The following is a 60,948-nucleotide window of genomic DNA, read 5'->3' on the forward strand; positions in this document are numbered from 1 at the left end:
TGATGACAATTGTAAAACATCGTTTTTTTGTTTCAGCAACTACTTTGTGTTGATTTGGATAGGGTCCTATGTTAGAATCCTTATCTTGGTCAAAGACATACCAGGTTTTGGGCTAAACTATTCTCTTACTTATCAGAATATCATGACTTTATCCCATTCTTTATAAAAACATGATGAACTCAGTTTCCCAGAATACATCTCAACCTCACAAAATGGCCGTACGACACTAGAGATTGATGCATCCCAATTTGTCTACTTATACTATGCACTAAAGTATGTACTCTTTTGTGAAGAAAAAGTACACACTTTTGAGTGTGTAGCAAAAGAGTATGCAAGTATTGGGACATACTACCACGTCATGTAACAGAAGAGAATGTTGTTGCCTAGTTATGCACACTGTCACCGTAAACTCTGTTGCATTTCAGCCTTTGCTTTTAAAGTTCTTACTCTTAATTACTGAAAGTTACACTTATCCGCCATGTTTGCAGGTTGAATACGGCAAAGCAAACCATCACAAAACTCCTCCCTTGCACCAGGAGTTGTGGATAATATTAGCTGAAAAAGTGTCCATGAATCCATACTTTGAAAATCTACCGGAAATAGTAGACCATCCGGGTACCTCTGTGATACTCATTTCAACATACTACGATTTGGGACACAGTAATTCTGGTCTCAGATACTATTTAGGACGGATTGTAGGTGAATTGGGACGCAGCATGAGTCTGGCTATTGTACCATTGCTTCATTACTCCTGTTTTCAGCTTCCCATTGATTAGTTTTGTTATTTAAGTCCTGGTGTGTTTGTATTTCATTGCTCTGTTCTCTGTTTTTGTGTCATGCCTTGTAATCCATGTCCTTTGTTGGGGTTCGCATTGTTTTTGACTAAAGTCTTTTATTTTTCAATAGAAACCTGCACTTGTATTCCTCTCTGCCACAATTTGACCTAGATTAAATGTGGCTCCAAAGCATCAATAACCCACAACCATATTTTACACCAGGTTTGGGGTCTTTTTTTGTATGCACTCCCTGTTTTTCATCACACATGACCAAAAGTTTGATTTTAGTCTCATCTGACCAAATCAAAAGATTCCACCTGTAGGTCCAATGACACTTGGTGAAGTTCAGATGCTGTGTTTTGTGGGCGGCTCTCAGGAAGGGGATTTTTTTGTGGGATATCCTTCAGGTTGTTATGGAAGTGATGTTCGGTAGTTGATTTTGAAACACTCCCAAGAATCAAATAAACTGTAATTGCAATACCTGTGCCTGCAATTGCCTGCAACTCCAACCCAACTCCCATGATCCTCAGCCCACAGACAGTAATTCTGAAGCTGGGTTTTTGTTCTACGCTCTCAGCACGTGAGAGCTGTGTATGTGATACTTGATATTTGTATGTCTGTTTCTCTCCTCTTTAATGTATTTCGTATATAAATTTCATACCTTCTGTTATTCAGTACAGAATCTATTTCACTCCATCCATAGCAACATCATAGAAGACAACGTTATCATCATCATGGTTAGAGCTATAATGAGGAGATAATTCTCTTTCATTCTCTTTCTCACCATTTAACAGCATTTTACCTCATAGTCTTTTTCCATCTCTCAATCAGTCCCAATTAAGGCAAAGCCTCCAGCGTGCTCTTGCCATCTGGACACTCACTCATGTGTAAGAGAAGGCTCTGACTCACGCTCAGATATAAACAGGCTAGAGAAAAACAATAAACAAGCTCTATGTACCTCATATACTGGAAGGTCCATATTCAAATGGGTATCTGTGAAAAAAGGGTCTGCCAAAAAAAATCACACGTGGATTGTTCTCCAGTCTCACATAATAACTTTTTTTTTTTTTTTTTTTTGCCAGACAGAGTCTCAGAGAAGGATATGGATACTGTATGTTGTTCCTTTTCATAACTGTACATTCATTCACTTATATACAGGCATCAGTGCAAGCATAACTCACTGGTATAATACTGATGTGTCACTGATTTGGTCGGATGTAAGCCAGTGTTTCCCATTTCAACCCACTTGGTATTTTTGTTTTCAGAAATGAATGAACCTGCACTGACATGGTTGGAGCCAGGGCTACATTAAGCTAATGCATGGCCTAGGGCTGATGTATATATGAGGTCCCATCACCATCCAGCTCCTATGTGAAAGTGACTGCATAGAGTATTTAAACATCCTACACAGTGTTCATGGTTATGGCAGGACAGAGAATCAACACAATCTATTACAAACAGCATAGTAGCAAAAGAGCATTGTATTAATATATACAGACCAAGCACACCTTACATCTACATGCATTCACCACAACATTATACACAATGCAACAATAAGCCTTATTACACCAATAAAGCCACAGACAGACTAAAACCTAGGAAAAACATTTTACTTACTGTTACAACCCTTTTTCCTCCTCTCTTAAAAAAAAACAAATTAACATCAGGCATGCTGTCTCAGTGGAAAGTGAGGGTCAGAAATCAAAGACAGCAGATTTGTCATTTTGATGCAAACATATTGAAAAATATAGAAAAGAACCTGGAGAATTAGTGTCCAGATGAGTAGGGACACAATAATAAATAAAGGATAGCTAAAGATTTTTAAAGTACCTTGCCTACGCCAAACAAAAACAAACAAAAATATGTTCTCTTGCCTTTTTTCCTAGCTAAACAAAAACAGGAGAAAAGGGCATGATTTCCAAAAGAAAAGACACCCCTACAATTTCCAGGCAGGCATTTACAGGTGATGTCTGATATCTATAGCTGTATGTGCAAAGAAGCTGATAAAGTGTTTACATACTATATATCCAGTACAGATGTGCATGTAGCTTATATACATAATTTACAGAACTAGAATAAAGCTGGAGTATATACACCTCGAGGGCTTCCATACAGCTGAAACTCCAAAAAAGTAAAAAGTTAGTGTCACACTGTATTATACAAGCTCAAAGCATGGAGTAAAGAATGAAAAAAAAACAATAACAGTTAGCATAAAGATTGATATATAAAAGGGTGTTGGCTGTCAACTGGGATTGCTGCCATTGTCGCCAGCAGTCTCCCTTTTATTTTTTTTCTAATGCAATGGGGTCATTTCTGATTTGCCAATCCCTGCTTCACTTCTAGGATACCGTTAAACATGTAGTAGAGAGAGGGAGGAAGAGAGACACACACAGGAAGCCAAAATACACATACAGGGATGTAACACTTGCTATCAGAAAGTATCCTTCCTTCATTTTATACTCTTTGAAAATCCTACTACTAAATCAGTGGAAGTGCATTATGAATATGTATGGAGGGAATCTCACACTGGGATCTGATCAGCTTGAGCACACTCTGTCCGAAGGAGTGAAAGATTTTGTCCCTGGTTTTCTAACCCGCAATGGGGCAGGTGCATGATGGAAATGGAACTTGAGGAGGTTGTGGAAAAATCTGACCCTGTGATGGTGCTGCAGGTGATGATTAGCATTAAAGCAAGAGAGAGAAATAGAGAGAGAGGGGAGCTAGTCAGTATATCCAGTATATAGGACACCAGAGTGTTCCTATTAATGTTCTAGACCAGAACATTTGAATAAAGCTCACCAGCTCCTGCTCCTCTGCGCTTTCTCAACCTCTGAGCTTTGCCTCTGCAGTTATGAAATACATGGCCATGTGTATTTGTTGGTTTGTTGTTAAGGAAAACTTAGAGATTTAGAGATGGTTTTTTTTTTTTTTTTTTTTGACTGCTAGAATTTTTTTCAGAGTGGCTGGAACACAGGTAGACACAAACACAGAGGTACATCATGACTCATTCACTAGCGAGACTGTAATCTTTTAAAACACTGGTACAGTCTGTTCAAAACTCCACGTTTCTTATTCTGACCATGAAGCTTTTAGGAACAGCAAAATATCACTGCACTTTTCTTTCCCTTGGTGAATTTCGAATAGAACATCATGAATTCAACAAGTAGAAACATGCCAACTCTGCAGTGCACCAAGCAGAATATGTTGTTCCAGTTCTTCTTTTTCAGGGCCACGGTGTGGTTATGCTTAACCCAGTGAGAACTGGTTCCAGCATTATAATTTCCCATTGACTGAGCTCATTATAAATGAGGAGAAGAGCCAGTTTGCCTTCAAGCAAAAAAATGCCACAAGAGCATTCCTAGTGTCCAATCGAAAGACTTATTTTAATAATTTTTAAGAAAAACTGAGGAATAAAACACTAATGGCCATGCTGTTATAGGAAAATAAGTTGAAAGTTGGTTATTTTCATGTAACAGCATGTTATTCCAAGTTGCCAGTTTTCCTATGATTACAATTATTTATTTATTAAAAATGACAGATACTTTTTAACCATTTATAGTTTCATTTAATGTTGTGGAATGACTGTAAGACAAGTTAGTTCTTGATAAGGGACTTATTACATTTCTGTTTTCCCTTACATCAGAAATCAGCATGTAGCAGGGTGTTGTAATGTGCTGACAGTAGGCAGAACTGTCATTCAATTCAATTCAATTATACCTTATTGTCATTATACCAATAGGCACACACACACATACATACACACACACATTATATTTTATGACTACTACATTATCGAGTCAGTACAAAAGCATTTTAGATTTCCAAACATTAGTTTTCCAGCACAAAATTAAATGTTACAGAAAAATGTTTGTATGTCAGTAAAGAAAGCAGCGTATTACATAAGAGACACTTTCCAGGAAAAAAAAAAACATAATGAAGGCTGCTGGGTTTCGCTGCAAAAATAAGAAGTGAGTGTGACAGTCAAAGTCTCCAGAAGAACTGTGGCTGCTTCTGCAAGATGCTCAGTAACACTTCCAGCTCATTTCCTTATAAAACTGCACAAATTATACCTTTTTTAAAAAAAAGGGCCATCACACCAAATGTTACAAGCTACTATCTGGGACACTGATTAATGATGGTAAACTCTTTGTGTTATTAGTTATTATGTTGTAGCCCAATACAGTACTTATAAATCCACAGTTCTGAAGTGCCTAGTCATAACACAATGCAGGCAGTGGTGTGATGGAGAGCCACTGATGTAAACATGGTGCTGTCTAATATCCATTGTATGAAGCTGAATTCTCAGCACTGATCTGAGACAAACAAATAAATATGGAATGGCATCCGCAATTGACTTGCAAGGTATCTACTGTGAGAGTTATTAGTAATGAAACATTCTGTTCAGATGTAAGAAATAAAGTGTGTGTAGTGTACTGTGTACTGCATGTGATGAAAATGTTGCATGTTAAAAATGTTGCATGATAATGGAAATTAAGCCATGTGAACATCCTCACCTCATTGTTTGTGTGACATGCAGGATAGAGTGGTAGCACAAGACTGTGATGAACAAGATGTCAGGAAATAACTTGGATTGGGAAGTGGAAAATGAAACCAGAGCTCTGTGTGTGTGTGTGTGTGTGTGTGTGTGTGTGTGTGTGTTGAAAGAGGTTATTAGATAATGATTTTTGAAATCCATTAAAACTTGCTTATCCACCACTACTACTATTTTTTGGATGATAAACAACCATGTAGACTTTCCAGAAGCTACACTGATGCTAAGAAGATGTTTTGAAGCTACCTTAAATACACCTCATTGTTTTAATTTACAGGGTTGTGACCTGACAAACATCTCATGTAGTCTCACACACAAGGTAATGATATACTACCATCTGCTCTCTGCCAAGAGAGAGGTAGGGTTGCACTGCTGGAATCACAGTCTGCCAAGTGATATATAGCTTCAACAAATACTGCATGCTGACATTCCGTATAAATATATAAATATTGCTGACGTGAATGGTTGCATCTTCTCTGGCTGAAAATTGGCAGCATGAAATACACTTGTATTGCATTGACATTTCCTTCCGCTTCTTTTCTTTTGTTGGATCTCCAGTCTACAGGTTAGATCTGGAGCATTATTAATGTGAACGAGTTGAATGTAGCATGTAACTGACCGATCAAGTAAAAGAAACTATTCAGAACACTAACTCTCCTGGAAGATGTCCACTTAGTTCCTTTTCTTTTATGCTGTCTTGGGTGTATCAGATGACTTGTGAGACCTTAGCTCACAGAGATTAGATCTGTTTGGACTGGAGATAAATGACATACTTAAGCATGTCCAGCCTCTTAGACAAATAGTCCTACCTAGAAACCTTCTGTGTTCTTTGGTTATCCCTCTGAAAGATTATATGTAGTGTGCCAGCCTATGAAAACCCTACAAGTTGTGAAATTTTGACAGTTTCTACTACATATAGTTCTGAAAACAAAATGTTTATCTGAATTGAAATGGTTTCTATTTTGCATGGATCTCAAATAGAAGTACAATTACCGCTTTTTTCTGTTTACCCCCAAAAAATTGAAAAGGGAGAAAATCCCATTTAAAGATTTGATTCCAATTTGACTAAAAGACACCATGCCTACCTCTACATTTATAATTTAATCTACTTATGTAAAAACAACATTATACTGTAGGTTTACAGTGGGACACGAATTGTCACTCATTGATTAATTCAGTAGTTCTGTTCTATTGACTAAATTTTTGGTTAAAACCAATTTTTTTTTGTCTGTTTTACAAAATTATTATTATTTTTTAAGTGTGTTACTCTGTGGCAGTGGAATGCAACGATGAAGAGTAGTCTTTTGTAAGGTTAATGGTTCCAGCTTTCTTGCAATGTAAAACCTTCTCTGCTAGGGATAGGAACCAGAGAGACACACGTTAGGGTGCTAGATGGACTTTTTTTCTATACAGTGATGTCATATTAAAGGCTATGATATTTTTCCACAAAGAGCATAGAGCACTGCATTACTAAACCCTAGATCTCTTAATATTCATACATTGGCTCTATGTGGAGTGGCACTCTTTGAAAAAAAAATGCAGCATCCTAAATGTTTTTTTGGTTTATCAGTTTGGGGGAAAGGAACCCTAAAAGAAATGGCTTCCCTTTCAGAAATTGCTTCAAGTAAAACACTTCAACACAAAGTCTACTACTGTTTCTGTGTAAACAGATTTGCATATCTATATTTTAGCATTATTTTTAGTAGTTGCAAAAGTAAAACGTTTCTTAAACGAATAAATGCAAGCGGCTCTTGAGTGGTGTAAAAGAAAAGCGTTCGCCCTGTTGTCTGGAGATCAGGAGGTTGAATCCCAGTGATGTCAAAGTGATAGGGGAGAGCTGCCTGATGGGTGGGAATTGGCCATGACTAAATCAGGGAAAAATCCAAGCGAAAAAGAATAAAAGTAAGTATTTTGTCTTTTTCCAGCTTCTTGATGAACCGGCATCCCATCCAGGGTGTTTTCCTGCCTAGTGACCAGTGCTTCCAGGATAGACTCCAGATACACCGCCACCCTGACCAGAATAAAGCAGGTGCTGAAAATGAATATGCAATCATAAGTATATACTGTATATTTCTGTATATCTATGACTCACAGCCCCTTTGCCCTGACGCTTGGCAAGTGAAAGTGGTGGAAACCATCCTCTATGGCATGGATCTTTTCTCTGATATCAATGGTTTTTTTCAGTGCAAGTTTCTTTCAGAATACAGAGCCTGACTATATTTAGACAAAGAGAGGAGAGGAAGAGCAAAAAGTCCACTTCACAAAGGCTTAAGTTTCATCCAGATCAACTCACTGATTTTTCACTCAAACAACACAGCCATGGAGCATTTCTCAGTAATTGAACAGGCCGTGGGCATTATGCAACCAGCCCACGAGTGGGCCGTCAGAGCCAGAAGAGGAGAGGAAAGGAGAGGAGAAGTGGACTGAGGGGGGTGCTGCTAGTAGGCAGGATGGTGGGGGTTAGCAGTGCTTGGGAATGTGTAGGAGGATGGATGTAGAGTGTGAGTGAGTGAGAGAGAAAAAAAAAAAACCAAGAACAAGTGATACAGTAGGTTTTGGGTTAGCAGTCAGTACATATTCCAGTGCTATGATGAAATCTGTTGAAATGTTGTTTCAGTTGTTGAAATTGTTATTGTGAGCAAATTTGTGAGGAGAAGGAGGAGGAGCGGGATGAACCATGGAGTGCAGGTACACCCAAATTCAGATAGATATGTTTTTGTTTTGGCAATCTTGCTTAAAGGTGTTAAGGATCATTAAATTTCTTACTTCATCTGAAAAGAATGATCTAAAAAGGAGAACACTTTGTAAACTGTTGAGCTGCTACAAAAGACCGCCCAGTGTGTGAACATATGTTGGCATAAAAGATACCTCTATATTTTTAGTCATGCCTCTGTAGAGCAGCCAAACGCTCCCCACATCCTGCCGTGCTCAGTGTGCAACATTGACGTCCCACAATGCAACAGGTGAGGATCATGGCAGCTCTCAGCTGTGCCTCTGCATGCTGCTATGTACATCTATATGTGCATGTGTATGTATTTTCTTCCTTGTTCTTTCCTGGCAGGCTTACAAGCTCTATTTTCAATGTGCTACAGCTGAATCACTGACTTTTGCTCTGTATTTTTCACTTTCCTCTTTTTTCATCTGCCTCTCTATGCTTTTTTTATTTGCATTTTCATTTTCTTTTGCTCACTCTACTCCCACGCTAACCCCACATGCACCATGCCTGAGGCTCTACTAAACCATCCTTTTCTGGCTCTTCTTAAAACATCTGGATGCACACATAGAAATTTACTCTCATTTGGACACAAGCAAAAATTCTCAAATCATTTTAGCTAAAATATCTCACATATGCTTTGACATTACATAGTTGTCTGGTTTTGATATTTGTGATTGTATCTTGATTTGAACTAATTTTTAATATGGAATTTATAGTATATTCCCAATTCTCAGGGTACTTAATTGTTATATGAGGGCGTGGTTAGTAATTGTGGTTAAAACGTGATTGTAGAGTTTCAACCAATCAAACATTCTTCCTTTTTTATGACTGAGTTGGTAGAATAGCAAAACATTGTTGAATTGCTATTGAATAGAAAGTGTGCCAATATTAATACTCCACTCCATTAAACTGATGAAATGTGTGATTCGTCCTCATTCCTGGCTACTTGTAGAGGCATAACTGAATCTGTGTAGTTATAAACCATAATAGACCTACACTTGATGAAGAGTCGTTAGGCTTAAATTCCTAAAGATCATTAATGAATTCTCCAATCAGAAGGTGTAGACTAATTCCATATGACAGCACGGCTCTGACAGAAGTTCTGTCTGAAACATAAATGACAGGTTTATATCAGTTGTTATAATGTTTATTGTCTCTACAGTAACAGATAATTTGCAGGGACGTGTATGGCAGATGTTCCACGTAATCTAAGCCTAATAATAAATAAATAAATAAAAACGGGTTGAGTTTAAAAAAAAAAAGATTAAAAAATAGAGAGGCTGGTGAAGGAACGAATGTTGCAGATGCTATAACTTACGTGTCAACTGTTTTTTTTATTTAATATTACACAACATTAAAATTAACTAATAATTGTTTGAAAAAAGAGTGACATGTCAAGTAACAAATAAAAATCTGTAATCAATGGCAAACTGCTGTGGTATAAGAGGAATAACATATTTCAGGATAGGAGAATAAGCTACTTCAGGGTTGTAGCAGTGTGGATTATTTTCCAATAAGAGCATGGCTTGTTGTGTGTTATACCTTAATGCATATTGTAGATGAGGGAGAATTAAGCCAACCTCACATTAAGCCCATAAAGTCCCAGCTTATTATTCAGTAGTTAATTTTAAAACATATCATTCAGTAACTAAGTGAATTATTCAGTAACTACAGTGACACTAATAGCAAAGGTGTGTAATTAAAAGAGTGGGAAATTCAAGTCTGGACTGCTAACAGGTCTTGGGATTTTAAGGGGTAAATCATGGGTCACACTACTGTTCTCAAGGGACTTATCTGAGATTTCATCAACAACCCAAATCCATCTATGAATAAAACATTGTGACTCGTTTCCCACATGCTCTCTCCTCTTGTTTTTTGGATGCCACCCTATGAAATGGGTCTGTGGGGAAGGAGCTGGAACCGAAAGCTCTTGATGCCTAATTTATGAACAGCATCTGAATTCCAACTGATTTGGTTTGATTTGGTTGTAGTCAGTGTCCAGACACAGTGCCTTGGGATCTCATCTTGAGATCTAAAAGAAATGTAAGATGTGCACAGTGTGGAATGAAGTCCTTTGAATTTGATGATTCCGTGGTCCATGTCAGTCTTTTCTGTGGTCTGTCTTTGATTATTGAAGCTTGAAGATGAGTTATAGATTGAAGTGTTATGGGTTAGATTTGTGATACCACATTAATTGGATAATCCACTTTAATAGGAACATCTTTATACCTGCTCATTTACGCAGTTATCTAATCAGCCAATCATTAGGCAGGAGAATGATCCATAAAATCATGCAGATATACGTCAAGAGCTTCAGTTAATGTTCACATCAAATATCAGAATGGGGGAAAAATGGAATCTCAGTGAATTTAACTGTGGCATAGTTGTTGGTACCAGCTGGTTTGAGTATTTCACAGAATGGTGCAAAAAACAACAACAAAAAAAACATTGAGTGAGTGCCAGTTCTGTAGGTGGAAATGCCTTGTTGATAAGAGAGGTCAGAGGAAAATGGCCAGATTGGTTTGAGCTGCCAGAAAGGATATAGTAACACAAATAATCACTCTTTGCAACTGTGGTGAGCAGAAAAACATCTCAGCATGCACAAAACATTGAACCTTGAGGTATATGGGCTACAACAGCAGAAGACCACATTGGGTTCCACTCCTGTCAGCCAAGAACTGGAATCTGAGGCTGTCATAGGCACAGATTCCCCGAAACTGGACTGTTGAAGACTAGAAAAAGACCAGGTAATTTTTTTTTTTTAATCTTCAACTGTCCAGGTCTGTGTGTCTGTAATTCAGTTTCTGAAATACTCAAACCAGCCCATTTGGCATCAACAGCCATGCCACGGTTAAAGTCACAGAGATCACACTTTTTCCTCATTCTGATGTTTGATGTGAACATTAACTGAAGCTGTATCTGCATGATTTTATGGATTGTTCTGTGGCCACATGATTGGCTGATTGGATAACTGCATAAATGAGCAGGTGTACAGGTGTTCCTATCTAAGTGGAAGGTGAGTGTATACTATAACAAAGAGATTACGTAGAGATTATGTAGTCTCTTGTAGTTCTGTGTTGTTCTGTGTTTGTCTTATGTAGCACCTTGGTCCGGTTTTGTTTCACTATGTACTTGTATATGGTTGAAATGACAATAAACTCCACTTGACTTGACTTGAGATGTTTTGGCTCTGTGATTAATATTATGACTTACGTAGAGTAAAATAGTTATTTTGTTGTTGTAGTTATAATTAATATACACTATTTGTAATTATTGTTATATTGTAATTACTGTTATATAATGCAAGTATAATTTTTATGCTGTAGGGTTATAAATGTTATAATTATCATATTATAGTTGTTAAAAGTATGACAGTGATGATGATGATGATGCTTATTATTATTATTATTATTATTATTACTAGTAGTAGTAGAAGCAGTAGTAGTAGTTGCATCATTTATGATTAGAGTTTTACAGTATATACAGTGTTGTTAAAATTTGTTACAATCACAACTCACCATTATCAAAGCTGCTATATTTAGCATTAAGTACCTATAGTTATTAGACAATTAACTAGTCAATTGAATTCAAGGAGTTTAATCCAAACTTAACGCCTATAAATAATGTCAGCTTGGACAGACTGTGTTTCTATCATTGAGATATCAACAAATAAAAACTCAATGGCTCCAATAAAAAAGCCACAATATTATTGTACATATTTAATTAATTAGCCTAATATTTGAATATTTTACAGTTAAAGGGACCCCTGGCTACAGAAAGGTTGAGAACCCCTGGTTTAAGGCGAAAGCAAAGTCTTCACCCCAACCATTTATAGTATGCTGCTGACAACATCATTACTTAATTTTCTGAGCAAGATCTGCAGCATACAACAAACTCCTGGGCCTAGCCATGAACCTGAAGAAAACCCAGATCCTCTATCAGCCATCACCAAAACAATACTTCAGTCTGGCAGCTATAAGGATTTATAATCACACCTAAATGTGAACATGTTTTCCAGACCTTGGAGGCCACATATCCTCCAGGCTAACACTAACTATGAAATCCACAATGGCCTAAGTTGTGCACATGCAGCCCTGTCCAAACTGAATCTTTGAAAATTATGACCTCCAAGTTCAAGCCCAACTCCTACCTTATATTTCATAAAGCTGTTTTTCTTCCCACCCTCGTGTATGGAGCAGAAATGTGGACCACCTACAGGAGACATTTGAAAGTACTTGGTTGTTGTGACCATGTTATTCTTATTTCAGATCAGTGATGGCTGATTGTAATATTAGATGGGAACGCTGAAATCTAATATTTATCACTAGCTTGACAAGGAAACTATTAGGGGTTAGCAATGCATTATATGTTTCAATTTTGCAATGGCATGCTTCCCCTGAATACCACACATGGTAAACTGCTGTAACCCTTTTATTCAAAAAAAAAAAAAAAACAAAAAAAAAAAACGCTCCTCTATCCTTCTATCCTTCTGTGTTATTTGTACTTTGATTGGACCATGTGTGCTTAGTCTCTCTACTTTTAGTTTCTCCTCCAAAGGCATTTTGGGAAAAAGGATGATAGAGGAAATAATCTACCTTGTTTGCGTTCAGTGCGTCCACATTTCATCAATGTATATCCCTGCACAATCACAGCTGATGATCTGTTGCACATATATTGGCTGTATATCAAAATTCCTATTAAACATCATTCACTATCATATAAATATACAATAGTAGTGTGTGTGCATACTATCCTATGAATATATTATATATATTAGTTCACCTGATGAAGAACTATAATACTCGACATTGAGAGATTGCCAATGATGACTGTTATTATACTGAAGTGGTACTAATTAACATGTAGAGCTTGTGATTATTAAGTTGTAGTGGTTGCAACTATTGATTGTGAAGTTGCCTGAAATTGGTACATTCAAATTTCTGTTTTCAAAATGGGAAACTGAAAACATCATATGCTTTCATTTCAAGTCGTTAAAGTCATGTTGCTAGGCAACTAGGTAGTATGGACCGCAAAGGTGGACTCTTTCATACAAACAATGTAAAGGCATAGTTCCACTGAAAAAAGTCAGTGTCTTCCTCAGATACTATATATTGGCAAATTACAAAAAATGGACTTAAATAGGGCTAAAATATTGACTAAAATCACATTGGAGCATATTCTTAAGTTCAAAAGATATGTCATATTTACGTGTAGAATTATTAAAATTACCTGTATGTGGTTCCTGCTTCTAAGGTTGCTAAATTTTTCTTGACTAGAGGTGTCAGAGATGGGGTTTTTCAATAAAGTCTAGACCAATGCCTTTAAACACACACACACTTCCCTTTAAGCATAAAAAACGCAGGATAAAAAAAATAATTTTTTTCTTTGCTGTCAAATGAAATATGATGTAACATAAAAACAAGAGACAATTTAAAAGCAGTAGTGTATTGCCATTATATTGGTGCATGAAAAGTCTTGCATATATGTCTTAATTTAACAATATGGCTTTCACCCTGATTATTCAGCAATTTATAAAATAGCACTTGATCCAACATATTCCTATTTTTTGCCCAATGACTTAGAAGTACAGTGGCAGAAAGCATGAACCTTAAGCAGGGTGATAAATGATATATTCAATATTGTTGTGAGAGAAAAAGTTAAAGCGTGTGTAACTGGCTTTAATTTGGACATTAACAGGTGGTTAGGTAAGTACAATAATCATCACAGTGGACCTCTGAATCAACTGGCGGTAAGTCCTTGTGTTCCAATCAATTAATAGAAGGCCCTCAAATGAATGTATAGTCCAGCCAGATTGACTCATTAGACACTACAGTAACAACATTTTTATCTGTTTTCCCTTCTCTCCCAGCCTCCAATACACTATGAAATGTTTGATCAGCTTGGCAGAATTTGTTTTCTCCTGCCTTTCTCTCTGCTCATAAATGCCAGCTGGGGCACAATTACATTGGCTCACCATCGGCTGCATGTCAACATATGTTCCTGTGACTGAGATACAAGGCAAGAACTGTTTAGTGTGTCTCTACATATCCAACTAAATACAATACTGTCTGAGTTTTCTTTGCCTTTACTTGCTGTCTTAATAGACAAAAGAAATCAATTCAGAACTATCAGCTCTTGGCATAACACTCGCCGATCAAAATCACTATAAGAAGGCTGGAATAGGAGGTAATCATTGCCAAAGCAATAGGCTTTTGTAATATATGTTACATTTCTTGGTACCATGCTGAAAACCATGTGTGTGCATTAAAGGTGTAGTAGATGAGCATAGGATAGGATCGTGAGCATAGGAAAGGATAGTGACTACAAGCTGTTTAAAAATACCTTCAGTGAAGAGTAACATTCTGATTACAAAAACCCTGACTATATTTGGAGAGAAAATGTCAGGAAAAAATAGTTTGGTTTGATAAAAATGTATTTATTTCCATGTAAAAAGGGCTCTTGATTTGGGCCTTAGCTATTTGGGTATCGGAAAGCAATACGGAATGATGAACAGTGCTTATTAGACATACTGATCATACATAAAGATGATGAAAATCTGGATGCAATTATTCACATTTCATATTCATTTTAAATTTAGTCACTTAGCAGGCACTCTTATCCAGAGCTACTTACAAAATCCACAATTTCAAACATTGTTCAATGTTCAAAAACAATCAGTTCAAAAACATACAATCAAAAGACAATCCATAATAAAAAGGATAGTTTCTAACCTAAAGTACAAACATTTCTGAAAAATTACTGTTAAAAACCAATTAGTAATACAAAGCGCAGTTGTTATATGTTGGTGAGTAAAATGTACTTCTATAAATGAACATGGACTGATGAACAGCATGCTGGCGAGGGTCACTTATTTAGTGAACAAACAGAGGTGTACTGAGAAAGAGAGATACCAAGGGCCTTGTCCAACAATCCCTAGCTTTACCTGAGCAACTGAGTTTGAGTTTGTGTGGCTGAAGACTGCACTGGGAAATCTTTTACCGTGTAATGTGACAGAGCTCTTCAAATACCAGGTTCTACTTAATCACCTAGGCTTGGTGGAGGCAAAGTTGGCTGCAGATGCACATAGATACCATGGCAATCCTACCTGATAAGTTTGTCCTCCAGGCACTAGTTTCAGGAAGCTAAAGACCCTTGGTTAAGTGGAACATGTAGAGATAAGATGTGTCTCCTAGCTTGTCTGTTTAGTAAGCCATCTGATCAGAGGGCATAATTCTGCCGCTGCATGTTTCATCACTCTAGGTATAACAACGTCTTGCTTGACTGTATCAACTGGTTCAAATAAGACACTTATATGCTAGCAGGATAAAGGAGAAGCAGGCTTCTAAGTATGGAGGACAGTAAGGTAATCCACACATCTTCATCAAGGAAGGGGCTCCAGCTCAGAGTAATACCCCCAAGAAGGCAAGTCCAAGTCATAGTCTCTATTCTGCAACAATAGAGAGAGCACAAACACTGGCAGTGTATGACCATCTCCAAGCTAAAGATGAGTTGGTAGAATAGACAAAATCCTATGGTGGCTTTGTGAATGGACACAACAAACAACTCAGTGCAGTAATCCTGCTAAAGGTCATTCACTATCCAATAAAGGTAATGGCTATCTGATGTAGTGCCTAAGTTTGGCCTACAAAGGAGTTCAGAGTATTTGCAACTGCATACATTCTGGCAAGATGTCATAGCCAACATGCTGCAGCTGCGCCCTTATCCATTTAAAGGTAAGGTCAATATTACCGGAGGTTTCACAGCTTTGCCTTCATGCCACTAAGGATGCCTTGCTGCCAAGTCTGAGGAGTGTGGGAAAGAGACCTTCTAAAGATCCAGAGAGAGTCAAAGCCTACAATACAGAGGTAGAAAAGTTGATCTGGGTAGGATCAGTGATCTAGATTGATCTTGGTATGTTAGTCAACAAGGACAAGACATAGTACATGCCTCTGTATGGTCAGCTACAATGGCAAGAATCAGGAATCAGGAGTATCAGGAAACTTGAATGAATACCTATCGCAAGGGCCCACACTAGGGTCATCATTACTACAGGTCGATCTATTTCACCTTTCTGTAACATGCAGTGGCAATCAATGGAGACATTGAGCTCATGTTTCCCCAAGTCTATCTCCTGACAGACGATTGGATCCTCTAGCTGCGCATGAATTGCTGGTGCTGTCCTTCACCACAACTTGGAGTTCCTGTGCTACATTTGTTCTGCAGCACTATGTCATTGATAACAGTCAGCCAGAGGATAAGGTTGTACATATAGTGGACAGACATTTCTACACTGACTTGTCTGCAGGTCCTACCTACCATAGCAGAAGCCAAACACCTGGTCAACAAATTAAGCCCTGGAGCTGGATATGAGCTTTGCCAGTAGGGTAGCAGTGAATCTGGGGCCATCATCCACCTATGTGAGGAGATCAGGTCAGATAATATTGGCTTGCTAAGATGTAGCAGACACTCCTGAATCAATGCTGTGGCTAAGTTGACACTTTGAAGCAGATACAGTCAATGTTCCATCCATATGGAATATTTAGAAGGTCTTACAGAGCCAGTATGACCCACTGATGTTTATCCTACACACCCTACACCTCCACCAAGTGCAGAGATTAGGATGGCCCACTGGTTCTTTACAACCTTTTACAGAAGCATCTTTTACAGAAAAGTTTGAGATTCTACCTCAAATCTTTGAGATTCTACCTTCATACCTATTCAAGGGCGTATACCCCTTTAGTATCTGCCAGGAGATACAAGTGTTCTGTGCTGCATAAGACTTATGGCTTGGTGTCTTACCTGTGAATTTCTGATAGCAAAGGTGGAGTGCATGTATCTTTCATAGCACCCACTCTAGAGTCGCTCCCAAGCACTTACACCACTTTGTCAACACAAGAGATGATACAAATCTTCACTCATGGCCCTATTTTGATTCTGCGTAAATCACCCAGCTGATGATATCACACCGGGAGAAACTTGGTAAAAGCCAAATGGATGGAAACAAAGATCACCTGATAACTCCTGATATGCCTGATAACTACTCTCAAAAATGTTCTTTGGGGCCTCATGTGTTGCATCTGATCAGCTAATGTTGGTCCAATGCGAACGCAGAAGCTGGAAGGAGAAGTCATTTTCTTATTTTCTTATTCTTTTTTTCTTATTTTCTGCCAACTGCCTGTGCTCTTTCTAAAGGTATAAACGTTTTATTGTAATAAAGATTCAATTATTTTTCATTAATTTTTCTTCTACTTTTCCTAGTAGGGGCTGCACTATCAAAAGGCTGAGAAGGTCAGTCCAGATGTCTCTATCCACAGCCACACATTCCAGCTGCTTCTGGGGGATCCACAGATGTTCCCAAACCAAAAGTTAGATATAGTTATAGTTAGATATCTCTCTAGCACATCCTGGGTCTACCCTGGGGTCTCTGTGCAGTAGGATGTACCTGATACAGATCTACTAGGAGCCAACTAGGGAGCATCCTTGTAAGGTACCCAAACCAAAATGAGCTGACTATTCTCAATTTGGAAGAGCAGTGGCTGGCAGACTCTGGACTCTTGAGCTCCTCACAGATGTTTCCATATAGTTTAGGTCACATTATGTATCCTCAGTAATGACTAACAGATTTGTTCATAACTGGCTCCAAATGTAATCCTGGGGCCTTAATCAAATTCAACATTTTTCCTACAATAATTTTCAGGAAAGAAAAACAATAGAGATCATATTTATAGGCATTTATATTTATTGATATAGATGTGCAATAGGATGGACATGGGAGGAACATCCTTGCATAGACCATAGACTATGCTTTCACCAGCATCATATGATCAACAGAATGTGCATGTGTGTGTGTGTGTGTGTGTGTGTGTGTGTGTGTGTGTGTGTGTGATTGAACACATAGCTATGTACGGGAAAGAAATTTGTGTATGCACTTACAATGTGATGATGATAATAATAATAATAATAATAATAATAATTTGGCATTAAATAAAAAAACATGTGGGTGTTGAGTCAGCTTGATTTTCATCATTTCAATTATTTGGATCATGCAGTTCTTATTTTTTTCCATGCAGACTATAATTAAGCAGTTAAATGAACACAAAAGCTCACCACATTAACCATTTTTAAATATAACAGAGACATGGGTTGAATATTAAAGAATATGTTAAATGATGAATTTCAGCCCAGCAATTCAATACATTTTAATACTTTTAGACCAAATACCACTTTGTGGTACTCTGTTTCACATGGTTCTTAGGAATTCAGAGTAAGGATCACATGATTTTGTGCTAGATTTCTGAAAATGGATGGGCATTTATATATTCTAAGTAAAGGCAACAGAATGTATGAACATCTCTTGTCATTAAAAGATACCCAATAATACCTCTACATTAAAGCTTACATAATAGTTATTAAAGCTGATATAAAAAAAAGTACTACTAACATACAACCCACTCGGGTATGCAGATGAGGAAAAACAAAAAAAAAGGTGAGCACAGTTTTCTTCTTGCAATGAATAAATAATCAATACATGTTTTTAAAATATTCAAACAATTTCCTATATTAAAAATGATTTCAAATTGTACCACATTATGATAAATTAATAGGTATTTTATGGAATTTTTCTTGATTTAGATCTTCTAATTAAATTTTGACCCATGCATTTTCTTACTTTACTGTTTAATTACAGAAATGAGAAATAGTTCTTGAAACGATAAATGCTTTTGTCATGCTTTCCACCTTTCCTGTGTGATACATAGTATAATTCTCAGGTTTTGTATGCAATTAGTTATATATACTAATATTTTGAACAGTGCAATATGTTGAATCATTATCAAATGCTTTAACATATTAGGGCAGTTAAATTGCAATCACGCTCTTCATCCAAACTGAAGAGTTAAAATAGAACTATGCTTGGTCCTTTTGTTTATCTGTAATGGCTTATAAACAGTTAATTCCTTCCTCTAGCTTTGGCCTCATTATGAAAGTTCTTTCAGTGTATTATTATATAGAAATATATAGGAACAGTACTTTGCTTATTAAACATTGTGCTATCCTGGGATGAAAGCATACTGCTGCTACATTGTTTCCCTTCATTTATAAGATCTATTTATATACTTAGAGGTGACAAAGTGCTGCAGCTTTTTCTAGCAGTAACAACTTAACTCCTTTCTAACTTGGCTCCTTCCTCTGGGTAGATTCGCAAACTGCTTTTCCAAAGACGGTTTCATTAATAGACATGCAGCCCAACATATCATACAGTATAATCTCCAGTGTAGCATTATTTGTCTGGTTTACAAAGTATCTGTTACTGTTCCCTGTAATTAACAGTTGTCTCTATATGGATAAAATGGATAAATATACTATTTACTCTGAGCAGTAGGTTGCTTTATTTCCTGGCAGTGTTAAAAACCTTTTAAAAATAACACCATTGCTTGCAAAATGGAATAAATATGGTGCCACAGATTATATTTAGATTACTGATAACTGTTATTTTAACAGTGTCACAAATCTTTACACTGTTTGGAATAAACTAGCAGATAAAGATTTTTTAATAGTTGTTTGAAAAGGCAGTGGTAGAATGCCTAGCAGGATGTTAAGCTTCTGGGATGTCAGTCCATACATGACCACATTGAGGTAGACAGACACAAAATAAATTAAAAATAAATAAAAAATATGGATACACAGACAGCAAAAAAGAAGAAAAAATATATATTTCATCTCATCTCTACACAACATTGACTGTTTCTCAGATTAACTGGGGTAATCAACCGGGATTTATGTACAAGGTTTGATAGGGCAAAAAAAAGATATCCCACTTGTTTTCTGAGGTCTAACTGTTCTTATTTTCCCTTGTACTACTTCTCAAGCAGTCTGTTTTAGCAATCATCAAATCATCACTTTCTGCACACTCAGGCCATGTGACGAACCTTGTTCATTCTGAAATATGTCATGCACACAGAAACACCAAACTTTGTTTTGCTGTGCATATTCTGACTATTATAGTACAAATCATACTCAGATTGGTCCTTGACATTGCATCATACAGTTAAAAGGAGTTGCACAGTAAAACTGATGTTATTGTACATGGAGGCACTTTTTAAAAGTTCTGTCCGTAAGGGGGGTTAAAGGCACTATATGCAACATATACAGAGTAATATACTGTATGTATATCTTCAAACAGCGTAGATGTCAAAGCAGATACACTAAATATTTTACTTGTAAAGTTGACTAAATGGTTAATATGTTGTGAAATCATAAATGTGTTGCAAGCAGTAAAGGGTAGTTAATGAGAGTTGTGCAGCTTTTCAGAAGTTCACTGTTGGCATGATTCTTGTTAAGTTGGTAAGACAAGCATGAATGCATTTGTTTGACTTTTAAAGCATTGCACTGGCAGGTGTAGGTATAGCCTAATGAATCAGCCCATATGCAAAACATTTAGCTCACTGACCATCAGATACCCAGAAAACCTACAAAGACCTAATTAGTGTACCTTAAAACAAGATCCATTAATTGCCAGTTCTATAATCTGTAGGGTTTCGCCTTCATTCCCCATTAACTGCAGATGTAATACTGTTTGGAATGTAATGACATTGCTAATAAATGCCATTACAACATACTTCTATATTGTTTCAAAATATGTTGTTGAAATTAGTATGGATCCCTGTATTAATCTACAAGTACATACAGAAAGATCCATTGTGATCTGTTAATAATGGTGCCATGCATTAATCATACCAAGATACATAGTACCTGAGTTGAGTAGGCCTCAAAGCTTCACTGCTCCAACCTTATGATTAAACATTCATTTCTCAATCTATACCAGGAACAGAATGTAATAAGCACTGCATTTTGCAAAACCAAAGTCTGAAATTTGAGGGCAATATGTAAATGAATAGAAAAAATATTGAGGTAATGATTTGAGCATGCCATGATTGAACCAAAGAATATTTCAACATGCTTATACACTTCCAAAAGCCATGTTGTTTTTCACATGGAATTGGATCTTATAGGAGTAAGAGTTTTAGCATCTGATGGAGAAATACCAGCATTGGCAAGAAGCCATTAATAATGAGGTGCATTGCTGTTCAGTGAACCTCAAGATCAACAGCACCTATCCCAAAAAATGAGACAACACATCAGAATCTGCATAATGCTCTAGGAACTCAATTCCAGATGCTGTGGACAATGTTATTGTAATAATCCATGTCTAGTTGTTTTCCTGATGATCACACTGTTGACAGGTGGTGACAGAGTTCCCATTTGGACCTGCATTTTCATCTCCTTTTTATCTGCGATATCTTTATTTTCAGCAAACATTTTGAAATTCAGTGGCATATGAATGTATTCCTTGTCTTGGTAAAGCAAAAGCAATGCAATAATGCATTGACCTAGGCCTATATAAAGCATTCCCGTATTATTAATACGTCATGTTTGTTGTTTCTTCAAAATAAAAGTGGAGCAACAATTACACATCTGTCAGAAGCTTGCCCTTATTCACACAGTTCTGGTTTGAGATAGTGCAGTTCCCAGTTCTCAGGTTTGCCTCCCTAAAATTGTCAATGCTGTTATTCATGTCATCGTCTGTCTCCACGTATTCCGACTTACTTATGATAGATGAGCTGCGTCGACTGGAGTTGGAGTCAGATGCAATGTTGGGATTACTCACATTGAGGAGCTGTGCCTGCTCCTCTCCTTCTGTTTCTCTGTGGTAAAAATAGTTAAAGTTGGACACAATCACCGGGACGGGAAGTGCAATGGTGAGCACACCAGCAATGGCGCAAAGGGAACCCACAATCTTGCCTCCGATGGTCACAGGGTACATATCGCCATAGCCCACGGTGGTCATCGAGACCACGGCCCACCAGAATGCATCCGGAATACTGGTGAAGAAGGACTCCTTCTCCTCAGCCTCCGCAAAATACACTGCACTAGAGAACAAGATGACACCGATGAAAAGGAAAAAGATCAAGAGGCCCAGCTCTCTCATGCTGGCTTTCAGCGTCTGCCCCAAAATCTGCAGTCCTTTAGAGTGCCTCGAAAGTTTGAAGATCCTGAACACCCGGACAAGACGAATAACCCTGAGGATGGCCAGAGATGTGGCCTGTTCACCCCCTCCCTTTGCTTCCTTCCCCTCTTCATCTTCAGCAAGCTCTGTGCCAAGCGTGATGAAATAGGGGATGATTGCCACTACATCAATCGTGTTCATCATGTTTTTAAAGTAGGCTGCTTTGCTTGGGCAAGCGAAAAAACGGACAATCAGTTCAAAGGAGAACCAAATGATGCAGAGGGTTTCCACAACAAAGAAGGGGTCTGTGAAAATGTTTGGCTTGTAGTAGAAAGTACTGTTCCCAATAGTTTGCAAATGCCCCTGTGGATCCTCTTTGAGTTCTGGCAAGGTCTCCAGACAAAATATGACTATAGAAATCAGAATGACCATGACTGACACAATTGCGATGCCACGCGCAGGGCCTGAGCTCTCTGGATGTTCGAACAGGAGCCATACCTGTCTCTGAAATTCATTTTCTGGCAGTGGACGCTCCTCTTCACGAATGAAGCCCTCATCTTCCCGAAATTTTTCCATGGCCTCTACTCCAAGCTCGTAAAATTTGATCTCCTCAGAGAACATGTCTAAAGGGACATTGACGGGTCTTCTCAACCGCCCACCTGACTGATAGTAGTAGAGGATGGCATCAAAGCTTGGCCGGTTCCTGTCAAAGAAGTATTCATTCCTTAAAGGGTCAAAGTAGCGCATCCGTTTCTTGGGATTACCCAGCAGCGTGTCTGGGAACTGGGCAAGTGTTTTGAGTTGAGTCTCGAAGCGCAGTCCTGAGATGTTGATAACGACACGCTCGCAGCACTCGTGGTCCTCGTGGTCATGGGGGTACGGATCATGTGGATGCCCTGGCAGGGTTGAGGTCTCATCCATGTTATCTCCTGCCACCACAGTCATTTCTGCAGCTTAGACTTGCAGTACCAGAGAAAATATTGAAGCTAGATGAGCAGACATCCAGCTCCTGTATTGTTTCCACTCTCCACTGTACACACTGTCTACGACACGAGCCCCATTAGAAGAGAAAGCTCATATGGTTCCTTTTTACTACCAATTCGACTGCTCCCAGTTCCAGTAGACCACTGCATCATCTTCTTTCACTCACCACTCAACCAGAGAAAAACGAGACAGACAGATGGGGAGAAAGGATGGTAATTAGATATCAGAAGATATCACAGCAGAAAAAGCCTGCAGTAGGTTTGCCTGGTCAGCAAATTGTTCCTCCCTTTCTAAGACAGATAATGCTTGATAAAGTAGTCTCCTGGATCATATGCAATTACGAGAAGCGGCATTTATGCATCAGTATTTATGTGTCAGCATTCAAGTTTAAGGTTACTGCTCACCTTCTGGGTGCAAAATTGGTAGTGTATTGCACCTTGCACTACGATATCACATAGTTATTATGCTAAATCTCCAATGTTAAGTTTACAGACTATATACCATGTCAGATACAATGCTGCAGTGCTTATATAAACGCTGTAGGTGTTAATGCAACACTGGAAATTTTGCAAGCAGGTTAGATGACGTTCTGATCACTGCAGTGTGGTCTTAACAAACATAAACAGTGTAAACAGTAAACAGTGTGTTTGCGCTTACCTTTGGCGAGGTTTTAAGGGCTTGTTCGGTACCGGGTCACTCCATCAGTGTGTGTACGTGTGTGTGTGTGTGTGTGTGTGTGAGCGCGCGCGCTGCCGGTGCTCCAACTTTACACTGGCCCCCCTTGGTTTTTTCAATATGAATATCGCCTTACAGCAGTACGCGCAGCATTATGCGCTTTCTTGAAATATTAATCGGCTGCTTTGTCTTCGATAACATCCAGAGGTGCTTCCCATGTTCCGTTTCAAATGCAATCCGAGTTTGCAATAACAGGCAGGTGAAATCTTTTAGACGGGGTGTTGAACTCATGCCGAAGGAACCGGATGGGTGCCAGATGAAGACGCATGGAAAAAAGAATGATACCGATGACAGTGTGAGGAGTGCATCTTCTCCAGGCGCAGCTTCAACTGCTTTTCTCCTCTTTGGTGCAAATCAACAAGACACGGACGTCCCGAGATGCACAGCCACATACACACACTCTCTCTCACACACTCTCTCTCTGGCACACATACGCCGCCAGGCTGAAGAGAGAAGGAGAAAGGGAGGGTGGGAGGAATGAAGATTTGCAAGCGAAAAGAAGTCCATGATGATGTTAAAGCACATTGCAGGTTTTCATACGCACACAGCGTGGTGAGGAAAGAAGAGAGAGAGAGAGAGAGGAGAGAGAGAGAGAGAGAGAGAGGAGGGGGTTCCGACGCAATGCAGACACACTGTACTAACACAAGTGCTTTCCACGCCACAAACCCACAAATCCTTGAGCAAGAGATGGCTTCCCTCCTCCGCTTTAAAGGCCAGTTGCTGTTTTTACAGTAAATGTGCATCACTCTCCAGCGCATGTGCATGCAGCTCAGGAGCAGACTAATATAATCATGCATTAACACGCATTAACACATGTTCAAAATGAATTCTGCATTAAACGCATGTGCAAAAAAAGTTTTCCCGCAGACTGTTTGTATTACGCGTTTTGCTTTGGCATGCGTACTTCTTCCAGTCACATGAATAATCATGCATATTAATGCGTATATGCTGTATTTGACTGTTCTCTACTGTACTGATTTGATGACTTGAGCCCACTTTATTTAAAGACATCAAGAGCTTCCATGTGAAATTTCATGTTTTGTTATTGAATGATGTTTTAGATGTTTTAGGAGCCTTCAGTCTTATTCACAAAGCACCAGTGTGGCTGCAGGATTTCATTCCACCTAAGCAGAAGCCACACCTCATTCCACTTGTTTAATCTGATTTTGGTCTTCAATCAGCTGTTAGGTGTGGCTTCTGGTTGCCTGGAATGAAAGCCTACAGCCACACCAGCCCTTTGTGAGTAAAATTGAACACCAATGTTCTAGACTGATCAACATAATGTACTGCCATACGCTCTCACGAGAGCTAGGAGATCACTGGCACTGCTATGAGTAAGTCAATAACATTATGAATAAGAAATTACTAAACTGTTAGGTGCACTAAACTGCACCTTTCCATGTCACTGGGGTAGTGCCCTCAAGGGTACATGATTTGTAACTTTAGCGGGTATCTATTACATGATAACTTGAATGTAATGTACCTTTAAGATGGTTTAAGGTACATAATTGTAACTTAAGGATCACTCTTGTACATTTAATTAGCTTTTAGAGCAATGCATTATACACATTATGTACCTTTCCTTATTCCTGACTGTGTGAGAATTTGATCTACAGAACAGATATTATTCACTTTTATTTTCATGGGACATGACATCTTGAAATTGTTAAACTGTTAATCATTGTTGTCTCAGCTGAAGGACCATGTGCCTTTTTATTAGAGGTGCCATTAGTCCACACCAGTGGCCTGACCCCTCCTGGACCCTTCTGATTCACCAAAAAGCTAAAAAGTCACATTTGCAAAACAAGGTCAATTCACAAGAAAAACAACAGCTTTCAGCACCTTGGACAGTGGCATGCATTTGGTCTTGAATAGGGATTTCCAACAGTCTTAGAAATGTACTAACCTACAAAGCTTAGATTCACCTCATAACTAACACTGCTGATTCAGCTCAGTCAAGATCTCTTAAGACACTATTTATTTGTGAAGACAATATTCTGGGTTGTGTCTGATAGATTGGGTCTCAACTCTGCAGTAGGGTAGCACTACACCTGTTTAAAAAAGGGTTAAATCTCAAACCCCTCTGTCCCTTCGGGGGTAACCTATACTACCTACAATAGAGTGTTGACACGTCAGAGTGGGTTCTAATCAGCAATGGCTTGTGACCATAGATTTTGGAGGAGTAGGCTGACATTAATGATGACAGAGCCTCAAACAAATTAGGTTGAAAGGCTATCACAATTGACTTACGCTATAAGCTACTATCTAGTGAATTTTTAGAATAACCCTGTAAGAGCAGACAACATACCAGCGTACAGTCTAGCAGCTCATTTTAGTGGTTATTTTTTTGAGTTGTAGCAGTTACAGGGTCAACCACGTAAACCCTCTAGTAAGAAAAGACCTGAAACAAACCCCAAAAATTTGGCCATCAAACAAAAAATGACCACATTTTTTTCTTCTTTTTTTCACCCTTTGCAAGTATTTCACACGTGTTTTTAACATATTTCTGTACTGACATTTTCTACTCCATAACCACCTTTCCCTCTCTCAATCTTTGCATTATATCTTGCAATACAAATGGTTCTGTACATCATAGACACATTGTCTGCATTTACACTTTGCCTTTTTTGCAGAAAAGTATTAGATTTCATTCTGAGTATTTGTTATAAGACAAGATCTTGGCAGCTACAAAGTATTTAGAACTAGCCCAATCTGGCAACCCTGTCATTAACTGTCTGTCTGCTGCTCCTCCTCTGAGCATGGGGGTAGCGCGAATATTTCCCCAATGGACCTCTATTAGCACTCGTTGTAGTTCCCATTTCTGATGCGGTAATAGTAATGGAGCTAAATGGGACAGTGAGCTTGCTGCACCACGGCTGTGCGACATCTAGTGAGGCGAGCAAATCAATGGAACATCGACTTATATCTTTCAAATGGCTACATTTTTAAAATCATTGATCACTCAAAATAGGTAATTAGTGTTTCAATGGAATTTAAAGCATATGGAGTTGTGAATGAGAACTGTATGAAGGCTAAATATTTGTTGAACAGTTGATATAAACCTGCCCCTTATGGATAAGTCCCTACTGGTTCACTTAGAACATTAAAAAAAAGCAAAAACAATTCTTCAGGAACTTTTTTTTTTTGTATATAGGAAGATGGATGGAGAAGCCTGGTCCAGAGAATAAGCCCAACATCTAGGTCTGTCCAAGCATATGCATGGCATAGCCACATGGCTTAGATTACTATGCAAAGTATCAGCTTTGTCTGATTTCCTTACTTGGTTTATAACCAGCATATTTGCATCATTCATTGGTATTTTCATGTACCAGGCACTACATGCTGCACTGCTGTGTGGAGGCTGGATTAAACACCAGGCTGAAGGGAAAAAATGATGGGCAGTGCCATTCTACAGAAAACAAATTAGACAAAATTATATTTCTTAATTCTAGTTTTATATAAATAATCAATAATTCAGAGGAGAGGAAGTCTATCCTAAAACCAATATCATTAGTGAGTGTCAATGTAATTTGAAGGAACACTAGTAGGATGGGTTACACTGATTTACAGTATGATGACCTTCTAACAAAATTTATGCCTATTTGCAGAACACACCTATCATGTAATCAATTAACTTAGCACATTCATCTAGAAAGCTGAATTACGCAGCTAATCTTCAGTGCTGCCTTTTTTGGTGAGATCTTTTGAAAAATGGCTCAAGCTGTTTTACAGTTGTGCTGCCAATCTAACATGGCATGGAAAAAAACTCAGTGTAGCATAGAGATCACCTGAATAAGTGTTTTTTTTTTTAAACTACTGGTCATAATACACACTGTTCCTGCAGAGCTCTAAGCTCTCGCCACATTCATTCTCTCAGTACGTATTCATTAACACTGACGCCCACCATGTAGCTTCCTTAAAGTGAGCCAGGCCATGAGCTCACACACTGGACTTACACAGGGCTGATTGTAGCTTCTTGCCCCAGTTTGCCAGCACTGCAGCATGGGGACATCCTGCAGTTAGCAAGAGAGTGAGAGAGGGTTCAAAATATACAGCATGTTCCACACATTTCTCCATGGTAACCAGGAGCTAGCAGGCACTAAAAGAGTGAGGGAAGAGGAGGAGGGAAATGGAAAGAGATAGAGTGGGAGGGAAAGAGAAAAAGCACCGACTGGTGCTGTGCATGCAGAATCGAAAGCATACCTATGAGTAACAGCTTTAACACACTGCAAGCCATTATTTCTGCTACTCATAGGACAAGGCCATGCAGGTGATTATGTCACATGATCCACATTTTATTTGTTTTGATATCTGAAAATGGGGTGATGAACCTTGACAGGTTGACCACTGCACACAATAGAGGTGTTGTATTTCAGATTGATCAGTAATAATAACAGTAGGATTGGCAGTAGATTTTCCTTCCACCCGGAAACCTACATTTTAAACCTGAGATAATGTTAATGAGTTAATATAATAAATATCCAAAACTTGAATGCAGTTAGATAATAATCAAGCTGGTTTGCTGGTTTACATACAATAGGCAGCTCTTTTATGCATTGCTACAGACAATATTCACACAGTGTGGAGTAGCTGTGTCCAGTGTTTTTGAAGTTAATAGTGTGAGGAGAATGTCAACTCATCTGTGGTTTTGGCAGCCTACAGTGTCTCAGCAACCTTTAGCTCAGTGGAGCACAATGTGGTGAAATGTTTCTGAATCATTTTATTCCCACCTCTCATCTTTTATAGGTCACTGACCATTCTACTCAAGTGCCTACAAATTTCTGTAGTGTGATATGTTCAAGAATACTGTTACATTGCTGCTCCAATTAATTTGATCTGGATAACAGCGTGTTTTTTTATCAACAATTTTTAAAGGATTTAGGTATCTAAGAATATTATTGCCAGAGAAAGAGAAATAAAGAGCATAGAATGTGTGAAGACAGATTTAGCAATTTTTAAAGAAAAATATCATATATTTATATATAATATAAATACATATATAATGATTTTCCTCCCAATTCAACGATTCAGGTTTTGCATCTTTCTGAGCTACCGACCATGAAATTACTTATTATGTGAGCGAGTCTGTGACAGAGAGTTATCCTGCCATTCTGCTGTTTAAAGGAGAACCCTGATGGATGCCTTCAAAAGGAACCTCAATCACATATGGCTCACTGAAAATGACTCACAGAGGAAGAGTGCATGGAAATGCTCTGCATTCAGGGTTTGTTCGTGCACCTGCCAAAAATACATGATACGACAACCAGCACTTAACAACTTTTCTTTACTCCTAATTCTATGCCAATGCCATTGTTCTGATCTGACCTTTATATATAGATATAGCCTTTTAATCTTGCTTGACTTTGTGAAACTGATAGAGGTATGTGTCCTTCTTCAGAATTGCTGCAACAGACCAATGCTTAATCGTGGTGCCTTTTGTGAGCCATTTTGCAGCTTCTTATGAATATTTACAGGTCACTGAACTCAAATCATGTTCTTCTAATCTGACCTGTTTTGGTCATACTCACTGATGTTTTCATGCAATAAATTACACACTTTCTTTTCTGTGCAATTATGTGTTTCTGCAGGGAGTTACTCATATTATTACACATTTTTCAGTTAGACACTGAAGTTTGTGTAACGTGATCAGGGTGGAGTAATTGTACTTTAGATAGATACAGTACATTTTCAAGAAAAGAAAACATATTTTATGCCTTATATTTCTTTTTAGACCTTCAAAATGCTAGCTACAAAACTTGAAGGTCTCTTCTTCACTCCAGACCATTAGACTTATGTTGAACTTGAGCATGGTTGCCCCTGGCCTCACCTCATTGCAACGTTTCAGTATACTGGAGCAAGCAAAGACTCATATAAAATAAGCGTCTTCTTTGTCTCCCTAGAAGGTATGAACTCCACCTAAATTGAAAAAGCATGTTGAGGAAAGTTTTGCTAATTTGATAACATTGACTAAGTTTCCAGTAGCTAGCATAATTTGTTAGGCAGCAAGTCAAATTCTAGCTAATGCAAAATATTGATTATTTACAGAATATTTTACTTCTGATTAATTTATTTGCAAACTTTGTAGAGTTAGGAATGCTTACTGTGTATGTCCCCCTCATGAGGAACAGCAAATTGTGTTAGTCATCAACAAACTTATAGAGATTGAATGATGTTTTCAGTAAAGTGGCATAGTTGATTTAAATTTATAAAAATATATTCTAACAATTTTAGATTGTTATTTTAGATGTTATTTATTGTTAAAGTCATTTTTCACATGAAATAACGTTTATAACTTGATGACACTTAAAATGAGCAGCTTTTTGGCTGAATACTTCCATTTTTAATAGAATAAAATTTTAACGTATTATCTATACTTTGCTTTGGTCACGTACAGGAATACAGCTTAAAAAAGATTCAAGTAAAAGCATTGCTTGACAGTCAGAGGTACATCTTAAGCCCAGTATTCAGGATGCTGTCCATGGTTGAAGATGAGTTTATAAGCATTTGGCTGATTTCTCACTGCGAGAGGGGGAGATTATTGTAAACTTTGGTGGATGTGTAATAAGACCTACTTCTTCACTTGGAACTGGCTACAAATAATTTTAGGAGAAAAGGTGTTTAAGGGATAGTGGGGGTTATGCAGAGGTTTTCAGAATTCAGAAAATAACAGAAGGCACCTTATAATGTGGAGGTCATGGTCAATTTCATATGAGTTAATATTGTGTATTGGTAAATTGATGGATATGTCCATACTGGTAAAGGTGGGTATTGTCATTGGCATATACAGTAGATGGTAGTGTGTAGTTAAAAATTGGTGGAGATGTGTATTGGTACACATTGGTGTAGGTGTATGCAGTATGGTGGCATAGCAGGTAGTGTTCGTGCTTCACAGTTCCAGGGTCAGTTCCATCTGATCTTCAGCTCTGGTTGCTGTCTGTGTGGAGTTTCGCACATTCTCCCTGTGAACAGAAGGGTCTCCCAACAACATAGCAGTAGGTAGATTAGCCACTTAAATTGGCCCTAGGTGTGAATGAGTCTGATCAGGATGAAGCATTTACTGATGAATGAATAAATAGTGGTACTGGACTAGTGCACATTGGTGTATTTGATGTGGTGCATATACATACATAGGTACTTGTTAGTAGCGTTGTGTGTCGATACACACTGAGGACTGGTGGATTGGTACACACAGGTATAAAGTCATGGTGCATATTTGTGGGTGTATGTAATGGTACACATTGATGGTGGTGTAATGGTACACACTGTTAGTGCTGTAATATTACACATTGTGTGAAATGTGTACTATCCTGGTGCACATTGGTTTAGTTGGTGGTACACAATGGTGGACGTGTGTACTGGGTAGAATTATTGTACTCACACAATGTTAGCTATTGAGATTTTAGGAGAAAATGGGAAGCAATGGAGACACAGGTTTTGATATACATTTTCCCAGCATTGTTACACTGTATTCTTATTGTATTATAGTATTGTTGGTGTTAGACCTGTGTTCCAGCCTAATTTTCTGTTTCATTTACATGGCTGCATTTAGATTTTCATACAAAGAACTAAATGCCTACTATTACTCATCAAATTAGAATTTATTGGGTCACAGGGACATATTTCAGTAATTAAAAAAACTCTGTAGATATTAATTATGTCTTTTAGCTTATGTCATGCTTCAGCATCTGAAAGAAGCAACTGAAAAAGGAAAAAAAAATCACCGAAAGCACAAACAAACCAGCAGAGGGTAACAGGTCTCGCCTACAACAACAGTGACAAATCAGTTGGTATTTACTGTATAGCTGCTTACTGTTTCACAGATCTGCCTTCATAAATTGCTGTGACATCTCCCTAATTTCATATTATTTTAGGGCTTTGTAAGCTGGGTCTAGGATGATGAAGATACACTTACAGATTAGGAAGAGCTGCTGTACAATTTGGTATCAGGAACATACACAGGCGAGTAGCAGAGTCAGCATTTTGATGAGATGACTGGTAATGTCTGGCAATTGACATTAAAACTGGCTCAGATGATCAGGTCAAGTCCCCATCTAACTATCCAACAGGAAGCCATGTTATAATGCTCAGTCAAAGAGCGGACCTTTTACAGCCAAGCATCTCTCTATTAAATTGTGAGAAATGATGAGAATATATGACTATTACACCAGTGATCCTTTATCTTATGAATAGATAAAGGAGTTCTCCACATGTAACTTTGTGGTGGTGGCACACACACCCTGTGTTTCATACAGTACATATCACATCTCTCTGTATTACATGCAGTAAACCTGCTGGTGTGGAACTCCTGATCTCTGATTTTGCCTAGCAACAGCAGTGTAGTAGAGGGTTTCTGCGACAGCCTTCACATGCATTTAAAGGGGAACAGTGTTTCACGTATGAGATACAGTCCTTTTTTTTTTTATTTAATTTATGCCCCGTCTAAGATATTAAACATTGTTTTTATTCTCAGCAGGAAAAGACTGCAATGGTTGGGGTTCTTTTTTGCATTGAGGGTATATTCTCGTACACACACGGAAATATGTACAGAGACGCCATCATGCCATTTGAAGGGGATCCAATGTGTGAAATGAAGTGCAGTTATTGTATGAATGCAGACGCCTCCACCTCCATCCCCCAAAGTCTCATTCACAAAGTGCTTATATAATACCTGTGTTCCATTTATAAAGCCAATAGTATGGGCATGGGGGAAGAGATATACTCACACAACGCCCTTCAAGATGAGCACTTGTGCCCCAGGGGCTGTTGAGGCCGGACTCTGGGGAGCTATTCTTAGCTTCATGCTCTAGCACAGCCAATGAAAGAGAGAGAAGAACGGACAGATGTAGGGGGAGGGAATCCGACAAATGGGGAGTGTGGTGGTGTCGTATGAGAAAGAGGGAGAGTGGGGGTGTGCATGTAAGAGAAAGTGATTGTGTATGCGTGTACGTTGCCAAAGTCATGGCTGGTGGTGTACGAATGCCTTGGAAGTGGCTTAGAACCAAATGGCAGTATTTGTGAATTTGTCAGTAATTGGCTGGATGACTTTGAACATGAATGGCTGCTACATTACATTCTGCTTGTACTGTTCATTTGGACAGCCATCTATATAGCAGACATTCAAAAGCCATAACTTCTAATATCACTCATAGTGAAATTAACACTATTTTTGCTATTATTATTGAGTATGGAATCACAGATGAGACATACAGTATATGCATATGTAGTAGGGGTGTACTATCTGTATCTATTCAGCAATCCAAATTCGTATAGGTATCTAGAATTTGAATTAAACCTGAAGTGGGTGTGTCCTAAGTCGGAAGGATTATTATTATTATTATTATTATTATTATTATTATTATTATTTTGAAATAGAGACATGGATGAGACTGTTTTTTTTTTTAATCCTGCTTGTGAAGTTGTTATTTTTGGTTATACCTTCTTTCTAACAAGTTAAGTTCTTATATTTCCCAAAATATAAACAAACTAGTAGCCTAATTTAAACCACAACCCTAACCAGGCAGTTACTAATGATGACTGAATGCTGTAAATGGATTGTTCACATTGATGAATGTGGTCTTTCTTTCTCCACAGGATTTATGTCTGACTGCTCGCCTGCATGACAGTGAAAAACTCACATTCGTATGACTTTTTAGTTGTGTCCCGTGGGATCCTAGTCCCAATGTACACCACTAGTCTCACTAATCAATCAGACATAACGAACCAGATGCCAGGTGAACTTGTCTGGCAAGCTTTCTAAAAAAAAACCCTGAATCGTAAGCCTCCTTTTCTAATGTTTAGAACATTATCTGTTCACTCTATATAATGTATTCATATTCTGATATATATCCCTATGCAGCCTCTAGGTGAGCTTCTGGCTCAATAATAATGATGTGGTTAAACATTATCAACATTTGTCCTAAACAATAAATGCCACCATGCGCTAACAGTAATGCATTGTGTAATATGTATAGTGAATAATATACTGTAATATTCATATGTAAATTAATGACTGGGTCCAGAACCATGTCCAGATTTAGTTATTCTCTGCATCTATGTAAACTCTCAAGACCCTTGATTTAACAACTTAAAGAAAGGCAGACAAGTGTGAATGAGAAAGCAAGGTTGTAGCTGGGGCACATGTGCACACAAGCTTATGTGAGTCATTAGTTTAAGTCAGTTTAACTCTATGTCTTATATCCATAAATGCTGTAAATGTCAGTTGCCAGTTTATTTGTTACACGACTGGCATACCTCATATAAACACTATATATACACACAATATATATACTCAATATAAGCATTGAGAAGGTATTTTATTATGTGTACCATCTGGAAATTAATAAACTGGCATATTGGCATAACTGGAGTATAGCGTAATCGTTATTTGTACTAAAGTGCAAATATACAGTACAGTAGCATTGTACACATGTGTTTCAATGATAGTAGCAAAGCTTGCACATTTGATGTGGAAAATTGTATCCCATGGCATGACACCCATATGACTTTCACATCAGCTAAAGTGCTATTTGTTTCAGTAATGTAATTTAGGCAGGTGAAAGCACAGCAGCACTAGTTAGACCCTCTAGCAGGTCCTGCTGTGCTTGCTGTGATAGAATTGATACTAGGATGCCTAGTGGAGGGGTAAGTGCTGTGACCACAGCTTGAGATGTTGACAGACTAAGGCCCTGTCCACATGTATGCCGACATTTTAGAAAATATTTTTTTCTCTGCATTTTGGTCTCCCAACCACAAGAAAAAGAGTTTTGATTCACAGAAAATTAAGGCTATTGAAAATGTCCTCCCAGATGGAGTAATTTTAAAATTCACTTTTCACTGTTTTCATGTTTATTCATTGTTTATTTAGTGCTGACCTGAATAAGATATTTCACATAAAAGATGTTTACATATAGTCCACAAGAGAAAATAATAGTTGAATTTATAAAAATGACCCCGTTCAAAAGTTTGCATCCCCTTGATTCTTTATACTGTGTTGTTACCTGAATGATCCACAGCTGTGTTTTTTTGTTTACTGATAGTTGTTTAAGAGTCCCTTGTTTGTCCCACAAAAAAAATCCTTCAGGTCCCACAAATTCTTTGGTTTTCCAGCATTTTTTGTGTATTTGAACCCTTTCCAACAATGACTGTATGATTTTGAGATCCATCTTTTCACACTGAGCACAACTGAGGGACTCATATGCAACTATTACAGAAGGTTCAAACGCTCACTGATGCTCCAGAAGGAAAAAACATGCATTAAGAGCCGGGGGGTGAAAACTTTTGAACAGAACGGAGATGTGTACATTTTTCTTATTTTGCCTAAATATCGTATTTTTTCATTTAGTACTGCCCTTCAGAGGCTACAGAAGATAGTTACATGTTTCCCAGAAGACAAAATAAGTTAAATTTACCCTGATCTTCAAATTCAAAAAGTTTTCACCCCCGGCTCTTAATGCATGGTTTTGACCTCAACTGTACATATATATATAACTATGCTTTAAAAAATATCCATATACATGTGTATGGGGCCTAAATCTCACTGTCCTCCAACAAGCTAATATCTGAAATCAAATCAGCAGTCACACAATTCATTATAGTGACTGTTCCTAATAGGATGGCTGCGTTCATTGTTAAACCAATGCTTTTTAATGCCAAAGGGGCGTGGTTGCTCAAAATTTAAACATGTTAATCATTAGATAGGTTAAATAGGAGAAGTCTTAAAATTTAACCATTAAACTAAGGTACTCCTTTGGTCATCGCTAGAATGTGAGACTGCACTTTAGTATCAGTGTCTACAAAATGAACTTCCTCAATAGATGTGTTAATCTGTTTGCACACTCATAATCAGTATTTTTTTTTAGTACTACTTTTTTTTTAAAATAATTTTAGCAGGGATATGGACTATCATTTATATGCGTCACTTGGTGGAGTTTTCTCTTACAGACATTATATATATATATATATTATTGTTTAATGTAAAATATATAAATATATTTGTTCAAACATGGTGGAGGCAGTGTTATGGCAAGAGCATGTATGGCTGCCAATGGTCACTGGTGTTTATTGATGATGTAACTACTAACAGAAGTAGCAGGATGAATTCTGACATATATATACTTTCTGCTCAGATTCAGTCAAATGCTGCTAAACAGATAGGACTGTGCTTTACAGTACAGATGGATAATGACCCACAATGTACCCTGAAAGCAACCCAAGACCTTCTTAAGGCAAAGAAATTAAATGTTTTTAAATGTCCGCTGACCTCCACCCAACTGAGCTGCTTTTCACTTACTGAAGACAAAACTGAAGTCAGAAAGACCCACAAACAAGCAGCAACTGAAGGCTAAAGGCATGGCAAAGCATCTCAAGGGACTTCAGGCAGTCACTGACTGCAAAGGATTTGCATCCAAGTTTTAAAAATAATCCTAATATTTATGATTGTTAGTTTGTCCAATTACTTTTGAGCCTGTGAAAATGGGGGGACTCTGTAAAAAAATGGCTGTAATTCCTAAACAGTTAATACAATATTTTTGTTAAATGCCTTAAATTAAAGCTGAAATCCTACACTTCAATCACATCCTGATTGCTTTATTTCAAATCCAGTGTGGTGGTGTACGGAGGCAAAATTACAAAAATTTTGTCACTGTACAAATACTTATGGACCGACTATATATATACCATCTCATTGCAATCCACTCTCTGGGGAGACAGGCCCTTGATTTGTCCCTCACAGCACAGACATACAGCGTTTCGAAATTTTTCTTCCTCATCAGCACATCTCAAAATGAGCAATGTGTTGCGCCAATGCCACAGGCATGTGTGTGTGTGTGTATGCCTGGGCTTTTGGCATATGTGTGTGCTTGTCAACTGGGCTTATGTCTTCTGTCATTCCCCTGAAGCTCTCGCGGAGTGATGAGCTAATGTCATGTGCCATAATGGAGTCTAGAGATGTGATGGCGCCTAGCTGAATGGCAAGGGAGGGGATACATTTTTGATTGCATTAACATTTCAGTAGGGTTGTGTTTCACTGTGCTTCGATCAGACCCATCTATAATGTGGAACGCATTGTCTCAAACCTCTTTAATAATTGATCAAAATGGTTTCATTTCACTTGAGTGAAATGAGTTTGAATAAGAGAGACTGCTGACAGGAGGAATTCAGGTGACCAACAGCCTGTGTTCGTTGCTGTGCGAGAGTGTATGTGGGTATTTGTGAGCAGAAATTAATCATTATATATGTGAATTTGACAACAGGTTTTTAACCCTTAAACGAATGGATATTTTTAAAGCTATATTTACCATTTAGTAAACCAGCATTTACACTACCAGTCAAAAGTTTGGAAACACTAGTTTAAATAGGTATATATATTAATTGTCTTAAATACATTTTGATAGACATATGGTTAAACGTATGTTTTTTTTTTAAAAACAAATGTAAATTGTGAAATTAATGCCTGTGTATAAATTCATTTCAAAGTGTTTTAAATAAGCCTCGGGTAAGGCTCCCTACTGAATGTGATTGAGAAAATACCAAGTGTGTAAAGCTTTTTCAGGAGTACAGTTATGAATTTAAAATATACAATAGTTTCAGTTTGTATAGCAATTTTTCATTACTCCATATGGGTTCCTTCATAGTATTAATGGCTGCTAGTGTATGTATATTTAACACAGGTTTCTTCCATAAACTTAAATATTAATGTAAAATTGTCATTAGAATTTATTGACATACCATATTTTGTTACAATTTATTCTTTATTTTGTTTATTATTATATGCAGATTATACTATAAATTACAGAATGTGGTTCATAACTACTAATAGACAGAATATTGTTTAGACATCTAACAGAAATTGTAATATTTTCTGTTAATTTTCTTTTGGTACTGAAAATTGTTGATAGCAGAAAGGTAAAAGAATACTAATAAGGTGGTGGCCTTGGTGAAAAAAAAAATGGATGAGGTAGATGGGGAAGGGGGACCTTATCTTCACTGGATAAGTTCCAAGTACCATCAAAATGCTTCAGGATTCCTCTGTCATTTTAAAGCCAAACAACATAATTACACTCGTTCTCAAAGTCACTCAGTGCAGTCACCTTGATCCCTAGCCACTCTTTCATTCAGAAGAGTAACGTGAGGATGATGTGACAGTTGCCCTAGCTATTCAGTCTGAGACTGGATTTCCCTGTTAATTAAAAAAAAAGCCTGCATTGATCATTCTGATCATTCTGATCATTCTTACACTGTATATATCCCCATGTGTGCATTCTGTAAAATCAGAAGGTGACTGTAAGAAATAGGTTTTTTATTCACCAGTTTCAGCTAAGCTTCATCTCACACCATCCCAGCAGACAAATAAAAAAAAATTATAAAATAAAAGCACAGAATGTCCATTTTCTTTCATTAGCCTTTATTTTTTCCTTCCACCAGTTTGTCCCTTGTATGCATTTTATACACACTTGTACTCAGTGACTCCATTGGCTTGGGTTACAGAGAGTCTGTTACGAAAAAAAAAAAAAAAAAGATTTGCTAATCCTCTTGTGTGAAAAAGTCTCTTCTAAAAATAGCAGCTGAGGCCTGGAAGGGGATTCCCTAAAGACCTTTCTGCAGGACACATTATAATAGCTTTGTGCTTTTAATGAATTCTTAATATCTGTCTCACTTACTTATTAATCAGTTTTACTTACTTTAGCAGTGAGGAAATACATTTACATTAGATTGTGCAATTTGTATATATTTGAAACTTTTTTGGAGTGTTAGGAAGATATTAATAACAAGAAATTTACTCAACAGAACAGAACTGACTAAATAAATCTGCGATTTTTCCTCCATATGACATGATGAGAAAGGGACTGATGTGGATGATGCTGATAATCAGTGATAACTCATTTCTCAGTGTAACTTACTTCCTTGCAAAAAAAAAATAATAATCTTTAAAATTTGACAGTAATGTTTTTCCATAAGTAGATTAGGTTATAAATATAGAGTGGCACAACAAGTGGCACAACAGAAATGCATTTTTCCCCCAAATTAGGGAGAAAATGGGGAAATGTAGATGTAGGCATCTACATTTTGAAATCTTTAAATGTATTAACTTTTTTTTCCTTTTTCACTTTTGAATGTAACCAAACTTTAAACTCTTATAACCCTACTTCTGGATGAAATACACACAAAAGAGAAACATTTAAGGAAATCATGTAGTATTCAGAACTACTGTATGTATAGTAGAAAATGTCTAAAGATTACAGTGTGAAACTGCAACATGTGTTTTCCCAGGCTGCTACATTATGTAATGCCAAGACTAGTGTATCACACACACCAAACTGCATTTTTTTAAATTCAGAGGTTATATGGTCTGAGGCCAAGTTGTCTTACTTTGCACTTTTTTTACACAGTCAGCATCATCCACATCTTACATGGTTATTTAAGTAAACAGCGTGTTTCTTTGAGTAAAATCATTACTTTTGAATGAAGGAATGAAGACAGGAGACTTTAAGCAATGAGGGCCTTATCTCTCTCTCTCTCTCTCTCTCTCTCATCCTCTTCTTTCTCCCCATTTCCCCTAAACATGACTCTACTGTCGGGAAAGTGCAGGGCAGCTGGCCAACACTTATCTCATTGCTTCCTTTGCTCCTGTTCCTTTCTGATGCTCAGCAATCTCCACCATGTGGAGCCTGTATGTATTGGGCATATTAAACACGAAGACCTGCCCTACAACCATTTCATAATCATTACATACAGTCATTACATTATGTTACGCATTACAGTTGGCACCAATGTTTTATTCCTTTTTTCAATTTTGTTTATTATTGGAATTTCTAAATCAGTTTTGCAACGGCTAACAGCACAACCAACTGAGATTTAAATTTTAATGTAATTTAAATACATTTCTGATATACAAAATGCTAATTCATATTTGTAATTATAATTGGGGAATAATAATATTATAATATTGTAATTCATATTTGATAGAAGCAAATTTGCATTGGAATGATTTTGTGTTATATACAATACATTATTGTAGTCTCAAAACACAGTAAATGCTTTGCATGGTGATTTTGGAGCAGATACATTCACACTGGAGCTGCTAGACATTTCCTGAACTATAGGAATAATAAAGGTGCTATGAGCTTTAATTAAGACAGACTTGCACAAGTATGCCGAGACAACTCATTTCCTCTTAAAAGCATTTGACAGAGCCATGATACTCATCCATTTCCTGTTCAAATATGGATAGTTATACTTATAGTAAACTAAAAAGGCAAAATGGCACAGTAGTCCTTATTACTGTTGTAAAATATTCATACTTCATGAATTTGAACCTTCATGAATATGCATTTGTGTAAGATGTTATGAATGTGGTATGTAGACACCCTTTATGTAAAGTTATCAATACTTTATTCCTTCAATACTGCCTACATTTCTTTTTTTAACTCTTTTTTTTTTTCTCCTGGTCAAGATGGTGATGGATCCTGAGCCTACCCTGGGGACACTGGGGACAAGACAGGAACACACCCTGGACAAGACTGGTCCTTCTCAGGGCAACACACACACACACACACACACACACACACACACACACACACACACACACGCAGACGCACACATTCGCACAGAGGAACAATTTAGCGCAGCGAGTCCACATGCCAGCATGTTCATAGCAGACAACATAAATCAATTACAAGACAAAAGACACCACTTTTATTCAAATTGATTTTATTGCGTACATATGCCATGTACGTTTACAGATCCTACATATATACATTATTTTAGCCATAGAATATACTCTCTATCAATATTTGCTAATTTACTGTATTTCACACATTGTACATATTTAACCACACATTTAATTCATCACGCACTCATCTTACCTACACAAGACAGAAGACACTACAAAACAGCAATTTAATTTTAAGGTCTCTGTTGTATTTTACACGTCACGAATGATGGTTAATGGTACAGTACAGAAGCAGGACGAGACACAGTGACCACTCACTGAGCTTCTTGAAGCTCATACTTCATGTATGATAAAAGACTGCACAGTGTTAACATGTTATAAATGGACAAGGCTCCACTGTAGGCCAGTACCTGCATTAGCACATGCGTGCATGTGCATAAAGTACACACAAACACAGAGACACATAGGACGGAAACCTGGTCAATATAGTTTCTGCAATGATTTAGAGAAATGCAATGTGTAATTTCAGAAATGCACCAGTGTTTTAGTAATGCTGTACTTCCTGGCAGCACATTCTTAAAGAGAAAAGTAATGCAGTTGTCGAGATGGATGACACTATTGCTTACATCATACTGTTTTGTAACTAATTGAGTCGTATTTCCTGAAAAAAAAAAACACACTGTCTTAGGACGGGAAGTATTTTAATGAGCTTTAAGAGGGTCAGACCTTATTACACACTGACTGCATGTGGTCTGTGGTCTTGCCTGATTTACTATGCTGCTTGATTTGTGCCTGAAGCAAACTGGAAAGCATCCTCTAGAAAACTGGCTCTTTGTACTGGTTTGACATCGATTTGCTCATTTTGGTCCTTCAGACTTTCCATGATAAGGCATTGTGAGGTCTCGATGGAATATGACGGCCTGTAATTAATGTTCAGTGGAAACATGATGTATATCGCCTTGCACAAATTTTAACATGGTGTCCTCCGAGAATACCATCCTGGAAGACTTTTACATTCGGTACATTCATATCCTATTTACTTTGTGATGATACTGTGATGTCGATATATCAGGTACCAAAGCATCTAGCATCCACCTTTCAATCCACAGGATCTACATCATCTAAAGAACAACACACCTAATCTACTTCTATGTATACTATGTTTAATGCATTGTGTAATGAGATCTCAATAACAGTATGACACAATATACTCTATGTAAGGCACCATTTAAGGGTATGTATGCAAATACAACCAGACAGCTTGTGTGCAGTAATGTGTGCAGCTCAACCATTTTCGTTGAACAATGTTCTTATGATTTGCTTATGGTTATAACATGCATTATTGCTCACCATACATAACTAGGAACCTGCACATCGCTAACTATAAGTATAGTCTAAAGATTTAACTGCATAACTCTTTGTCCTCTACATCGTTTCTCATAACAGCTTCAGAAAATATGGACGTATAAAAGAATATGGGAATGAATCGGACATTAATGTTACATTATATGCCCTGAATCTACCACTTTTGCATGTTTCAAGATGGCATATACAGACTCTAGAATACCACTGCATACTGTATATATGACTAAATCTCTGACTATACCATGTACAATCATTATTAGCATGACATATCTATGGAAGAATAGTATTGCACATCCCTATTAAGCCATATGATTAATGTTCTGCAATTGTACACCTATTAAAGACAGATGGAAAAACATTTACAGTGCAAAAGCATGTGTGATATGAACTGAGTGTCCTCATTTAAAGACGCGTTGAACTGATAAGACAGTTCAAGCTGTGCTACCCAGGCTCAAATCAAAGCACCTTGACTTTCTCTCCAACACTCTCGTGTCTCTCAAGTGTACTGATACTACAGGGCTTGCAGTCACATAAGCATCTTTAAGTGATGAGCTGTGCAAAACTGAAAGAGACAAAATGCACCCCGGGATAAAATCATCACCCTAACTTCAGCAGTGATATTCAAATTCGGTGTTGAAGTAATAACAATAACACCTGTCTACTTTTTCGTAAGTGGGTCAGTCAGTAGCTGATGAAAGCTGTGCTCCATCACAGTTAGCTAATCCCATTTTGCGGTGGTTAAATATATGCAGCCCTCAAGATCTGGAATCGTTTGAAAATAGAGGGTAGCACAGGAGGGAGAACCATGATTTCAAATTTGATGTTTGTGGGGTCCAGTAAGAAATCATGTTTTGCTCTTAAATCTGTGGAGCATCTTCAAATACAGCACTGTGCTCATATAGGTTCAAAGGCGCATGTAATGAATACAGCAGAACACATATTTTCCAATGTAGATAAATCACTGTTTTTCACAGAACGTGATGCAAACAAATGTTCTTTATAAAATCAGGAAGGGAGAGTATTAAGGTATTTACTCTCCAGTTCTGCTTATTGTGAGCTTTCATATTCAGAGTGCCATGTTATGTGTAATATGCAAAATATGCAGTGGCGGCTTGCCCATAGGAACAGGTGGAGCAAAGCCTAATCATATATATATATATATATATATATATACAGTCAAACTGCCACTCAAACAAGGTAATTTAAAATTTATGGGGTTGCAAATGAGGATTTTATAAATATATATATATATATATATATATATATATATATATATATATATATATATATTTATAAAATCCTCATTTGCAACCCCATAAATTTTAAATTACCTTGTTTGAGTGGCAGTCAATTTTTTTTAAAATGTTGTTATTTGATAGATTTAAGCTGACATTCCATTGATGTGCTCTCCTTTCTAGATCATGGGACAGCATGCTCACTGCCTTGTTTATATCTTGTTACACACAGTTAATATCGCACCTAGTGGCCAAAAGTGGGAACTACAACAAGCACTAACAGAGGCCCATTGGGGAAGAAATCACGCTGCCCCGTATTCGCTCTATAAACATTTTGTTTATCAACAGGGGAGGGGCAACAGAAAAGACAGTTAATGATATTTACGCCTTCTGTATTTGTCTCACATTCTGTGACAAGAACCTGCTGTATCAAACACACTTGAATTCTTTTTTTAATTATCAGCAACTAGAAACCATCATAAATGCACTAATAAAACAATAAAATCTGATTTTGCTTCTTTACAAATGAGGCAAATTAAAAGTGAGGTAGCAGTGTTTTGTCAGAGATGTTCAGTTTGATCAACTATGGGAATTGTATCATTTGACTTTTTGTTTGGCTATTTGTCTATACTGGGGCGCTGGCCTTTAGACCAGGCTACATTTTTCTGTTCTCTTGTTGAAAATTGGTTTACAGTTAGTTTTTCAAGTTCAGTCACATCTTGAACATGACCCAATAGCAACTCTCAGCTTTCTAATATGTTGTTACTCTAAAAATTCACTAGATAGTTGCCTATAGTCAAGTGTGATAAGCGCAAAAATCAAGTGTGATAAGCTCTTCTTTTCATTTGTTTGAGGCTATGTTGCTATCAGTGTTTTCCTCCCCCACCAAAGTCTATGGTCTCTAGCCACTCCTGATGAGGTGAGTACATGTGCATAATAGGATGAGGTACTTTGCACAGTCATACACTAACTTGTTCATTGAATAGCCATTCCCTTACATAATAACTGCTTTTAAAATTTATTTATCCATCCATCCATTCATCAGTAAGCCAACAATCACCCTCTACACTGTCCATATGCAATCATCAGAAAAACAAGATACAAACACTTATTTACCACAATAGGTCAGATTAAATAGAATGGCAGGAAAAAATTAAAAAGGACCTATTCAAAGGAAACAAAGCAAAGGTATTTTGTTTCTTCTAGGAAGACCTCAATGTGTATAATGACTGAAATGCATGGAATTTCTCTACTATTGCTTTCTTTCATACACTCCCATTGGTTCTTGTCTGCCATGTCATGATGTTTATGGAGCTTAAGATAATTCATGGACAAAAAAAAATATGTAATCTCTCTTTCTCTCTATCATACGGGAAGGCTACTGACACACTTTACCAACAAGTTGGCTTAAGGAACTGTGCTTACTGCAGAACATGTGAGTAGAGATGTGCATTTTGAATACTGTATCCGTTCTTCCATAGATTAAGGTTGCGTATTTGATGTTGCATATTATAATTGCAGATTTCTCTTTTATATGGATAAAGTAGACTTGGAAATGGAAACAGATTATATACCATACAGTGCAATATTTATGCAGCTTGACAAACACAACACCCAAAAAATTATTTAACACTTGGATGCTGTGAAATGTACAGATTGATATGAACTACACTCTTACACTGCTAATTACCTGTCGATCAAGGTCAGATATTGTATTAAAGACTTTGCATAACTGTACCAAACATGATACCAGGTGGCATTTCAATGTACAACAGCATGTATAGACACAACAGCCAGCAATGCATAGACACAACACCCGTCTAGAATGGACAATGAGGACAAGTGAGTCATGCTATTTTGAACATGATATATAACTGCTTCTGACTGCATGGCAGAGTAAACAACACATTGCTTTAATGATGGCCCAGTCACATGACTGATGCTGCTTTCCCAGGGCAAAGCTTTTGGCAGAAATGAAGATCATGACATTGAGGTAGATGCTTTACATGACAGGTGATACAGCATTCTGATCTGAAGGTTATTTCAAACAATATGACCATGTCATTATAAAAAGGAATAATGTGAAATCAAAAGCTTGCAGCTTTTGCCCTGTGCCAACATTGTTGAAAAGGGGGACTGAGGCTGTTCACATGATGTGAATATTCTAACGTTCATCCACACTTTGAAAGCAAAATCATTCACGAGAAAGAAGAAAATCATTCCACAAAATCAGCACACGTTAAAAAAAAAAAGTTCACCAATCAATCTAACCAATTTGGTTTCCATAAAAAAACAGGAAAGATTAAAAAATATAGATTTAACAATGTTACCCTCAGCTGTCAAACAACAGAACTATTTTTGATTAATGCTGCCATTGCTCCCATATTCTTTAATGAATAGATTTGAAGCCATTTTGATTATTCTGTCTGATTGCATGCTGTTTCCAAGCATGCAATTCTATGTTTTGGTATAGCAGATGATATGCAACGTTCGTATGTGCCATATTCTTGATGTGTACCTGTGAGAACATACAAACACACTCATACTCACACACTTCTGTTGTTATAGCCTAAAATACATCAGGAACACAGTGTCTCATAAAGCATATATGAATATGATCTGTTATTCAAGTAAATTCTCCACTAAATCAGTTCAGTTCAGTGTGTAAGCCACTTGCTGTCTTTAGACTGTGTCAGTTTTTCTTCATCTTGAATTTCACTTAGACTCCATGGGTGAAAAGTATTCCTTTATCATGGATTCTTAGAGGTGCTCTCAAGAAAATTGTTTATGGTTCTCTATGGTTCATTGAACGTGACCATACTCACACTCCTTTTATTTAATGAATTGTTGACATGTGAAGCTACTGCCTGGTCTCGTCGATCTTCAATTCCATACATTGGCGAGGCTGTTCTGACTCCACTGACTTTGCTTGCTCTTTTTGTTTTTATCTTTCTGCTCCTGGGGAAAAAAGAGAAAAGAGTTCTTTAGTCCACTGTTATAATGTTATAAAAACACTCAAACAGTGTTATGTGGCTCTCTTATAATATTAATTAAGTAGGATAAGCAGAATCATAGTATTGTGTTTGTACAGTTATCATGACTTTTTCATGCTGTTTAACTAGATTATTCAGAAACTGAAAATGTTTTGTTCTCAGCTGTCCTTGGTTTCAATTGGAAACATTAATACAAAGTGTATGGAAATGCTTATCACAAAATTCAGAACACACAACTCTCAAGGATTCCAGTTATATCACAGATCCCACTCCCAGACGAAGGAGTCTCCAGTGTCAGAGCTCAGTAACAATCAGATGTAAAGCTGTAACTTTAAGTTTTCCATCATGGGAGATTTTATTGAAGAGAGAGGAAAAATAGAGAGACTGGTGAGGGAATGTTTATAGATGCTACATTTATGTTAACATACAGTAAGTGATAACAGGAACTATCTTGTTTCATGAACATTCCACAACATTAAATATTACAAACATTAATACTATAAATGGAGAAAAAATATGATCTTATCTTTAATGAAAAATGTGTAAATGTTTGTAAATTGCTGTGGGTAAAAGAAATAAAACACTTTTTTAGTGACGTGCTATCACCCATTCGGCCGTTTTCCTATAACGGCATGCCGCATCATGAGTTATGTAGGTTAATACACTTATGGATAACTTGCAAATGTCTTATAGAAATAGTCTAAAGAAACACTGCATTTTTCTTTAAACAACCCAGTGACCCTCTGCTGTATTTGTAACAATTGTGCATTTATCATGGACCAGAATTTCGGCACATTTTCCTGCACTGAAAAAAGACCAAAAACCTGTTAAGTCAAAACGCGTTTATAATGGAAGTCTAAGAGAAGCTGATGAATAAATATGCAAGTCTTGAATTCAAAACTACAGCTAACCTTAAAGGTCTCAGGATGAGGTGGACATGAGAGAATGACTTAGCTGTCTAAGCTGTTCTCACTGTTTCACACATTTGTCATGTAACTACATACCTCTCCTCCTAGTGTCACTGTGGTTACTGAATAATTGATAGTGTTGATGAACAAAATGCTTTAGGATTAACAGATAAATAATACGTTAAGCAATTAAGTAGTTAAAGACTGGGCTACCACTCATATTACAATTATCTGGTCTAGTTTACACCTTTTGTTAAGTCTGAGTGCTGCACGCCTATGAGTGAAAGATTCTTTGTGAAATTATGTGAAACCAACATGCATCTACATATCCACACAACACAACAAAGTGAAAATATACTGTATTAGTGGATATTAATAACCGGGGCCATGTAGCCAAGCTGCTATTTATAGCTAACTCAAAATTCCTGAAACATGAGCAGTGTGATTATATTAAGTGAAACCAATTGATGGTTAATTTATTATTAATATGTAGATATCATCTCAGCATTACATGAATGTTACATGTGTAAGCATAGCTTTGTGTGTACTATTACCAGGACATTAATGTCCTCATAAAGACCACAGTAAAGGCTGCTGAGGAGATCCACAATGCAACACTGGCACAGAACTGTCAGCAAGAACCAGCAACCGAGCAAGCAACAAAATGTTCCCACGGCTCTGGCAAAGAGCAAGCAGGAGAGTCACTACGGCCCCTACGTGAAGCCATTTTCTCAAGCCATGCTCACACGCTGCATCGATACTTTAAAATATTAATCGGTTTGATCATACACTTATGGAAATCTGTGAAAAATAGATATGCAGTGCATTGCCTACTTTGTGCCCTAAAAATTGTCATTGCCACATACTGCTAATATTAGACGTTAGTTAGCAAACTGAGATTAATCTTAAAGCTACGGTGAGTCATGGTCCATGTCTAATCGTGACAGTGAACTTGAACCGATGTATGAAAATGTTGGGTTTTTTCTATACCAGTAATTCATATGCCAATTGTTTAACTAACTAACTACTTTAATTACTAACTGTTGCAATTTATTTGCAGGAAGTGATTTTGATTTCTTAACTATCATCACCATCACTGCATGTTCTAAAATATAGTCTAAATCTGATCCGGTTACCCAGATAATGCACTGTATTTCACTAAAATATTCTTAGTCTTAGTCTTATAATTTTCCTTATAAGAAAATTAAGAGACATTTCATGAAACATAATGGTATTACATTTGTATGATTATCATATTGTGAGTTTTTCCACACTGTTCTACTCCTATTATTCCAACATTAAAATTGTGATTTTTTTTTTTTTCATTTAGAAAACCTAGTAAAAATTGCACGGAAAATGCTTATCACAAAATTCTTACTAGACCACAGAATTGTCCATTTTTCTTTTAATACAAAGAATAAAATATTAGTGAAGCCTGGAAGAAGTTGTGAAGTTGTGCTATGAAGAGACTACAGCTGCATAGTTAGTGGATTTTCTGCTTATATATGAACTTAGCAATATGTGTGAAAATATTTTATGCAATATAGGATTCCCAAATGACTAATGTTTATACATACATTATATGGCCAAAAGTTTGTGGACACCTGATCATCACACCCATATGTGGTTCTTCCCCAAACTGTTGCCACAAGGTTGGAAGCACACGATTGTATAAAATGTCTTTATATTCTGCAGCATTAAGATTTCCCTTTACTAGGAGCTAAGGGGCCGAAACATAACATAACACAATAATGCCCCTGTGCACAAAGCGAGCTCCATGAAGTCATGGTGTGTGAATGTTGGAGTGCAAGAACTCTAGTGATCTGCACAGAGCCCTGACCTCAACCCCACTGAACACCTTTGGGATGAACTGGAATGCCAGCTGCGCACCAGACCTCCTCGTCCAACATCAGTGCCTGACCTCACTGATGCTCTTGTAGCTGAATGGACACAAATCCCCACAGCCCCCACAAATCCCCACAGTGGAAAGCCTTCCTAGAAGAGTGGAAGTTATTATAACAGCAGAGGGGATCTAAATCTGGAATGAGCTGATCAACAAGCACAAACGTATGGGTGTGATGGTCAGGTGTCCACAAACTTTTGGCCATATAGTGTAAGTATTGACTTACATTTATTGTAGCATATATGGTAAAATACACTAAAATAGGTGGAAACACGTTAGAATATTTAGCTGCCAAGGTCTATTCATAGTCCAGCATACTGTCATTTGAAATGTACTAGTGCCATGTGAGAACAAATAAATATATTAAAGCAAACTTTTTATAGGTTAGGTGATTTTTTTATACTTTATATACAGTTCTTTCTGTGTATGCTTTTTTTTTTTTTTTTTAGGTTCAGGGACGGTTTTACATTAATCTAATCTTGACCATTACAAGTGTGATACCTTGAGGCAGTCTTTAAGATGACTAAGACAGAAGCAACAACTGTCATGTTTATAATTCATTGTAAATATGCTGCAAAATGAACATAGTGTTATTTTATTTAGTTTATTTATTTTTTTATTAGAAATATTTTATTTCCTAAAAATAGTGGAAATCTGAAGAAGAAGAATATGTATTGAGGCCTGTGCCAGCAAGACAACACTGTTCCATGCAACCAGCCACGTGTTGTAACACAATACAAAGCCACAAATGCCACAAAGGAGTCCACCACTATGCAGCTTGAGTCCTTGCCAATTCGTCACTACAACAGCGGAAACAAACAGAACACTTCTGGCATGTGTGGAAATATTTCTGACGGACAGGGGGTGTTAAGAGGTGAGACATGGTTTTGTGTGACACATTTGGAACTAAAATAATAATAATAATAATTCATCATCTGTAATTCCCAGTGTATCCACCACTTGAAACAACCTTCCATTTTGGAATTTCATTGCATTGAAATTCATTGTTCATCTATTGATCTTTTTCCAACATTTGTTGACTTGATTTTTATTTATTTATTTATTTATTTATTTATTTACTTACTTACTTACTTATTTATTGCAGTCCACAGATTTTGTGCTTTTACTTGTCCAATACTGTATTGCCTGTATTGTATTGTATACTGTATTGTAGGGAATTGAGTACAAACAGAAAATGACAAAACAATTATTAGCAGATATGGTATAATTTATTTCTAAATATTTACTAGCAATATAGAGTTGAATTGAAGGAAAACAGGCAATACTTAAGATAACACTTTATGTTTGAAATAACGTTCACGTATGAACTCGAATTATCACTTGTTTAATTTATTGCATGCTAGTGTATTTATTTTTAAATCATTTTCTTGAAGGGTGCCAATAATTCTGGATTTGACTGCACAGAGGACATATATAGAGTACATGTATGATAAAATCTGTGGGTGCAGCTAGATTTTGTGTTCGTATATTACTCCCTTTAGTAACATCTGTATTTAAATAATGTTTCAGGGTTTTTTTTTTTCAGGTCTGTCTGGTGCAATCAAATTATCACTAATTGCATATTATTTTATATTTATTTTTGTTTTTATTTATTTTCAATAAGGCCTCTGACTTATATATCATATATATAAGTATATGATAAAATCTGGGACTGTGACTAGGTTTTGTGTTCGTATTTCTTTTTTAAAGGTCTGTCTGGTACAGATTCTTTGCTGCATTGACTTTCCTATACTAAAGGACCTACAGACCAAAAGTATGCCCTCTATTAAATTATATAATTTCCGTCTAGGCTCTCTCACATAGCGCCTTTCAGAGAGTTGCACCCAGTGTGAATCTGATAAGTGAAATCCATCCCATTACACTGGCTATGGTTAACCTTGTTATGATTTATTACTAAATCTCGTCATTATTTCCACCATATAGAATCTGAACAGTACAATATATCAAGAAGGATGGCCTAGCTGCTGTGCAGCCCTGAGGTTTCCACATCTGGCCTATGTGCTGTGATTTAGACCTTTAGACATTTATCATATTATGGCTACTAGAGCTGAGAGAGTGATGGAATGGAAAATATGCCTGAAAAGTTCACACTTTGTTTTGTCCCCATTCATTTTCTAGACCATGGTTGCTCAAGGAGGACTATCACCCTGAAGTGTTACAAGGCTTCTCTGCACACTAACTAATGGTAAGATTGAATCCAGTGTGTTTGGTGTAGGGAATAATGTAGGACCATGGGAGTCCTGGACTAAACCCTGTTCTCTTGGTGACAATGTAAATATGTATTACCAAAAACACAATATCCGCTGGCAGTTTAATTTTCATAAATATCATGCTATACAACGACCTGATGTAATGCTCAGGAAATGAAATAGGTTGTGATCTATGTCATTTCCGAGTAACACTTGCTCAAGTGTCAAATTTACGACTAAGGCCCAGTGTCTTTTTCGGAAACTTACTTCAAACTATTTTTACTTTGTTACACATTTAAACTGCTTTTATAAACAGAGTTGAGGCTGCTTCTGACTAAGGATAAAACACTGTTCAAGCAAGGGGATCACTACAAATCTTTATTTCTACACAATCTGACAGTGTCTGATACATACTAGAGTATAACACTAACACTATATATTGTACACAGCAAAGCCAACACAAGTGCTAGAGTTTAAGACTTGAATTTTTGATTCATATAAATTTGAACAATAGTAGTCTATATTACATTATGTTAATATTTAAGCACATATTAATTAAGCTATGATGTGTGTGTGTAATTAAAAGAGCTCTTTTTATGTTTAAATTTGGTTAATACCAAAATAGATCCACATCAGGATAAAAAATGAGCCATGATTAATTTAGCGAGGAAATCTTTTCTGTCATCAATTCCTAATACACTGGGGAAAAGTAGCTAAACAAATGCTAAACCCCATAATACCAGCCATTAGCATTACCTGTGTGGCATTAGGTTTACCACTGAACAGCAAGCTGTGTGTGGTACCTAACATGTCAATTTCACATATTCAAGTGCCAAATATTATTATAAGTTAAATATTATCAGAGTTGTCCAGTTTGTTCCACAAAGTGGTTACAAATTGTATGCTAGTTTCCTGAAACACAGCTAGTCAGCTTGCTTAATTTGCTATATTCAGCTCTTTAAGGGTTTGTGTTTCAAAAATGTGTTTAAATTGCTTTCATTAAATATTCTTAGTGAGGCTCACAGAGGAGACAAATCTATTATAAGCTGGCTAGCTAACCAAGGCATTAGGCATGGAGAAGTATTCATGCCACATTGAAATGCATTCATTATAGTGGAAAACCCTGAAGTGCACAAGTTTCGTGCCATGCAGAAATGTGCCAAAATAAATCTGCCATGTCATTTGATTTACAGTATTTACTGAAAAATAATGATGAGGAAAGAATATAAAAATTAAAGAATAAAAAGCTGAATTAGTGTCAGAACTAGCTGCTAAGCACATTATTATTTTTTTCTCTATATATGTGGTGTCCTTTATTGCATGTTATAATATAATTCTTGAATCTGAAGGTGTGGATTAATTTTTTTTACAGCAGCAGCCCAGACAGTAGTTCTGACTGTAGTTCAAATTATACTAATGCATTTCTGTAGTAACAACTCATTCTCAAGGACTTGTATGGAGAATGCTCTGCATAATCTAAATATAATAATACATAGATGATTAAGAAAATGTGCTTCTATTTAACAAAGAAAAATGTCTAAACACTGATACGGTGAAGCTTTCTGTAAGCAGACGTTTATATATAATTTACTGAAGGAGTCAGGTGTCAAGCGTTTTGTAACTGTCAGTACGTTTCCTGCCACAGACACAGGACTTTGTACACTTGTAAAAACTGTGTTTTTGTCTTATTCATCTCAAGAGAGAGAAAAAAAATAGAGGCTGGTGAGGGAATAACTGTTTATAGATGCTATAAGGTAAGTGATAACCTGAATTAACCTATCTCGTAGTCGTTGTGCCATGTTAAACACGACTATAAATGTCTGATATGCACAAGGTGTCACTCATTAATAAATTTAAAAATTGCAATCCTTGGCAAATTGAATAAAACTCTTCATTATGTGCTGTTATAGGAAAATAATCTACTTTAAATTGGACACAGTAACTCCATTTGGCATTACACCAACCTGTCATTGATTATTTTCCTCAGCACACCCCCAAGTGTTTTATTCCTTAGTTAGTCAAACAGCCAATCAGACGTCCTCTACTGAATTAGAGGCATGGTCAAGAAAGTGGTTAGAGGTAATCACAGTGCTGATAGATTGTTACAGCTTGTCATGTGAGACACAATTTTTGAAACTATTCAGTATTTACAACCAACAATTTGTCTTGTATTATTTTTTACCAAAAGTACAGCATTTACCACGTCCAATAAACAGTGATGACAAATAATACATTCTTGATGTCTTGAGGGTGATTTAGGTACCATTATCTGGAACACTACCCAGATCACCTTCATTTCTATGTTGTCCATGTTTGGACTAGGTATTTTGAATGGAAACACTGCTTTAGCAAGTACGTACCGCGTGGTGTAGGGACGTTTGTATCTTTTGGATAGTAAAGGGGTCTGCTTGTGAATGATCACACTCTGATTAAAGAAAATAAGTCGAACACAACTGAGTTTAATAACTTTGAGCACAATGTGTTTGTATGTTTGTGTGATCATGATACAATCTTTTTTTTTTTTAGTGATAACCCTGGGCCACTGTGGAAATAAAATACATTTCTTGAGTTAATTAGTTCCTTTTGAGAAAACTGAACTGAGTTGTGTTTACAGAATACATACATGTGCATATAAATAGTTATATAATAAAAGAGCTGCTGAATACGAAAACATTTATATAGAACATGTCATACGGTCTGGCTATGGAGAGGGATTTTCAGTACACTACTCTTATCTTAGAAATAATGCACATTCATTATTTTTCTGACCACTCACAGCCCACAGAGATAATATTTTATTAACCTTACTTCACAGTCTTGATCAGTGGCAGTGTGCAACTGTAATCTTCCCTAGTGACTGAATTAAAGGTACTCCTCCCTCTAGTGATGGGCTCGTGCACTGCACTATGCTGCAGTGAAGAAGAAGTCTTTATTTGTCATTTTTCACATTACAGCACAGTGAAACTCTTTTCTTCACATATACCAGCTTGTTAGGAAGCTGGGGTCAGAGCGCAGGGTCAGCCATGATACAGCAGAGTAGGCTAAGGGCCTTGCTCAAGGGCCCAACAGTGGCAGCTTGGTAGTGCTGCAGCTTGAACCCTGACCTTCTGATCAGTAACCCAGAGCCTTAACCACTGAGCTGGTAATGATTATGAAATTGGTTGCAAAACAAGAAAGGCGCAGAGAAGAAAATTGCTATGTAGGTGATCAAGAGCAAGATTTCTTGTGCCAGCAAAATTCTTTAATACCTCAAATAAATCTATTCAGGATGTTATGAATATCATACTGTGACCAGCTTGCTCAGTAAGGCACTTGCATTTTATATGTATGCATGTTCCTTTGGTTTATTTTATTATTCATATCTGGTGTATTATTATTTGGCGCATTTAACGCACCTGCACAGTAAATGAGACTTTAATCTTTGTTACATTTCTGAGTAAATAACCACATAATACCATTTTCCAATTTTCAGTCACTTTTCTTTATTTATGATCTCATTAACATAAAGCTACCTTATAAAGTTGGGCTCTCAGCTCCAGTCATGCTGATCCACTAATCTGCACAGTTTCAAGTTTTCCCAAGTCTTCCTACTTAACCTGATCCAGACAATCAGCCCATTGCATATCCCTTTATGAACTGGAACAAGTGTGACTGACATGTGCAAGGAGAACTTGGAACTGTGCTTAAAGTCAATAAATTTAGTAGTATAAACTTAGTAAAGGCTGCCATCTAGTGTTTACATCAAGAACGGTGCCAATGTTTTACAGTAGTCTATGGCTGTATAATGTGTTTTGAATCAGCTGTTGATCACTTGTTAATTAAATAGGATTGCAAGCTTGATTTATTTTATTTTAGGCAATAAAAAAAAACAGCTACAGTTAGCTTGAAACACACACACACACACACACACACACAAACAAACACAAGAATTCTTGTGCAAGAATTTTTTCCAGCTTACCTTTTGCAGGAATTTGCTCCACAGCTTCTGCAGAAAAGAAGTTCAGCAGATCAAAGAGGTTCCATAAATCTCTTTTTTGCCGATCAGTGATTGGTCGCTGAAACTCCTAAACCAGCCAATAAGATTCCAGGTTTCTGCTGCTCGCGACAGACGCAAGTGCCAGTCACAGTCACTGATGTTGTCCTCCGTTTGTTCATTTTTGAGTGAAAATATGAAGTGAAAATGTCTCCAAATCAGCTGTAGTGCACATAACATTTGTTTCTATCCTTTTTCCCCCCCATTTGGGCGCCTTTTTTTTTTAATTTTTTTTTTAATTTTCATCCGCGATGCTGATACCGAGATCCTCAAGAAACACAGACTGACAAGTGAAGCCAGGATTAAGCGACAATTTTCTGTTGCTTGCATTTAGACTTTCTTTGTAAAAGTATTATTTGGGCGTCTATAGCTGCCGAATAGGCCTATTCACTCTAAGGTCGTTTGTCTATGTAGGCTACATTACTTGGTCGGCGTTATGTAAAGCAGCAAAATTAAAAGCAACAACAACCTGGTATTGTCTAGCAGGAAAAGAACTTAAGGCAAAACCTTAAGCACGTCCAAAAACACCTACTACTGTACAGAAATATATGCAAAAATAGTACAACTACAGAAGATACCATATATAGCCTACTATTTAGTACAGTAGTACGCAGGTTTGGACGTAGCCATTGCCTGATGTCAGAAGATTCAGAACAGTCTGGAAGGTTGCTATAGAAACACTTCCGTCTCCAAAGAGTGTCTGAGACTCCGCCCCCTCTCTCTTGTCCAATAGATGGCACTCTAGGTTTAGAAACGTGGTCATACAAACACTGGTTTTGGTAAAGCTGCACATTTTGCCATCTTCCAAACCTTCTGCTAATCCTGTTCTTTCTTTGAAATGGAACCAGAGGCATAAATGCTATTAATTATCATCATCATCATTATTATTATTATTATTAGTATTTTGGCTTAGTAGTTACACACCTATATATTTGGATGATAAGCAGTAATTAGAGATCAATTAAAATACAGGGCAAATGAAGTGTATTAAAACGTGTTTAAAAATGGGACGAACTGTAATTAAGATGACAGCTGTGTAGTGAAAGTGCTCGTCGATAAGTGCCTACTGATCATATTTAATCACACCTGACCTTTCCAGCCATGGAAAAAAAAAAAAAAAAAAAAAAAGAGGAGCATTAACCAAAACAAGAGGGAGCCACACTGAGTGACCTTGCAGTCGCCAGGAAATATATATAAATAAAATAGATAATAAAAATATAACATAATTTAGATATATTGGTCCTTTTCGCTTTGTTCCGAATAGATAAATCATATGTAAACTTTTAAACCCCAGATCCACCCAAACTAATAGCCTAATAAATTATTTATTCCTAAGAGTACATGAGTAAAGTGCTATTCCACGAGGCTGGGCTTGATTATTTCTCCTATTGTTTTCTTATAGATTTCTAGGCTATTTTGAGGCTAGAGATGCAGATGATCGCAAACATGGAAGACAGTTTAAGAAAGAAAGAAAAAGAAAGAAAGAAAGATCTGAACCATCCCTTTTTCACGTCCTCGTCTCATTAATCCGCTGCTAATGAGTTTTTAAATGAAAATGACTCCGTGTAGCGCGCAGGCTGCTTGATAATCAGAGCTCGATAACCGGATCTAATCAAGCTGGAGCGCAGGATGAGGAATTGTGCTCACAGAAATGCGCCTGTGTGTTTGCGGGTCACTTTTTGTGTTTGTGTTTTCCACTCATACATCTGTGAGTTTCCCCGTGTAGGCTTTATGGGGGCTGCAGTTTGTGTACTTGATTGAGTCTGCGTCTTCCGAGTCCAGGTAGTCCGATTTGGAGAGGGAAGGCTTGCTCTCGCTCCTGCCGAAATCTCCGTAGCCAGGCTGCTGCTGCTGCTGGGGCTGCTGGCCACACGTCACGTGCGTGTACTGAAGCTGCTCCTCGTGCTCTGTCTCCCGGTGGTAGAAGTAGTTAAAGTTGGACACGATCACGGGTACGGGCAGCGCGATGGTGAGCACACCGGCGATGGCGCACAGAGAGCCCACGATCTTGCCTCCGATGGTCACGGGGCACATGTCTCCATAACCCACGGTGGTCATGGAGACCACGGCCCACCAGAAGGCGTCCGGGATGCTGCTGAAGCCTGACTCGGGGTCATCCGTCTCGGCGAAGTACACTGCGCTGGAGAAGAGGATGACCCCAATGAAGAGGAAGAAGATCAAAAGGCCGAGCTCGCGCATGCTCGCCTGCAGCGTCTTGCCCAAGATCTGAAGGCCTTTGGAGTGGCGCGAGAGCTTAAAGATGCGGAACACGCGCACGAGCCGGATAACACGCAGGATGGCCAGTGACATCGCCTGCTGCCCGTTGCCTTGGTGCTCGGCAAGCTCAAGCCCGAGTGTGATGAAGTACGGCATGATTGCCACCACGTCGATAGTGTTCATTATGTTTTTGAAAAATGCCGCCTTGCTTGGGCACGCCAAAAAGCGCACGACCAGCTCGAAGGAGAACCAAATGATGCACAGCGTCTCCACGATGAAAAACGGGTCTGTGAACGGGTTCGGCTTCCTCATGCTCAGCGTGCCGTTCAGCGGGAGGTGCTCGTCGTACGCCTTGGCGTCCTCCCTGAACTCTGGCAACGTCTCCAGGCAAAAGATGACGATGGAGATCAAAATCACGAGCACGGAGACGATCGCGATCCCTCTGGCGGGTCCTGAACTCTCGGGATATTCAAACAAGAGCCACACTTGTCGCTGGAACTCGTTCTCCGGTAACGGGCGCTCCTCCTCTTTAATGAAACCTTCGTCCTCTTTGAAATTCTCAATCACCTCTTCGCCGAGCTCGTAAAACTTGATCTCCTCCATGAAGATGTCCACGGGCACGTTGACCGGTCTCCGGAGTCTCCCACCCGACTGGTAGTAGTAGAGGATGGCATCAAAGCTCGGCCGGTTGCGGTCGAAGAAGTATTCATTCCTGAGCGGGTCGAAGAAGCGCATCCGCTTTCTCGGGTCGCCGAGCAGAGTGCTGGGGAACTGGGCGAGCGTCTTGAGCTGCGTCTCGAAGCGCAGGCCTGAGATGTTGATGACCACCCGCTCGCAGCACTCCTGGTCCGCCCTCTCGGGCTCGTAAGCGTCGTGACAGAGGCCGGCCAAGGCCACGGTCTCGTCCAGGTTCTCCCCTGGCACCACAGTCATCTTCTTCTCAGCGACCCAAACCAGGGCGACGCTGCTCGGTGCCTGCTCCTACTGCCTCGCCGTTTCGGTGCGCGCTTTAGGTCTGCGTTGTGTCGTCTCGAAAGAACCCCACGGGTTCTGCTCCGTCGCTGTCTCTCCTCGCTTATCTTCCTCTCTGTCTTTCTCTCCGACTCGCTTTTTCACGCCTTCACTGTTTTCTCACGCATTTTTTCTTTTTTTCCCGCGCCGGTAGACGCACGCGCGCGCGCGCTCTCTGTCCCCCGTTGCCTCCGCGCGCTGGCGGTCTGGACTGCTCCTGCCTGGCTGTTGTCACACGCGCAGCATTAATAAGCAGCATCTCATTGCCCTCCCCGGACTGACGTGCGCAGACGCTCACGCTGAACCAGAGGGGCGAGCACTAACCAAATTCAAGATACTCACGCGACCTTAGTTCACCAAAAACATGGCATGATTAATACGATAAAAATGCAAAACTTCTTCAGCAAGAAGACGACAAAAATACAACACATGCGTTCTTTTCAGATGCATGAAATTTGCAGACCTTCACAAAATCATACTGTCTCTGCGAGTTTTTACCTGTTGCTCAGATCTTTCTTTAAGTAAATAATCGCATTTGAGACTTTCAGTCGTGTCTCTAGTTGTGGTTCTCCTTGAAGGGGTTTCTTTTTCCCCAAACAAAATATGGACATGCTCACTCTGCTCAAGCTTCTGCAAGAGAGGAATTATTGTTGGTTACTTTTCACGGTCACTTCAAGTCTCCATGCGTATGTGCAGTATGGAACGCCAAAAGGGTCAAAAGCATGGCGAATTCATGGCAAAATGTGAAGTACAGCCGTGTCTCAATATCATGCGATAAACTATATTACACTATGTAGGGTGTCCCAAAAGTCTCCAAAAGTCTCCATACATAGGCGAAATTAACACTTTTTAGGTAAATGTCTTCCAAAATTTTTTCATATTTAGTTTTTTTTTTCTCAGATAGCCCTTAAGAATGCCTTTGACAAAAGAAGAACGTATTGAAATCATCCTCATGGCTGGATCGGGAAGCTGTCGCAAGGTTGCGATGGACTTTAACAGGAAACCTGGCGATCACATTACACACGACAGTGTCGCCAAACTGGGAGCCAGAGTTGGGAGAGATGACTCTGTGTGTGTTTACAAAGAAATGGCAATGATGTAGAGTCTGTTTTGTTTATAAAGTTACATTTTGCTAAAAAAAAGGTGTTAATTTCCGTTATGTATAGAGACTTTTGGGGCATCCTGTAGTACCGGATTTTCATGGAGCAATAACGCCTCAAACTGAGGATTTGATGGTTAAGAATTGAAGATTTGGGCTTAAACAGAAATGTCGTATTACTGTGTGTTAACTTAGATCATAAACCCATGCCACAACAGCCTCCATAACCTAACATGTCTGTTTTTTGTCCCTAATTTGCATTTGTGGTGTAGTGGTGCTCTTGCTCAGTGTGTCCGGCATTTAGCAAAATTTAAACTGTAGTGTCTGATGGCTCCATCTTTCAGCTACATGGGAGACTACATCCACCAAATCCAAATGTTAAATCCAAATCCAAAAATGTCCAACATTCCAAATGTTATTTTTCATTGGTTTTAATACATCATCCAGGTATTAATAGCAACAATCAATATATGGTACCATTAAGTTAACATTAGCTTAATGGTAACATATTACATGTGCAACACACTAAACCAGTGAAATAATTATACATGCAACACACTAAACCAGTGAAATAATTATACTTGCAATACACTAAACCAGTGCAATAATTACATGTGCAATACACTAAACCAGTGCAATAATTACATGTGCAATACACTAAACCAGTGCAATAATTACATGTGCAATACACTGAACCAGTGAAATAATTATACATGCAATACACAGTGCAATAACTACATGTGCAATACACTAAACCAGTGCAATAATTACATGTTCAATACACTAAACCAGTGAAATAATTACATGTGCAATACACTAAACCAGTGCAATAACTACATGTGCAATACACTGAACAAGGACAATAACTACATGTGCAATACACTAAACCAGTGCAATAATTACATGTGCAATATACTAAACCAGTGCAATAATTATACATGCAATACACTAAACCAGTAAAATAATTATACATGCAATACACAGTGCAATAACTACATGTGCAATACACTGAACCAGTGCAATAATTACATGTGCAATACACTAAACCAGTGCAATAATTACATGTGCAGTACACTAAACCAGTGAAATAATTATACATGCAATACACTGAACAAGGACAATAATTACATGTGCAATACACTAAACCAGTGCAATAATTACATGTGCAATATACTAAACCAGTGTAATAATTATACATGCAATACACTAAACCAGTAAAATAATTATACATGCAATACACTAAACCAGTGCAGTAATTACATGTGCAGTACACTAAACCAGTGCAATAATTACATGTGCAATACACTAAACCAGTGTAATAATTTTATGTGCAATACACTAAACCAGTACAACAATCACATGTGCAATACATTAAACCAGTACAATAATTACATGTGCAATACATTAAACCAGTACAATAATTATATGTGTAATACACTAAACCAGTGCAATAACTGCACCTACATGTGCAATACACTGACCCAGTGTAATGATAACATGTGCAATACATTAAACCAGTGCAATAATTACATGTGCA

General features: G+C 37.7%; 2 protein-coding genes across 2 annotated transcripts; both read right to left on the reverse strand.

Annotated features, from left to right (window-relative positions):
- Window positions 1–19,732: 19,732 nt before the first annotated feature.
- kcna1b (potassium voltage-gated channel, shaker-related subfamily, member 1b) lies at window positions 19,733–25,135 on the reverse strand. The gene is made up of 2 exons (XM_026923772.3): window positions 23,691–25,135; window positions 19,733–23,201 (listed from the first exon to the last, which is right to left on the reverse strand). Exon 2 carries the CDS (start codon window positions 22,992–22,994, stop codon window positions 21,510–21,512), a length of 1,485 nt encoding a protein of 494 aa, XP_026779573.1. The 5' UTR covers window positions 22,995–23,201; window positions 23,691–25,135; the 3' UTR covers window positions 19,733–21,509.
- A 19,794-nt stretch (window positions 25,136–44,929) lies between these two features.
- On the reverse strand, window positions 44,930–58,933 carry LOC113532230 (shaker-related potassium channel tsha2). The gene is made up of 2 exons (XM_026923499.3): window positions 55,010–58,933; window positions 44,930–45,995 (listed from the first exon to the last, which is right to left on the reverse strand). The coding sequence occupies exon 1, from the start codon at window positions 58,232–58,234 to the stop codon at window positions 56,783–56,785; it is 1,452 nt and encodes a 483-aa protein (XP_026779300.1). The 5' UTR covers window positions 58,235–58,933; the 3' UTR covers window positions 44,930–45,995; window positions 55,010–56,782.
- Window positions 58,934–60,948: the final 2,015 nt, after the last annotated feature.

This window comes from Pangasianodon hypophthalmus, chromosome 18, assembly GCF_027358585.1.
Source record: "Pangasianodon hypophthalmus isolate fPanHyp1 chromosome 18, fPanHyp1.pri, whole genome shotgun sequence".
NCBI lineage: Eukaryota > Metazoa > Chordata > Actinopteri > Siluriformes > Pangasiidae > Pangasianodon > Pangasianodon hypophthalmus.

What these genes read in the sequence shown, in the direction of transcription:
- kcna1b (XM_026923772.3), bottom strand. Translation starts at nt 22,994, where the DNA reads ATGACTGTGGTGGCAGGAGATAACATGGATGAGACCTCAACCCTGCCA.
- LOC113532230 (XM_026923499.3), bottom strand. Translation starts at nt 58,234, where the DNA reads ATGACTGTGGTGCCAGGGGAGAACCTGGACGAGACCGTGGCCTTGGCC.